The sequence below is a fragment of the Aythya ferina genome (assembly GCF_964211825.1).
Source record: "Aythya ferina genome assembly, chromosome: 2".
NCBI classification, from domain to species: domain Eukaryota; kingdom Metazoa; phylum Chordata; class Aves; order Anseriformes; family Anatidae; genus Aythya; species Aythya ferina.
This window is the reverse complement of record NC_140297.1, coordinates 52,392,699-52,464,787: the sequence shown is the minus strand read 5'-3', so window position 1 is coordinate 52,464,787 and position 72,089 is coordinate 52,392,699. Positions and strand designations below refer to the sequence as shown.

The window sequence follows — 72,089 nt, the reverse complement described above, 5'->3', positions numbered from 1 at the left end:
TTGTGTTTCAGCCTCTCCTCTCCCCCTTCTCTGGCTTATCGCTGGTGGAAGCGGGTGTAAAGTCCTTTGAACGGAGACATCAAAGGACAATTGCATCTCTGTTCTTTAACCAGGCTTATAAAGAGATTGTGATAAAGGACAATAATACATGTCAGTGTTGCCCAGTTATTGTTCTGTGCTTTGTAGTTTTATTAGGAAATAATTTCTCACCCTGTGTGGCTCCTGGTGAGTTTTGTTTCTGTGTTGCTGGATTTGATCTGCCCACTGAAAGGCCTGCCACAGAACTGAGAGTTTTGCCAGCTGTGAGTTAAGAGGGAGACATTATTGAAAAAGTTCAAGCTCTGCTTCCTAGCAGCCAATTTACCATCTGTCTCCCTCTCCCTCACGCCCCTTTTATAGCAAAAATGCAAACAATTTGTTTGACCTCTGCTGAATCTGTAGAACTCCAGGCTTTTAAAGTGTTACTTTAACAAATAAAAACCAAACGTGACAGCAGCAACAACATCAAATTCAAAACCAGTAAACCCAGGTAGCTGTAAGACCTGTTACTAGAGATGATAAGAACCTATCAAAGGCTTTCCTCTTCATGAATACATCTCTTCTTCTCATCTCCCTTCACCCCACCTCTTGGAAAAAACACAGATGATGTTGACTCCTGCCCATCATAGTGTGTGGCTGAAAATTCACCTCCAGGATAACAGAGAGTAAGCAGCCCTCGAAAGTAAAGTTAGGCCAGCATGTAAAGGCTGATCTGAGCCCGCCTGGCTTAGGTTTGTACCTGTGGTTGCAGACAGAATTGATCCTCTGTATGAGGAGTCAAGGAGGTGCAGATAGATAATTTCCAACACTCTCCCACCTCCATCTCCTGGCAGCCCCTACCTCTGGCCTTGCACCAGCTCTGGTGCTCACAAGACACCTCTACAAATTGGTTCAGTTCATTGACCCACCAGAAGAAGATGGCTCAGCTGGGTTGGTGAGCTGAACCTGCTCACGGAGGGCTCTGCTGAGCACCAGAGCTGGTGCAAGGAGTGGGGTGAGAGAGGAGTGAGACCTTTGGTGGTGGTGAGCCACTGGCCTGGCTTGGCTGTGTGTGGAGCAGCAGCCGAGAACTGCGTTATGAAATTGTTGCACAAATGGTGTGATTGCCAGCAAATGATAATAGTTCTGTCTGTTTCATAAAGAGACTTTTTCAAAAGCATTGTTGATGCTGGTATAAATTGGCATGGCTTCAATCAATGTGTCATTTGTCTGGTAGACTATGAAATGCTCTTGCAAAACTGGCCTGTGTTTCAAGACTTTGTCTTGATCATATTGACCCCAATGGAAATCCGAGCTACTAAATGACTCATTCTTCATGTCCTTCACCTTCCTCAAATAGGTACTTGTACCCTCAATCCACATTATTGAACAACTGTTAGAAAAAAATCACACTTCAGGATTGCATGCTTCAAACAAAACCTATGAAGTCCCCGTTCCAGCCTGCTGAAGCCGCCTTTGCTTCTCAAGCAAATCTCTTTAGGAATAGATGAGAGCTGGTGAGAAAATCACCTCAGTGCTCCTGTGTTTTACTGAGGTTGGAGGAGGGCAGCGTGACATTCTTGCACAAAGCATTTTCTATTTCAGTGTATCCTAAGTAGCTTGGAATAAGAAAAGAAAGCCTTTTCTTGGGTTTACTGAAGCTACAAAGCTGTCATATAATTGGGGACCATCCTGGACAAATAATGGGGTGGCAGGGGGTTGGGGGAGGAAGGGAGAAGAAAAGGTTTTAGTGTGAAAATGGAGCTCACAGCCAAAGATGGACTTAACCTGATAAGTAGGCTTGAAACCTGAGCTGAGATGCTAATCCCTTCAGGACAAAGCTGAATCCTGCTTTTGGGGGTGTGGGGGTGACTTTATACCTGCTTTGAGGACTTGGAAAAGCCCTTTCTAAGAACAGGGAATGGGGGCTTTCCATTGTTGAGGAAGTAGCCCGATTATCACAAGATGGTGTTCTTTCCCATGATATACTTTGGTGTTTTGGGATGAAGTGTAAATGTTGTCAGTAAAGCATAATTAGGAAAAAAATAAATAAACAAACCAAAACTGGGACAAGAGTTGCTGTAAACAAGGAGGAAAACAAACATTTTTTACTATATGAGGAGCAGAGATGTAAGGCTGCTGTATTGCTGAACAGCTGCCCAAAATATAGGAGATGTAAGGAGGAAATTCTTTCACTTTGGTTAGGGGAGGGATGCAAGTAGTCCTGTATTTGAAGATATGGGCAGTGAGGATGAAGCAACCCAAAATCTTGAAGATATCATGGAGCTTTTAAATGGCGGGGAAGGCTGCAGCAGTTGAAGACTCCTGAGATCAGCAGGGGGGCAGTGGATGTGGCTGATAATGTGATCGTGGTCCTGAAAGGATGCTTGAGGCAAAGAAAGCAGATAGGAAAGCCAATGATGTCAAAAAGCAGCTGTAGCTGAATGGTTCTGTACTGTGATGAAGCTAGGTCCTTAGATGCTATGAGGCTGAGAGTGGCGTTGGCACACACACTGCCAGCCAGCCCCCTGTGTGGCACACAAGGGGCTGGTGGGCTGGATCCTGCCAGGCTCCAGGAAGGTTGTCAGAGCTTCTGAATAAATATTAAGGCAAACTAAACATCTCATTTTACAAATGGAAGTGGAGACTTAGTGCAGAGAAGACTTTTCCAAGGCAGGGAGGTGGATATAAAGCAGCAGCAGAAGTCCCAGCTGACCTCAGTCTCAGTCCCACTTATAGTCTCCATTTATCCCCCGTTCTTTGTGTTTTGGTGTACAGCCTATATGCGTTGAAAGGACATATGAGCAACTAAATCAAGAGCCTTGCCTGAGGTTTCACCCTATACTGGCAAACTGCAAACAGCTGTCCCATGAATTTCTATTCATTTTTTTTACCTTAACCAGGAACAACAGAAATAGGACTTGTTTGCTTTTCACCATCTGTGATGGGACTGAGGAGCAGTTTAAAAAGATACTTTATTTTCTATGGGGATCTGTATTTTTTTCCTTTTTTTCCTTTTAGTTACTTCATAAACTTTAGCTTCAGTTACCACTTAGCTCTTGGTGGCATTTCCATATCACAGAGCTGTTGCTTCATTCCAGGTTTTCAACAACTGAAATATATCATGGGATTTTGTTGTAATGCAGGAAATTGCCTTCACATTAACAATCTGCCACTTCTGTAAACAAGAAAGCCACTGATGTGACATGTCAGCGCTCAACAGGAGGAGTCCTGACTACCTTAGCAAATGGATACATTCCTCAGTGGAAAACATGGGGTTTTAGGCATACCTGTATAATGACACAACTGCCTTTGTGTATGTTTGGAGCAGGGGCTAGGTGCATGCTCAGCATGGTTTGAGGCAGAGGATGTGTGGTGGAATCCCTCCAAGCCTGCTTTTTGGTAGCGAAGTGCATTAAAAGTTCCCCAAGGTCAGAGGGTTGCTTGTGGGATTTTTTCCCTCTCTTTAATAGCATATTAATAGCAGCGTGTGTGTTGTAGATGATAATATAGCTTTTCTAGCTAAACCCACTTGTCTCTCACGTAGGCTGCTTATTCTCTTGTGCTTGCAGGGCTGCTTTGATTACGCAATGACAGCTGCGTGGATATATGGACTGTGGCGATGGGCTGGCAGCCACTTCATTGTCAGTCCCCCTTTGTTCTGCTAGAAAAGAAAAGGCACAATAGGGAAGGTTTCATCCACATGTCAGACACATGAGGGACAAAAGGATGATGGGAACTGACTGAACTACACCATCCAAGTCACGCCGAGAAGCGCAGTCTCTCAGCTTTGTTTAGCAACGGTGTGGTGGCCAGCAATTGCACCAGTCACGATTAGCCAACGAGCAATTAAGTCACGGGCAAAGTCTCTTCACTACCTTGGTCCTAGCATAGCCCAGAAGCAACAAAAACATTTTTTTTTTTTTTTTTTTTTAAGGGGGGAATGTTACACCTTTTCCTGCGAGCTGCCCCTCCGGCTGGCAGTCGATGTTCAGCATGTGGCACAGGCAGCTCCTTGGTCACACCTGAAGCAGAGAGGCAGCAGACATCAAACTGAAACCCAAGCTGGGAACAGTTGCCCTGAGATTAACTGGAAGTGTTAATCATCTAACCCCTCTGAAGGAAACAGGTTGGTACCTGTGGAGTAGAGGGGATGTCAGTAAGGAGTGAGATGGTGAGGTGGCTGTTTCCATTGGGAAAGCCACAGAGAAGAAGTAATTTATAGCCTGGGGCATAGCTTAGTGGGAGGAGGAAAATAATAATAATATCGTAAAACTCAGTATTTCTATTGAGTCTGCACTTTTTAATATTTGGTAGAGTTATGAGCCCAGTTCCAGGGCCCTCATTTGTATGTGCAACCCTTTTTCTAGTGCACAATATTTCCTAAGGGCTTTCACCTGTCACAGCCAAATGTGTGCCATTTCTAGGGAAACCCCTTCAGACCATCTCCCCAGCCTAGCTTCTACAAGGTTTTCCTAAGCTGTTTCTGTCTAGAGTAACAAGCTGAGGTCACCAGAGATGAGGGGAAAAGACAAGAGGGGATGGATACATCCAGCTTGGATTTTTCAGTATTCTCATTTTTACCACGCTATGTCTGTGTAGCTGTAAATGCACAGAAAAGATGAATTTTAAACCTATGGAGAACGTGATAGAAAAATAAAAAGTGTAATGATTTCAATCTAAAAATGCTGGTTTGTCAACTGGAACATTTTGTGTGGAAGAGGCAATAGAGATTGTTTGGGGTTATGCTTTTTTTTTTTTTTTTTTTTTTTTTTTAAGAATGAAAAAGTATGGTTATAATTGTCAGGCTGGAGTGATAAGTGTGGTTTTGCTATTGGATGTGACTTGTGTAATAAGTCCCAGAGCAGCATTTCACAATTAGGAAAATTTACTTTTTTGTCTGAACCAAACAGAATTCAAAATATCCTATCAAGATTTTGAAACTTGTCCTAATTTGGATGGGAAAATGTTTTGACAATGTCAAAAATCTCACAGGATGGTGAAATTGTTTCCTGAGGTTTTCTGCCAGGGTGAAACAATAATGTGTGTGGATTTTTTTTTTTTTTAATTTTTTTTTTTACTATCTCTTTAAAAAAATATTTGGATTTTCTGAGAGCTTTGATCTATGCAATCATATGTCTCTTACTGTTGTCAAATAAAGGTATTTATTATCTGTACTGTATTAACAAAATTCTATCTATTTGTATTTCAAATCTACTCAATGAATTGTAAATGGGTACAGGATAAGTTGGTTATCTGTGGGTTTCTGTTCTGCTATTCTGAGAGATACTGAGTTTGGTTCACAGAGTTTCAGAGAACCAAAGAGAAATGATTTGGTTCATGGGAGTTAATAGTTTTCAAACTTCATGTGAAATCCTGAGCATTGTGTAAACAGCGAGACTCCTTGCTGGAGGCCTTCACCTTAGGAGCTCCCAGGAAAAATGGGAGTTCTATCTGGGAGGAGGTGGAAAGCTTCCATCTCAATTTTCCAGAAGTTTTGTTCTTAACTATCTATGTCTGGCCACCAAAAGGCAAATAAGTTCCTCAGAAAAAAAAAAAAAAAAAAAAAAAAAAAAGTCATTTTTGTTATGCATTGATAGTAAATGATGAAGATGCTGCATTAGGGAGGACTGTTCTGTTTTCTGGTTCTTGTTCTGTTCTCCCCACCCCTTTCCTTGCTCACTGGCAACCACCAGGACCTATGCAAGCAGATGTAACAAATTAGAATTGTCTGGATGGTAGCATTCAAAGAGCTGCAGTCAATGGCTTAATGTCCAAGCGGAGACCAGCGATGAGTAGTTTTCCTCAGCAGTCTGTATTGTGACTCACACTATTTAACATCTTTGTCAGTGACATGGACAACTGAATTGAGGGTACCTTCAGCAAGTTTGCTGATGACAGCAAGCTGTGTGGTGCAGTCAATGTGCTGGAGGGAAAGGATGCCAGCCAGACGGACCTGGACAGGCTTGAGAGGTGGGCCTGCATGAACTTCATTAAGTTCAACAAGGCCAAGTGCAAGGTCCTGCATCTAGACCAGAGCAATCTGAAACATGAATATGGGCTCGGTGATGAGTGGATTAAAAGCAGTCATGCAGAGAAGGACTTGAGGGTAGTGATGGGTGAAAAACTGAACATGAGCCAGCAATGTGCACTTGCAGCCCAGAAAGCCAACCGTATCCTGGGCTGCACCAAAAGCAGTGTGGCCAGCAGGTCGAGGGAGGTGATTCTCCCCCTCTACTCTACTCTCATGAAACCCCACCTGAAGCCCTGTGTTCAGCTCTTGTGTCCCAGCACAAGAAAGACATGGACTTGGAGCAAGTCTAGAGGAAGGCCACAAGGATTATCAGAGGGCTGGAGCACCTCTCCTATGAAGACAGGCTGAGGAAGTTGGAGTTGTTCAGCCTGGAGAAGAGTAGACTGCAGGGAGACCTTACAGCAGCCTTCCAGTACCTAAAGGGGGCCTACAGGAAAGCTGGGGAGGGACTCTGTGTCAGTGGGTGTAGTGATAGGAAAAGGGGTAGTGGCTTGAATCTAAAAGAGGGGAGATTTAGATTAGATATAAGGAAGAAATTCTTTACTAAGAGGTGTTAATGGAAGAGGTTGCCCAGCGCAGCTGTGGGTGCCCTGTCCCTGGAGGTGCTCAAGGCCAGGCTGGATGGGACTTTAGGCAACCTGATCTGGTGGGAGGTGTCCCTCCCCATGGCAGGGGAGGTGGAACTGGGTGGTCTTTAAGGTCCATTTCAACCCAAACCTATGATTCTAAATACTGTGCCAGAAGCCTAAGACCATGAGCTCCATCCAAGGTGCCAGCCCTGTGGTGTAGGCTCGCTTGCCAGCTTTTAAGCAAGGCAATGGCTTTGCTTATCCTGGATGCCTGGTTTCAAAAATCTTTCCTTTCTGCTGTGCTTCAGGAAGCTGCAGATACGGTCTCTCTGCCTAAAAGCAGTACTTCAGTCTTTGGGAATAAAATGCTCTAAGAAATGTGCTCTTAGGTATAATGCAGCTAAAGAAAAGGGTACAAATATAGTAATAATCATGCTACTGCTAAACTATACTATTGCAGCAAGGTACTATGAAACTAAAATGGGTTATTCGGAAAGTGCGTCATTGGATATATTACTTTATCATGGAAATGTATTTTTTTTATATAAAATTTCATGTCTGATGCCTTTTATACAGGTGTAATGCTAATGGCCTTACTCTACTCTGACATAAGATTTCTTTCATTCTGTACCAAATCACTATGAGATGAGATGAGTATGAAGTGCCAGGCAAGGTCCTGACCATCTTGAAACTGGTATTTTCTTGTGTGGTTTCAAAAGTATTTGCTGCTTTGTAAAGATGAGATGATACTAAAAAAAAAAGACAGTTTCAAATAGCTGAATAACATGCTATTGCCTGATAATAATAATCAAAGAAGCATACAAAAAGGAGAAGCATGGGAAAAACAATGTAAAAATGAAATCCTAATGAACAAAATGCATGCACCTAGATGAAGAGAAAGATGGCCCAGCAGATAGGCAGTGGCATGTGACGGGAGAAATATGATTGATTGTTATGCTCATCTCCAGCCTCCTCTGAGACTGTCGACAGGTCCCTTGGACTGTGAAGGGTACCCACGTGGTTTTTGTTGTCTGTGCACACAAGCATCTCCCCAGCCAGCGCGGTGCACTGGTGCAGAGGAGAGCTGTGAGATGGCTACACCATGCCTCGATGGCAAATGATCTCAGAATCTGACTTGAAGACTACCTGCAATTTAACCAAAATGTGACTTCAGAGTATTCTGCAGACTACCAGTGGCAGGCATTGGCTTCTTGGCTTCTTCTTGCCCCCAACATCAACAAGTTGTAGGGAATTAGAGAATTTGTTGCCTCACTACTGATTTTTTTTTTTTTTTTTTTTTTTTACTTAAGCATTGTATAAGGATGTCAAGTTGGCACCATTTAAGGCTCCTTCATATCACTGTAAATCTCTTCTTTTCTAATATTCACAGATGTGGTGGTGCTGACACGGTTAGGTCCCCACCCCTTCATGTACAGATTTAAGAAACATTTGCAAAGTGTTACTGCTGAATCCTAACCTGAGCTGAAAGTCAGCCCCTGAGCTTGGATCTAAATCTGATGGGCATGGTGGCTCTAATGGGACTCCTGCCTCTCTCCTTTCTCTGTGTTCAGGCTTTACCAAATCCCTGGTTTCCTAAAGCACTCCAGAAATGTACTTAAAAATGAACTATACTTTTATTCAAATATTGCAAGAATGTACTTCAATTCAGGTAGCTTAGCAAAATAAGAATTGGAATTGTTTGGCTAATTTAGGCTCATTCTGCCAAATTGCACAATTTCTCACTTGAACAGTGAGAATTGGATAGCTGGGTCTTACTATGGGTTTAGTTTTGTTGATTTATATTTATTATGGAAAAAAAAAAAGAAAAAGGAAAAAAATTGAAAGCAGAAATATTGTTCTATCTCTGAAGTAGAAAGCCTCTTTAAATTGTGTGTGCATACTTGCACTTTCTAAAATTCTACTTAGAAGATATAATTAAATTTATTTTTAGACTTTAAAAATAAGGCAGCTTTTCTCTCTTTGTAAGTTTGTGGTTATTGTTGAGAATCAGGAAGACATCTTTCAAGTGTGTTATAGACGACATGCTCATCTCATGCTCATGTTTAAGATGACATGTTCATCTTCCTACAGTACTTTTAAATCACTGCTTAAGAATACAATTTTGGGGAAAAGATATTTCATTGCACAGAGAAATGATTCTTTCCATAAATGAGAAATACAATGTTCTGTAGGTGAGTATTCAAAGGAAGCTGCACTGAAAATGTATTGTTCATATTTGAACATATTATCTAATTGCAATCTAATCTGAAGATATTAAAGTAATACATTATGTGGCCTGAAAATTAATGCATGAAGTACGTATTGAAAGAGACATTTACATGCCAAACACAGTAGTAGATTTTTTTTTTAAAGTGTTATTTAAGTGAATATAAATAAATAGCTAATTTGGGAAAATGTTGCCATGGAATTATAGCTGGTTAATTACATACATAATTCTACAATTTTAAAATATGTCTTTTAAAAACAAATAGCTGTAACTAAAATAATTCATTAAGAGTAAGTAGACTTGAAACATGCAGCTCTGATTTTGTCAGTTTTATTCAATCAAATTCACAAAATCCAGTTAAATGTCTAGAAACCAGAATTGCATCTCTGAAGGAATGCCCCTCTCCCTGCTAATAAAGGAATAAAGACTTTCTCCAAAGGAAAGCCCCTCTCCCTGCTAATAAACAATACTGCCCTTCTCCATGTCCCTCCCAGACTAGCAAAGCTTGCCTTTACTTCAGGAATTTCGCTCCATACCTAATTCCAAAGTGAGCCAGGTTGAAGAATCAAGGACAGACTTAGAATAATATGGATTTTTTTCCACCTTGGTTGATTAACCTCATACATTTTATTTGAATAATGTCTAAAAGCTCTAATTAGCAATGGCTAATCTGCCCCACAGATGTTCAGTATTGATTTTGCCTGCAGTAAACCAATCTAATTGCCCTCCTTATCGGAGATGGGGTGGGTACTGAAATAACCAACTTATCCACGGGCCTATGAGAGCCATCAAAATAGCAACAGGGAATTGGATGACACTGTGGGGCACTAGAAAAAAAACACAACAACCAACCAACAAACAAACAAACAAACAAAAAAACAGGGAATTGGGTAAAGGGAGGGTTTGCCCTGCATACAGAGCAATTGGGGAGATAAGTCCTGGTGCAGCAACACTCCCGGCAATGTGAACGTGGATGTTGTCTCACGCCACTTTGAAAAGAAGAACCAGACCCAAAAGGGGGATGAGAAAGGAGGCATGTTGATTACTATGCCAGAGGAGGAGAGGGGACTTAGCCAGCAGAGCTTCACTTATTAAAATGCCTTTCAGGTCTGTGTCTGGGTCTCAGGGTGCTTTAGTGCCACCCCCAAATGATAGTGTTCACATAACTATAATAAGACATCTATTATTGCTTCCTTTGATAGCATTGTGTTTACGAAGGCTTTGATATTGTCTATAAAAACTAATGCTCCGTTGAAACTTGGCTGTTAAAAAGCAAAAAGCAAACTCTCAACCTAAAAGCCAAGTGTTTTCTTCAATAAAATGTGAAAGACCTCTGTTTTTTGTTACGTATTTGCAAAAATATGTCAAAAGAGCAGTTCAAGCTTATATACTTGGCATTCTAGTGGATCAGAAATGACTGCTTCTTTTTTTGAAGCTGCATTTCAAAGTGATTAGTCAATAACGCAGACTTTTTCTGATATTTAAAATGAGGTGTCAGTATGTCAGTTATACTGTGATGCGTTGTTTTTTTCGTTGATAGCTTCACATGGATTTGCAGTTTCTGGTTTTATTTAGGTTGCACTGGGAGATTCTATCTATTTCTTATCCTTGTAGAAAGCAATATTAATAAATTATCCTAAGTAGCTCAACCATTTTTTTCTCCAAATAGTTCCTTTGTTGATTTGTTAGGGCAGTAAGCTATCATGCTCCTCAGTACCTACTCTTTCTTGCAGCTTTCTGCATGGAGTATGTGCTCTGGAAACAATCCAACCTGATCCTGAAAATGCTATTTATCTGCGTGGTTGGCTATACAGAGCACTCATGTTAGATAGAGTTACAGGGGGTTCCTTTGCCTTTTTTGTTTGAAAAGTCAACAAATGATTGGCAGATCCTGACTCACTTTTCACTGCATGTCCTTGGGCTGCCATGCAGATGGTTGCCAGACCTACATACAGCCAGTATCACAAATACTCTAGCACTTTCCTCTACCACGTCTTTTCTGTGTCTTCTAGCAAACTGCTGAGAAGAGGACACAAAGTTTTGCTTTTCGGTGTTGTTGCTGGGCAGTGTGATGTTCTTTCTGCACAATGACTGTCTCTCTTAGCCAGACACCTAGTCCTCATCCAAAAGGATCCATCATTCAGGTTTTTGGGATTTCCATACCATAGTGGTTCTTGGATCCTCACTTTTCCTGGTGGTAAGAGATGACTCTTCTGTCCAACTTGTGCTAGGTTTGGGAAAGCACCCTTCCTTGCCTTCTATAGGCTTTGTTTTGGTGAGCAGTGCATCAGCACTGCAATATCTGCCAAGAGGTGGTGTGATGGTATTAACATGCTCATGGGATCAGTCATTCATCACATCTCCTGACTAAGGAAGGAGAAGAAAGAGAAACTAAACTAGAACACGTTGAATTTAGAAATTGGGTTATTATATTTGGTTCAACTACAGATGGGAAGTGAGCGTCGAGGTTTGGTGAAGGGAATTTTGACAGGCTCAAATGGAGATGGAAGTGAATCTGTTCTGGTGGTTTTATCTAGTGGGGACTGAAATAGAATAGTACATGTTGGAGAGCCTCAAAGATGTTTCCAGAACAAGGTAGAATAAAAGAGGGCCCAAAGTAGGGGGACATTTGGGAGGCTGGAATCAGAAAGACAGCTTCTGAATGATGGTCAGACTGAGTAAGCATCAGGGTCTGGGCTATGGGCAGGTTTCATGGAGGTCAAAGAGACAGTCAAAAATGATTTTGGAGGAAGCTGGAGCAGGGAGGGCTGAATGAAGTGGGTACAGTGAAAGCTAACAAAAAATGCGTGTGATAAAGAGGCAGGGCTGTGAATGAGGGACTGTATTAGTGGCAAAAGACTATGTGAATCATCACCCTAGAAAACAGTATCTAAACATCTACGGGCAGGTGGCTTCTCCAGAAACGGAAGGTGAAGTGAGAACAGCAGAAATCCTGTGAAGATGAGAATGGTGGAGAGGGGCAGCTTTTCAAGTGCCAGCATCAAGGAATTTAGCAGTTAGGAAGAAGAGAGCTTGATTGGTACTCTCCTGTGCTGAGCATAAGGAGGATTGCTAATGAGTAAAATATTTCGAAATGGAAGAAAATGTTGAAAGCAACAAAGTCAGTCATATTCTGTGTGAAGCCAGGGAGTCCTGCCAGAGAAACAGAGGAGCCAATGCAGTGAGTTGTCTCCTTGGTTATTCTTCTCTCTCCTTGGCATTGCGCTTGGTGTTTATGAAGGCTCCTTCCAGACTGCTTGATTCCAGCAGAGAGAGCAGGAGCCTAGGCCCTCAGCTTTGATTTAAAACCTGGGCAAGTCAGAAAATTGCACAAAGCCTCAAAGTGCTACTGAGACTGGGGCAGGCTGAGGCACAGCGGAGTAGTTGAAGGCCTCTGGTGGGAATTTTTCCTCTTTCCACAGTATATTAATAGCATAAACCCCCGTAGCTCTTTCGGGATCTCTGGAAATAGATGGGTAGTCAGCGTATATACTGACAGCACATACACTGACTGAGTAGTGGTTTTGTGTTTTATGTGTGTTTATTATTCAGCTTCCACCCTGTGATGCTGTGCCAGAGGAACAGAAAGTGCTGCGGCTGGGAAGAGGTGGGGAGAGAGGGAGAAGCTGGGCCAGAGAGGACAGGACCAAAGGAGAGCACGAGGCACAATGGGAATGGGAAGGCTCCGGCATAAAGGAAACAGAAGCTAGGGAACCTTTGCTGGGAGAAATGCTAAAAGCCCAGCCAGTGGAAGCTAAGGGAATATAAATGAAAAGTATGAACTATGAGAGGGAAACATGTAATAGCACTGCAGAGGAAATTGAATTTATTGTTACTGGGTGTGGGTAGCTATATTTCCCATCCCCTTGTCTTCATGTGAATGCTGCTCTTCTGAGTGATGGGGTGACCTCAGTCAATGAGGATAAATTCAAGATCCTTGGTTTTGTTACAGCCTATTCTGGAGATGCATTTCTTGTCTTGCTTTTGAGAATTAGGATAGTTACTTTAAATAATGACAGTGGGATTTCACTATAAATGATGCTTTAAATAAGCAACAACTTTGTGAAGTGGGCAGCTGTAATCAAACAGCCCAGCCAAAGAAAATGATGTACATGAGAAGAGGACGGTGAGGAGAGGATGGTATTCTGAACAGAAGCCTTTGTTTTCCTTTTCCTAAGTTAATAAATGTTTTGCTGGTAACCACATTGCTTCACTATGTGGTCTGGTGTGCCCTTTGTTTTCTCTTCATAAGACATGCTGCATGGAGTACAACTTGAGCAATGAAATTAGTTCTGAATGGTTTAAGAAATGTACCTCAGTTTGCCTCAGATATTTTCAAGTGGGTTCATGTGTACAATTTCGTGGCTGTAAGTTCCTCAGGACAGGACCTGGGGCTTTTTCCCTGCTTGGGCTATTTTTAATGATATGTTGGTGCTGCCCACTCATAAAGAACTGGGAGTAGTTCTGCAGAGGAGAAGCAGGACACCTGGCATTTGGCAGTGAGGACCTTAATGTCTCACCAGAACGGTCTGTAGATTAGTGAGCTTCCTCCCTTCTACCTTTCTTATCACTATACATATTGATAAGATATCACTTATCAATATGTTGAACAGTGTTCCCTTGCCTCATGTAAGCACAACTTACTTCCCTGTGCTCAAGACAAGGGGATCAAGTCCTGGGCAAGGCTAACCCCAACTCTCTCAGAAAAACACTCCCAAAAGAAAGCTTTGGTGTAGTGACCTGACTCTTGTGTCTCATTGCCTTCTGCACATTTATTCTTTTCAATAACAGATGCAGAAAAGAAAGAGAGAAAAAAAAACCTTAGATAGCTACTGTGAAAATGCATGTATTAAGCCCCTCAATTGAAAGGAACATATGGAGAAAGACATGAAACAGATCCCCCTCCAAAAGGCCATTATTTGGCTACACCTCAGAAGGAAATAGCATGCCAGCTGCTGCTATAGCCCTGGAGGAAAAAGCATTTTGCAGCAAGGTGAAGGGGGGTTGAAAACTAATGGAGTCCCTTAATAAACATGAACTTGTCCATAGTCAGGAGAGGAAAAATGGAGTGATGTTTGGCAATGAAATCACTGCAGCGTGAGACTGGCTTTCTTTCTCTTCGCTTGTCCTGCAGCCATAGCAGCTCAGTATGCTGTGTGGTGAGTGCTTGCTTAGCACAGGAGCAGTCCTCAGGACCCATCTGTGCTTACTGAGAGCACACAGCACCTCTGTAAACCCAGCAGTGTCCTTACCTTAGTTTTAGAAATATCTGAAGTGAAGTGCTGAAGGTAATACAAAGACTAGCAATGCTGCACAGCACTGTAGCAATATGGCATGCAGTTTTGGGAGAGCTTGAAAATCCTCCCAGCGCAGGGCATTGCCAAGTGAAGGTGGTAGCGAAGGGCTGGAAAACAGCAGAGCAAGCCCAGGTGCTCGGTTGGGTGACTTGGTTCAGTGGGTCACCAGTGATGTTGTTGCACTGCTTTATATTCACAGTATATTCCCATCTCAACTGGGGTAATGTTAAATTACAATATTATTGTTGTAAGACATTAGAATGGCTGAAAGTATCCACTGTTGTGCAATTTTGCAGAGCTTTGGCTTGGGAAGCAAGAAAACTTGTTTTCTTTGGTAAGCACATAAAGACTAAATCTGGGAAGTTTACCTTTAAAATGGTAAACTCTCTAATATAAAAGTGTGCTTGGCAGGAGGAAAGACGACTTCTGCTATTAGACTGAAAAGTGAGATTTAACTTTCTAAAATATTTCTTCAAATGTAATTTAAGAGTATATCCTTTTTTTCTTTTTTTTTTTTTTTTTTCTGAAGTGTCTTAGTTTTGTATTTATGAGAGAGTGTGCAGCATATTAGTCCCTTGAGGAAAATTAACAAAATGCAAAATTAAAAATAAATAAATAAATAAAATCACAATAATTTGCATGAATACTTCGGTTAAAAAAAATAACAAACACAACACAACTCCCAAAGCAAACAGTCAAATACTGTAGTGTATGTTTGTTTCTGTGGAAGTGTCAGTATTTTCCAGCTGCTATTAACTCTTTCAAATATTAAATGGCAGCATTTCAATCCTGCTGTGTTACTTTTCTCCTCCATTCTTCAATTAGTGCTACTGGGGTCTCTGTCTCTGACAGGAACGGAAATTCTCCTGGTAAAAAAAAATAAATAAAAAAATCTTAGCCAACAAGTCTACTGGGAAAAATACAACTAATGCAGAGTATATTGAGCAGTAGATGAAATCAGCCAGAATTTACCTATCAGAGTCAGGCAGTTTCAAGTCTACACAAAGCTCTGCTAGCGTACAATAAAAAGAAACAAAGTGAGCTAGAGCTGAGGGTGAAGGAGGCTGCAGAAATTCTTCCATTGCCTCAATTAGTAGGTGGAGAGTAACAGTGTTTCCTTTTTATTTCATTATTAATATTATTATTTTACCAAAAGGATGAAGAGTTGCTGTTCTCTGTCATGAGGACGTGATTTGTTAGGTGACAATCTTGGAGGGACTCAGCTAAGTTTTTACCTGATTCTCCTTGCTCTTATATTCCATTAATATCTTGCTCTCCTGAAGGCAAAAGCAGTGAAACAGTATAGTTTTTGTCATCCTGATATGAAGGGTCCATAAGTGTCTTATTAGACCAATCTATTTTTTTAGATTTTCTTTTAATAGAAGTGATTTTTTCTCTGCACAAATCATGTGTGACTTTATTGGACTTGCTCTACTACAAAGCATAAAGCTAGATAACCCCACCCCAATATAAACTGAAGGAATATTACTCTAAGTCTGAAACTATCTAAATTTCTCTGTTGCAAGTGTCAACTGAAAACAGCTCTTCTCTCACCAGTCTGAAGTGTGGATTTAGGTGCATTCAAGACAAACCGTATGGCAGCAAAGCTCCTGAAGTTAAAACTCTGGACATTCCACATTCATGAAGTATTTAATGTGCTTCGATTTTTGTCACTTGGGACATAATGCACAAACTAAAGTCAGGGTGACCCCATGGGCCAGGTTCCTACGGAGGCATTACAATGTATTTGTTCCATAATCCTCAAAACTAGGAGGGATTTGTACAATAGACTAATGGCTTCAAAGGAGTCAGTGCAGCCTTCTGGTGGAACGGTCCACATTTTAACCCTTGGAGTGCTAACCGCTTGCCAGGTTGGTACCTGAGAGATTGCTATCCTTTGTTAATCTGCTTGGCAGGTGCACTGATGCAACTGGGAGAAAATATTCAATACATTTCTAATAATGAACTTCTATGTCTTCCCAAAAGGTGGTCCTCCTCAGAGGGGCTTGCTTTTTGCCGTTTTTGGTCCTTTAAGAGATGTTCTGTACAATGGGGCATGCCAGTTGGGGCTGGACATCTTGCAGCACGGAAATCTTCCTTGTAAGTGCTGTTCTGAGACCAACCCCCTTGCTTCATTGATACTGCTGCATAGGCACTAGCTGTTTCTGAGGTAAAAAAAAAATAAATACTTTTAAAGGTTCTACAGGTTTTGTAGTGACTGAACAAGGTCACATGTTAGCAGCTGGTAGTCCAAGTGAAATGGGCACAGTAAGAGCCATGTGCATGCTAGTGGCTCTTCACAGAATCACAGAATTTCTAGGTTGGAAGAGACCTCAAGATCATCGAGTCCAACCTCTGACCTAACGCTAACAGTCCCCACTAAACCATATCCCTAAGCTCTACATCTAAACGTCTTTTGAAGACTTCCAAGGATGGTGACTCCACCACTTCCCTGGGCAGCCTGTTCCAACGTCTAACAACCCTTTCGGTAAAGAAGTTCTTCCTAACATCCAACCTAAAACTCCCCTGGTGCAACTTAAGCCCATTCCCCCTCATCCTGTCACCAGGCACGTGGGAGAACAGACCAACCCCCACCTCTCTACAGCCTCCTTTAAGGTATCTGTAAAGAGCAATAAGGTCGCCCCTGAGCCTCCTTTTCTCCAGGCTGAACAAGCCCAGCTCCCTCAGCCGCTCCTCGCAGGGCTTGTTCTCCAGGCCCCTCACCAGCTTCGTCGCCCTTCTCTGGACTCGCTCAAGCACCTCCATGTCCTTCTTGTAGCGAGGGGCCCAAAACTGAACACAGTACTCGAGGTGCGGCCTCACCAGAGCCGAGTACAGGGGGACAATCACCTCCCTAGCCCTGCTGGCCACCCTGTTTCTGATACAAGCCAGGATGCCGTTGGCTTTCTTGTCCACCTGAGCACACTGCTGGCTCATATTCAGCCGACTATCAACCATCACTCCCAGGTCCTTCTCTGCCTGGCAGCTCTCCAACCACTCACCTCCCAGCCTGTAGCTCTGCTTGGGGTTATTGCACCCCAGGTGGAGGACCCGGCACTTGGCCTTGTTAAACTTCATGCAGATGACCTCAGCCCATCGGTGCAGCCTATCCAGATCCTCCTGCAGAGCCTTTCTACCCTCAAGCAGATCGACACATGCACCTAGCTTGGTGTCATCTGCAAACTTACTGAGGGTGCACTCAACGCCCTCGTCCAGATCATCGATGAAGATATTAAAGAGGACCGGCCCCAGCACCGAGCCCTGGGGAATGCCACTAGTGACTGGCCTCCAACTGGACTTGACTCCATTCACCACGACTCTTTGGGCCCGGCTATCCAGCCAGTTTCTAACCCAACGAAGCGTGCGCCAGTCCAAGCCAAGAGCAGCCAGTTTCTTGAGGAGAATGCTGTGGGAGACGGTGTCAAAAGCCTTGCTGAAGTCAAGGTAGACCACATCCTCTTACTGCAAATTCTTACAAATTTCAGGGTTGTTAATCCATTTGCATAATTTAGTGCTGTAAAATCTTTATAAATATCTTGCTTTAAGATATTAATGCCATAAAATCTTTAAAAATGTCTTGTTTTAAGAAAAGGTGAGGCAAATAAACTAGAAAATAGAAGGTTGAGGCACCAGTTGACTTTTGGTTCCTTTTTCCTTTCCCATCAGTCCCTCCCCTCTTAACTTGGGAATCATTTTCATTCTGGATTCCTCTTTCAGAACATTGTGTCTGCTTTACTCTGCCAGGGTCTTCAGACAATAACAAAAACTGAAGACCACAGATATGATGTGAAGATATACTTTGGGCATAAACACTTCAGAGTGATACCACATTAGGCTGTTGCTTTCCGTTGGAGACTGTGCAGCTGCAGCACAGTATTTATTGGTGGATTTCATACTACAGCTGTAGGACACTTACAGCCAGCTCTAACTGCAGCAAAGGACTGTGTTTATGTCAACTATCCAGCTGACACCCTGCATGGAGAATATTATTACTTTACTGTAACTTTCAGCAGTGGACCAACACACAATAACTTTGAGATGCACATCTCGGGAAATGTGACAGCTTCTTTAAATCCTCTTCCTGTCTTCATTAAAGACTGAGAAGCTTCAAGGGTTTGGCAGCTGAGATCTTTGTAGATACCTAATTAATGATTTATGAGGAAACCTTTTTATCAAAGTGCATCTCCTTCAACCAGCAGACATACATAATCTATATAAAACATTGGTTGTCGTTTTTCAAGTTCTTTTTTATTTATTTATTATTATTTTTTAATTACTGTTACAATGTTGCCTTAAAGCTTCACCCAAGACTGGAGACTGTATGACGCTGCTGTAGGCATGAAGTAAAAAATGCTCTTTGTCTCAGGACATGTATAAGCTAAAAGGCTAAGTAGGTTAAGCATTATCAGGAACAAAATAAACCTAAAACCTCTCAGTTTCCAGGGGGAAGTTCAAGTATAGATCCTGTAGAAAGCCACACAGGAAATCTTCTGCTGGGAGGGTTATCACATGTTCATGTACTACTTCAGGATTATTTCTAATGTATGAAGAAAGAAATAGTGATAGATGGATCTCAGGTTTATGAGATCTAGCTGTAGTGGTATCTCCAGATAGTCAAACAGATGAAATTAGGCTGGGCTTCTGCCATCTTTAAGGCAAATGAAGTGGCTCCATACAACCTAAAATATAGAATAGTCACCTCTGATGCTTGTAAGGGATAGGTGTGATGACTGGGGGATGGCCTTCTCATTCAGCACACCCTGCTGTGTGCTGTCCTGGGAGCTGTCCGGCTACAGGTGATTTCCTGTGTCTGCCAGCTACATCGCAGATCCAAATGCAAAATCCACTACTCGCGGACATTATGTGGATTTGTGACAACACCCATGGGACTCTGGATCCATAAACCAATGAATGGATTACAATGAGACATAAATATAGTGTTTTCATGGATGACATATAATCCCACTCAATTATTGTTCTTGTCATGTAAAGGGAAACTGTACTCATTTTTCTCATCCCTGCACACTGAAATTTCAGAAGAAAACAAATGCCCAATGCAAAAGATTCAATCTTGTAGCTTCCTGCCTTTTATCTACCAGCAATTTTAAAGCTTGTTTTACATTATTAGGCACCTCTTATAAGAACCTAACAGGTTCTCTGCATCTTTACAAGATTATTATATGGGAAAATCATTTGACAGAAGCACTTATAAGCAGACTGGTATAATAGTCTCTGAACTGTGCATGTCACATCCTGTGCTCTCATTGATGTGTGGACTGCAGTGCCTGGAAACAGTTTTACCTTCTGCTTTGCTTCTATGAACTCTTGCCATTTTTGAGAAACTGCTGCAACTATTGTTTTCTTAGGTCAGCTTATATATCACAGTTGCTTTGGCATTTGGCAGGATGTGAAATGTATCACACCTAAAGCCTTCACCCTTTCTATCAGTACCAGAAAATTTTATGGGTGTGGATATTTAACAGTAAAGGCAATAATGAGGAAAACTGAGTTTGTATTTTGTCTCCTTTTGAGACTGAAATTCCACCATAATTGTCAGTCTGTTCTTTTCTTTTCTTTCTTTTTCTTTTTTCTTTTTTTTTTTTTCTTCTTCTTCTTTTATTTGTTTTTTATTTAAGTCTGCACAGGCAGCAAGAACCCAGTGATATATAAAGTTAAAAATAGCTTCTTGAAATATTGTTTTATTGGAGAGTGAATATATGTGATGTTTGTCCAGCTGGCATTTCTAATACAGTGTGTTAAAGCCGTCTGTATACTGCTATAGGTGCTGAAGGGATGCTATAGAAGAGAACAGCTTTTGTAGCAAGAGTTATGATAGCTATTCAACACTGTGTCCTACATGCATTTTACACTGCACAGGCAGCTGTCCTGTAATATTCATCCAGTTGTTTGTAACGGGGAATGTTTTTTTTTCTCAATTCTTTCTCGCATTTGAAAGAAATCTTTCTGCTTACACATGGTAATGTGGGTTTCTCGAGACAAATACAAATATGTTGCCCACAGTCAATCCCCCACAGGAATTTCGTTAGTACCCTTTCTTTCTGAGTAAAAAAGTTTTAGGGTGCCTGTGGTATGCTCTGAAACTAAAGTGAGTTTCCCTAAAGGAGCAAATGCAGCATTTAAATTTTCCTGTGTGGGTTGAGCTTTTTAGCTGAATGTTACCCACTGCTGTTTTTTCCCCTCTCACCTCTGTGTACCCTTGCCACAGCCGCAGAGTCTGCTCCCTGCTTTTGAAAAGGCAGGGTCAGACATGCACTGCTGTATTTCTCATGTAGGGATCACCACAGTTTTCAGCACAAGTGCTTTAATCACCCTTTCAACTAAAGGAGAAGCATCTGGTCCTAAATGTGTGCTTTTTTGCCCCGTCTGCTGCAGTGCAACACGGATGGTTGATTAAACCACCCCTTCTCTTTCCTGGCAGCAGGGATGCGATGGTTTGCTACCTTTGTTTCCACATGGGGCCCCTAAATGGGTCTGTGTAAAGGGAATAGTAATAAGGTAGCCAAGGCTTCTGTCAGACCCTCTCCCCAAATTTCATCTGCATTGAAGCCCCATTGGTCAAGCTGCTTTTATGTGTGTTGCTAGGTCTTAAAAAAAGAAAACAAACTAAAAACCAAAAAGCATGTGAATGAGGTGATGCTGGGAAGGCCAGTGGAGAAGCCAAATGCTGGGTGCTTTTGTCTGACAACACCCAGAAAACTTGTGGTGGGCCAAGACACTTTCACAGAACTGAACCAAATTCATCTGCTTCCAGCATGTTTTGAGACAAAGAACCCAGCCTCAAAAAGAGCTTCTTCAGCCTGTGTTTGTCTCTACACAAATAAACATTTGGTATTTGATATTGCAAATAGAGCTATGTGAAGGAAGTTCTTCCCTTATTATCCTCAAAAAGTTTCAAAATAATTTCATTGCAGCTTTATCATTTGAAAATTGAAAATTAAATGAAGTTGTATTTAGAAGTGTCACTGCAACAAGAAATACTGAAATGAATCAATATGTAGACACAAGATGTGATTTATTTTTATTTATAGATTGTGTCCAAAGCAATATACTAGAAAAAAAGGTGAGCCTGTAAAGTGATCCAGTTCACTTGAATATGCATTTTATTTTGGTTTATTTGTGTCCACCTCCAAGATTGTCTGAGTTAAGCACTGCCACATGCTTTTTTATGAGTGCTGTAATATTGAAAGCCTCATTTGCTGGCTAACGAAACATATATGGGATATGGGATTGAGGCTGGTGGTATGCTGAAGGAGGCTTTTGGCCAAGTGAAAGCACTGGTCCTCTCTGAGACCTCTCTGACCATCATATGCCCCCCCTGCAGGCCACCCAGGGCCTTCTGAGCTCTGTTCTGGCAGCCACAGAGGTCTTGGCTCCCATCTCCTTGAAGGTCCCATGTCATTTTGGGTGAATGACCTGGAGTGACATCCTGCCTTCTGTCTGCCCCGGCCATAAGTGACCAGATGGTCACTTGAGAAAATCCTGCCTGCTTTGCTGACAAATCTCCCAGCAAGCTGTCCTGGCTCCACTGCTGCTGGTGGCAATGTTCCCAGTGGAGAAGGTCAACCCCGACCACGTACCCGACCATCCTCCTCTGCCTGTGCCTCCGCATGGGCTTTCACCTGCCCTGGGCTAGCAGAGAGGGTGTCCTTGGAGGTCTGCTGTGCTAAAGGTATGGCCCACAACAGAAAGCTCTGCAAGGCTGCTCCATGGAAAAACCCTAACATAGACATAGTCATGCCAGGATGAATGTCTTTTTGCTGGCATGGCTTATTGGCTCTGGAAATTGCTGTGAGATGGGAAGTCAGTGAGGGAAGGACTTTCTGGAGGTGTAAGCTATATTCACATTGCTTTGGTTTTAAGCCCAGTCTTTCTTCTCTAATATGAATAGATTGAATTTTGCTCAAGTGTGCTTTATTTGGGACAGCTCCCCCTTATTTTTAACTAGTTTAAATAGAAGTCCATTGAGGCAGGGACTTCTGTGCTTATAAAGTACCATAATATTAAAAGAAAACGCTATAGGGGTAAATAATTTGGTAACTCAACCACAATGAACAAGTTTCTAACTTTGCCGGCACATGAAGAGGAAACTTTCATGCCACTTTTGTGAATGTTGCACATGCCACATCCCTTCTTGTATTGGGAACAAAACCAGAACAGGATGCAAACTGCTTCAAATTTCTTCCATTGGTGACCTCATTGCCACTTGTGGCAAAATGAAGACAACAAATCCTTGGAAATCACCATGTGTGTGTTTCAATTTTTAATTGAAACTTTTTAGCTGAACAGAAAGTGGGGGGAGAGGAAAAAAACAAAACAACACACTTCTCTCTGCTCCCAGTGAAAAGAAAGTAGAGCTATTAGATTCACTTCAATTGCCTCACCTGACCTGAAATGAACTCCCTCCCTCAGGCCTGTAAGAAAATTCAATTAAAAGGTCCATCTGTGAGGCAGCAGCTGAAGGGGAATTACTGTAGGGAGGTCCACATTTTCATAAAAAAAGACCTCCCTCCCTCCCCTCCTTCCCTCTCTGTCCCTGATCAGACCCATTCCTAACTGCTAAACCACAAGTCCCCCCAATTAACCAGGTCTGACCACGCAGCTTTCATACGCTCCATTCAGATGTAGAAACACTATAGATTTGGTACACCCCTCAAACATTGCCGGGCTGGGGGAAGGGAGTGGAGGACAGAGGTTGGGAATCACAACAGCCTACCCCAATTAAGCTGGCTGATGCAATGGGATTAATGGCTGCTAATATGCAAAAGACGCTGCTGGCAGTGAAAATAATCACCATAAGGCAACAACAGCAAGCAGTGGCTTAAAAAATGCAGAGGTGACAGGGAGACAAGCTAGCTGCAAGTACCCTGCTTACAAAGCTTGCTCACCAGCTTGCTTGCGACACCCCCATCCCCTGGGCCGTGCTCCTCTGACCAGAAACTTGCCTTAGATGGTTGTCCAGAGTCCAGCACCTGTTTGGTGCATGGCTTTTAGTGCATTACTTGTATTTAAGGCATGCCAGAGAGGCTGGAGGGGAACTGGGCTGTGCGTGTGAGCCTTGGAGCCCCCATAAACACATATTGCTGCAGAAGAGGGCAAGTGCCAGGTACTCACCTGGCAGAGCCTAAGGTCTGTGAGGTTGTTTCCACCCAAGGGAGGGTGGTGATGAAGCAGGAACCTGCACATTTTTGGTTTTCCTAATAACACTTTTTCAGGCACTTTGCGCTGGGACTCATAACAAATAACAGCTTTTCTTCAGGCTCCTGTATGTTTTACTCCCCACTAGTGGGAAACCTAACTTAGTCATGACTGCGAGTACGTGCACTCCCTATGCACATGCTTCATTTGTTTTTGCACAGCAAATAATCAATCATTTGAAAATACCTAGCTTGCTTCCCTGGCGTGGTATATTTTGTGTTGAGTCGCATCAATTCAGGACTATTCATTCAAATATTGACACTTTTGTGCTTCCTTCAGGTAGGGCTATCAGAGCAGAGCACAATTAAAACCATCTCACTCCCCTGCTGGGTTGCTCATATATTGTTGTTTGCTTGGAAACAGAGATGGAACAAATCCTTCTAATGTTGTTTGGGATATTAAGGCGGAAAACATACCAACAATTCACAACACGAAAGAGGTGTTAAGTGTGCTATGCATTTATTTTTTTTTAAGCATAAGATTTATCCTAGAGAGCCTGCGCATTTGCTTTGCAGATATTTGGCATGCAAGACATTTCAGACTGTGTGGAACAGTTTGGCAAATTGGTCCTTTGGTGTCTTTATTGGCTTGTTTTCACTTTTTCATTAAATATGTAAAATGAACCTCGTTTTACTGCAATATCAACTGAAACTCTATTAAAAAATTATAGACAGTTCAGACAATAAAAGGCCCTGTAAATCAACCAGAGATTGGTTATCTGCTCAACAAGATCATTAACTGTGCACAGAGGGAGACAGCTGAGGCAGACCGCTGGAGAGAAGATGCTAAAAATTAATTTCACAAGGAAACTTAGCCCTGCCAAGTTTGATTTGTTTTAGGGGCACTCCCTTACTTTTATTATTAATTTTTCAAGGCAGCCTTTGAATTCTTTGTGGCTTGCAATGAAGGCATTTTGCACTGTGTTTTTCAGTGAGACATCCAAAACCTTGCTTATACAAATTGTCACAGCTTGGAGACTTGGACCCTTCTAATGTTAAATCAAGTCCTGGAGGAGGTGCACAGGGGAGCGTGAAATAGTGCCACTGGCTGCTCTGCTCCTCTCCTGAATGCTTTGCACTGGAAATGTTGAATATTGTCTTCCATAACATGCCTATAATTAATATTGGGCATGGCACCCTCTATGCAGCTGCTCTGTGTGTGTGCAGTGTATGGGTTTCTTTTTTTTCTTCCTTTTTTTTTTTTTTTTTTTTTTTTCCCAAAGCTCTCCAGCTGCTTTCAAGCTGTTCCTTTGAATCTGCCACAATATTCACGTTCTCCTCCCCCACCATGCTGAAGGACACTTGGCGATTTATTTCTCATCAACTTTTTCAAGCCCAGGTATCTCTCATGATTAATTGAGAGTCAGAACTGAATAGCAGTTGGGTGAAGAGAAAGTGGGGAGTAGGTCAGCTCTCAGCAGGCCAGGTTTGGAATAAGGGTCTCTCCAGAGACAGGAGAGTCTTCAAATATTAGCACCCTTTGCTTAGAGCTGTTCAGGAAACCTTGGCCAAAGCTATTAACATCTCTCTGTCTCTATTTCCTCCACATAAGAGGGAGACGGGAAGGATGATATCTCAGAACTGGTATCAGAAGAATTTGATGAGCACTGGTAAATGGATTTAAGTTCTTCAGAGGGAAGCAATACCACCAGATTCAAATACTCCAAAAAATAAAGGCAGGAACAGGCAGCTTTACATTACAAGGCTTAAAATGGATCATCAGATGACCCTTTTCAACTTTCCTTGTGACCTCTTTGCTTTTTCTTTCTCCAAAAGCCTGTGTATGTAATCATTTCATAACTTAAAAATAGCAGTGCTCCTCCTCTACTGATGATAAATTTGGGATGCGTCCTTCTCTAATGCAAGGGATTAATGGAATACCATTCAGCAACATGAGATAAGATCTTGAGGTACTGGGTGACAGAATGTAATGGCATGGGCAATCACTTAGGGGCTAATAAGAATTTATGTTAAAATGGAAACCCATCAATTGTAAGTGACAGAGAAGGAGAAAGACAAGACTGGCCTATTAGTCAATCACAATGTCAATGAATATCTGAAGTGATATGGCCAGAAAAAAAAAAAAAAAAGTGCAAAGATGTTTCTGAGATATTATTTTCAGGAAAGATTGGGGGAAAAGGAAATATTGGTCTACATGGCTCCCTTTTAGGAGGCTTTGTCCCATTCTGTCACTTCTAATGGCAAAAGCTGAATTTAGACTGGAGAAGAGACAGCCTACTGGAGTGATCAGGAAATTAAGGAGCTTATCTCCCAGTAAGACAGTAGAAAGAGTTGGGCTCGTTCAGTCTGGGAAAATAAAATTTCAGGCCAGTTTATGTGTATAAAGATACAGGGTTCAGTATCAAGAAGAAGAAGATGAGCTAAGGGACAGAGCTGGCATGAGGAGAAATGGATGCTAACTAGACATTAATGTATCTTTTTAGCCAAGGTTTCCCAGCTTTCCTGGAGAGAGGATCCGGAAGATTTGTCTCAGAAGTGGGACAAAGAGACAGTATTGGGACTGGTATTATTTAACATCTTTGTCAGTGATATGGATAGTGGGATTGAGTGCAACCTCAGCAAGTTTGCTGATGACACCGAGCTGTGTGGTGCAATCAACACACTGGAGGAAAGGGATGCCATCCAGAGGGACCTGGACAGGCTTGAGAGGTGGGCCTGTGTGAACCTCATGAGGTTCAACAAGGCCAAGTGCAAGGTCCTGCACTTTGGCCAGAGCAATCCTAAGAACAAGCACAGGCTGGATGGAGAATGGATTGAGAGCAGCCCTGCAGAGAAGGACTTGGGGGTGTTGTTTGATGAGAAGCTCAATGTGAGCCATCAATGTGCACTTGCAGCCCAGAAAGCCAACCATATCCTGGGCTGCACCAAAACCAGTGTGGCCAGCAGGTCGAGGGAGGTGATTCTCCCCCTCTACTCTACTCTTGCGAGACCCTACCTGGAATACTGTGTCCAGCTTTGGTATCTCAGCACATGAAGGTCATGGACCTGTTGGAGTAAGTCCAAAGAAAGGCCACAAGGGTGATCAGTGGGCTGGAGCACCTCTCCTATGAAGGCAGGCTGAGGGAGTTGGGGTTGTTCAGTCTGGAGAAGAGAAGGCTCCAGGGAGACCTTACAGCAGTCTTCCAGTGCCTAAAAGGGCCTACAGAAAAGCTGAGGCGGGACTTTGTCAGGGAGTGCAATGATAGGACAAGGGGTAATGGCTTTAAACTGAAAAAGGGCACATTCAGAATACATACTAGGAAGAAGTTTACTCTGAAAGTGGTGAGGAACTGGCACAGGTTGCCGAGAGCAGCTGTGGATGCTCCATCCCTGGAGGTGTTCAACGCCAGGCTGGATGGGGCCTTGGGCAACCTGGTCTGGTGGGAGGTGTCCTTGCCCATGGCAGGGGGGTTGGAACCGGGTGGTCTTCCAACTCAAACCATTCTGTGATTCTATGATTTCATGATTCTATGACTGACATGAAATATTCTAAGTGCACATGCATATGCACATGCAGAGCAGCCTCCATTTTCTTGGCAAACCTGTGTTGTCTCTTTTGTTTCACCAAGCTGGAGGAGTTGCTTTTTCATTGCTCTTTTGGCCTTATCCATTTTAAACAACAGACAACCAACCTCCCTACATGGTTCCCTGCATGTGCTGGGACCAGTGAGCACCCCAAGGAGCCAAATGACTGTGATGTTGCCCCATGTTTTGCTCCTCTGTTTTATTTAACCGTACACTTGCATGCTAAGCAGAGATCTACGTCTTGTTTACATGCACGCATGGCGCCAGTAACAACCTGAGCCCTATCTGTAAGGGGCCCTCCAGGCACTGTTGCAGCATGAATAATTTATGCTGTTTCCAAAGGACAGAGACGTTTTCCTCTTCAAAGGTTGTAAAGGTGAAGCAGTGTGCTTCACAGCGAGGGCAAAGCATGGTTTCTACCCCACTGGCCATTTGAGGAGGTGGCAACTGTTTTGCAGAAGGAGAATGATAATTTAATGAAGTAGGAGGAGAGATTAGTATTAAAATAATAAAAACCCTTAAAACACACACACACACAAAGAGCTACAATAAAAAGAAAAAAAAGAAAGAGAAAAAAAAAAAAGGCAAACATTCAATTGCCTTGCAATACATAATCATGTAATGAGAGCTGCAGTGCTGTGGAAAGTATTACCTAAGAGCAAATTATTGATATTTGGATAGCAAATTTAATTATTTATTTAAATATGGAGGTTAATTTTCTCCTTTTCACTTCACGAAGTTTCCCAATCATTAGCAAATAGCTCTAAAGATAGTTTCCAAATGTATTTTGTACAGGAGAAGTTTGTGTTTTATGTCTGCCAAGGTTCCCATGGTTTGGGAGACACTCCCTAATATTTCAAGGGATTTGAGTTCCTGTGAGGAAGAGCTGATGAGCCCTAAAAGCATGGCCTGGTCATGGCTTAACTGAACCCAAATGTGAAGTATCAGAAATTGCTAGTTAATTAAATATACATATATAGACTTTGATTTGTCATGATACAAATGGGACATGTTACATTTTCTAAGTAACTACTGCTGTTGCATGTGGTCATCTAAACCACCTAGAGTTTTAGGATGCCTCTTTTCTGCCCCTTTGCACATCTGAGTAAAATATATAATGCTGTACATGACAACTTTCTGCTAAGAGGAGGAATGGGCAGCTGACATGAATTATGCTGCACTACAGATCTGCAGTTTCTGTCTTTTATGAATATCTGCATAGCCATGAGCATCAAAGCCTTTGCTTCGATTTCCTTATGTGTAAAAGTGGGATTCATGAATTCTGTGCTTCCCACAGTATTTGTGAGGCTTACTTCGTTATTGTTTGCAAAGCTTTCTGAATGTATAAAGCTCTATGCAAATATCAAGTTGCTCGCTTACATATATCCAGTAACGTAGGAGCACTTCAGATAGATAAGGTTTAATTAGAGATGTGGAAATAGTGTAGCAACAGTAGGATTTTATATGTCTAGTGTAGCGCTGTCTGTGCTACACAAAAGTGATGAGGCCAGAAATTACCATTGGAATTATCTGGTCTGGCTGCCTAACTCAAGCTGTAGGACTGTTCTTTTTTTTTTTTTTCCTTTTCTTTTTTTTTTTCTTTTTTTCTTCTCTGTTTAAACTACTTCAGTGTTTTGAAACTTGTTTGTTTGTTTGTTTACCTTTGGAGGAAAAAAAATCTCTATATAGGAACAGAATAGCAGATTATAAACTCTCTGGTAATTGATTTGCTTATCTCAGTTATCTCTTGCTAACGCCAGAGAGTTAATGAACTACAAGTTTGAAACCATTTTATTCAAACATAGAATTTAGAAGAACATTTTGGCTTAATTTCAAAAGCAAACTTCTGCAATTAAAGCTAGTGAGCACTTTTTACATCAGCAAGATGCAGCCCTGTATTTCTAACAGAAAGCTTTGGAAAGAAGAAGCCAATATTTCCAGTGTCCGCTTGCATGTCCTGAAATGATTCAAATTATGCTTAGAGCAAGACCTTTTTTACCCAGAGTTTATGTATTTAACGCGGACTTGACTTTTTCAGTCATGCTTCCTGTATTTTACTATTTGGACTGTATTTATCCTACTTCAGAGTAGATTCACATAAGGATATTAAGAGGTGCTGTAGATCTTGCATTGCTATAAATCATAGGGTCACATTCTTGCCCCAAAGAAATCAATGACAAAACCTTCTATAGATTGGAAAGAAATTACAGTTTCACCCATTATGTTAGCATGAAAGTGGTGTTTTAAAGCAATGCTAAAATAAACTGTGGAAGCTTTTGCCTGGTACGTTTGACTATTTGTTTGGATTCACGGTCCATTATTCAATTCTAATGACCAGTATTTATTTGTTCAGTCCAGTAGTCTAAATTTTTTTTGGCACATCCTTATTTTCTTAGTGCCTTAAGGCTGAAAAGAGATATGTGTGTGGTCTTTATTGCCTACACACAGTTGTGTGGTCTTTCACACTTATACCAATGTATGTGTTTACTGGATTAGGCCTATCATAAATATTATAGTTTAGCTAAGGAGCTTACATGTGGCTAGGTAAAACCTTACTGATCCATAGATTGTTTGGTTTTCCATGTTATTTTTGAACTAACCCACTAGTTGTGAGATTCACGATAATATCTGGGTTTTTGCATTTTTTGTAAACAATACACCTTAATAAGAATTAACAGCAGGAATAATAGCAGTATGACAGCTGTGGTTCCACTTCTTCTACTGTGGAAGGCTAGCTTTAGTAATATCAGAATCCTGTGCCCCAGAACTAAAATGCCAGCCATTCAAGACTAGAGTTTTTGAGTAGTATTCTGGGCTTAATTACAGCTCTGTTCTGAGCCCCTGCAAAGAAGCCATGGGGGAGAGTGTTACTTTAACAACCTGCTGTTTTACCACTTAGCAAAGCCAGGTAGTATTGGTAGCCCAACAGGTCATCCTTTAGCCTCCATATGATGATGTAAGGGACAGTCATAGTTTTGCTTGAATATAATACTGTTATTTAAACCCTCTTTCCCCATATAAAGATGTGTATATGCTGCCTTAAAACTATAATAGGAATCTGAGAAAGTGAAAGCTCGCTCTTGGCCTCTTTTGACATAGTCATCTGGTTTTTACTCCATTGTTTGTCCTGTGGTGGGGTGGCTTTTATTTTATTCCTTGAGATATTTGTGTGTGTGTGTGTGTGTGTGTGTGTGTGTGACAGCCACAGAAAAGGAGTAATTAAATCAAACGGAGCAAACCCAGGCAGCTTGCTGCTGGCATTATCCCTTCCCTCAGCTCTGCTCATTGGGTCAACGCTGCCAGTTCCCAAGCCAATCAGAGGCAAAAACTCTGTGTTGGAGATGCAGGCTTGTTTGGCTTTGTTTTGTGTACGTGGATAATTCCCTGCAATAAATCTTCCCGCACACCATCCCTTTTGCTCTCTGATGTTAACAAGACTGGAATCTGCGCGTATACATACACACATTGTCTGTCTCGAGCTGGCAATGTCTTGATAAGAGGTTCATTATAATCCACCACTGTCAGACGCAGTTCTGAGATGATTTGCAAGGGGAAACATCATGTATATATTGAGGCTGGCTTTTTTTTTTTTTTTAATTAAATAGAAAAAGTGTCAGGAAACTTTCTTCAAAGGTTCCAGGCAGCTGTTCTTTCTGAGGCATGTTGTTCTTTTCTTAGGCAGTGGATCTTTGATAACTGTCTCTCAGCACCCTCAGAAGTGCTTTCCAGGTTTACAAGGATGAGAGGGAGGAGATGGCAGTTGTGATGCCACTGGCTGATAAAGCCAGAATGCAGACTAAGGCTTCAGATCAATAGGAATGCAGACGGCTGTAACACCAGACTGCCTGGTGTCAGCTTTAATTTTGCTTGCTGCACTGGCTGCACCCAACTTCAGCCCTTGGAGCTGGAGGAAACCTCCCCCTGTTCCTGAGATGCTCGTCTCACGGGAGCAGCCCATCACACAAACTGCTCTGAAGCACTGGAAAAACAGGGAGGCAGGAGACCATCACGGCTAACCACCAAATGCTTGCACTTCTTTCTTCCCTCTGTCCCTTATCCTGTGTCTCCAAGTGGCATTGCTGTGTCCTTCTGCCATCCTGCCTGCTATTGATACTCCTTCTTCAGTGTGCTAGGGCCTCCCCAAGTGCCCCTACCCACAAGCAAGCCTGGGCATCAGCCACCTAAGGGTTTAGCCCTCTCTCTTCTGACCTTTTGTTCAAAATGAAATTTTAAAGCAGTGGGCCTGCTGTAACTTTAAAGGAGAGACAAGCAGGTTTCATTTTTAATCGTATTTACGTGGGTCAGTGGCAGGGTGCACTAGCTGGTGGCACATGGAGGTGTGGGGTGACCTGGATGGGGCAGCTGGTGGCACAGCAGGGCAAGGCAGGCTGCCTGCAGCACACAGATGTCCTGTTCTGGTGCTGTCTGCAAGGTCTAAAACTTCCCCTCATGCGCCCACAAGTTTTATGGTAAATTACTGTAATGCAGGTGTAGCACAGACAATCCTGACTTCCCCTGTGGTTGCAATGACAAGTAAAGGCGGGGAGGAAGTGGCTTGTTATCCTTATTTTTAATGCAAGACCTAAAGAGTGGCTTTGTTTCTGTTCTCTATTAAACTTCTGGCTTTTCAAATCAGGAGCATCATCTAGGATTTTCCATGGGTTGTAGAGCAGCTAAATACTGAAATGCATTTACAGAAAGGGGGATGAAAATAAACAGAAGGAGGAATTCTTTCTCTGAAGGCCCAAATTTTCATTTTCAAAACCTTTATTTAACCAGCTTTGTTTATTGAGCATCAAGGGACACCTGCAATGCAAACATTCAAGACCTGAATTTATAATATAAAAATCAGTACTGGAAAATAAAACCAAAACCAAACAACAAAACACAACAGAATAGAAGGACCCCCACACTCTCAGGATTTTCCCTTTTTCATGCTGAAGGTACATATAACTTATAGCCCTGCAGCTCGGTTTTTCAAATTCTGAGTGGGTGCAGGTGTGTTTTTGTAAATCAATTTGAATTTTGCATCTGGTGGCCCTGCCTGTAATCAGTTCAGCAAAAATCTGGCATTCAGGTGACATTCTCCCAGATAGTTTTGGAGTTCTGAATTTGAGTGCAAAACTCGCAGTTTTAGTAAATTTGCTTTGCTTATTGCTGTTGTACTGGACTCCTGGAAATCTTTTGATTTCATATACATGTGTACAAACACACACACATACATATAGACACATTTATACACAAATGTGTATACACATATATACCATGTCCTCCAGCAAGTAAAGGTTAATTTTAAAATCAAATGCAGTGCAAATAGATACCCTGTTCTATTTTGGACTCCTATGAACTACAAGAAAGATGGTTAAAAAGCCGAGTTAGCTAATATGACTAAAGCATTCCCTAGTCATCAAATTAAAACACAGTATGATAGGTCAGCTAACCTGTGAGGATTGTTGTGACTGAAGGTAGTTGACCATAAGACAAATTGACCTCGTGACTGTATGTTGTTGAAGGCATCTCAAAAGATTTTTTTTTTTTCCTTCTCCAGATTCATGCAGTCCACAAGCAGACAAGAAAAACCAGAAAGAGAAAAGTAAAATTCTCTCATTTCCCTGAACGACCTTTTAAATTTAAAGTGTAGTTGTGGGTATTTATATGTCAATATTGTTAACCATTTCATTGTTGATCATTTTACTAGGAAATTAAAAAAAAAATGCACCTTTTCATTTTAGCTAGTCTTCCCCATGATTGCTTACCTTTCTTGTCTTGAGCTACAGAATTTGAACAGACAGAGTAATTCTTGCCAAGATTTTCTGACTTTGTAAATTGAAGTTTTTGCTATTGCTAATTAAAAAGATTATGGAATAGTTTTCTCTGCTATGACTACAAATTGTTGCTGCAGCACAGACTTTTGATTTTTGTGGGCACTCCATAAAATTTGGTCTAGCAGGAGCAAGGGTAATTTGATTTAATAAGCTAATAAATATTTTTGAAATATGCTTCCTGCAGGTTATAAAAACAGAAGGGTAGAGCCATAACATAGGAAAGGGGAAAATTACACACATTAAAAAAATACTGATTTGGGAAAGAAGTCCCTACTGACCAGAATTCACTAAGAGTTTCTGTAAGCTAAAAAAAAACGTTTACCCTTTTATCTGGTGGCAAGTTGCCTTCTGCAGCAAGGTCCAGGGACTTGTGTATCCTCTACTACAGCAGACAATAAGTTGTGTGGCTTCTTTTGTTGGGTAAGCGGAGAAAGGAGATAAACAAACGTTATGGATTTCTTTGTTCTCTAATTTGACATTAATTTTATGCTTCCTCTAAATTGATTATTTCCAATGGGCTGCTGAGTAGATATAGAAATAAATTAAAATGCATCATGGAAGGATGCCAAAGTCAGTAGAGGAAGTTAGAAATTTTGGTGGTTGAAGATGTCTCAGCTGTCTTCTAGGACCAAAGTCAAAAGAAGAGACATGCAACCCTGAATTCCGAAGTCACAGATGCTGGATTTTTTGTTTAAAATAATGAGCATTAACATCAGTAAAAATGTTGATGTTTAAATCAGAGTAATTAGGTTCTCGAAGTTAATAATCCATCTGTGTGAATACATGGGATATACTTACCTCTAGCACTGGAGTTTCATACATAGTGCAGGCTTATACTCCACTCACATTTGGAGGCCTCTTTTGGACACGTGGAGTCAGTTCTTTCATTTTGCCTAATAAAACCTGAGGAGCGAATAAAGGGTTTGGCTGCCCGGTTGGGATCCAAAGCAAATTCTCTGGAAATGAAATGGCAAATTCTCTGGTAATGAAATACCTTGAAATGCCTATAGCAGGGGGGGTATTTGGAGCAAACCTATACAAAATAACAACAGTGCTCCTTATTGGCTCCATCTGACTGTGATCTGTCAGTCAGAAGGAACTGACGCACTTCATTATTGCTAGAGCAGGGCAGAGGAGGCAAGGGCAGGGAATGGAAAGAAAGGAAAGAAAGCTCCACGACTCCTAGTAACAACTTCTCATAAATTTTCATTTCAACTTCTTAAAAATGAAAAGTTTCTTCCTTATATATTCTGAAACAGAAGAGTTTGTTTTCTCTTCTGATGTCAGTATTTTTGTTTTAAAATAGGCTTTGCTTTTAATAAGTCAAGCTATAAAGTATACCAGAGATTTTTTTTTTAATGTTTGAGTGAAATGATTGCAATCAAATAAAAAGATTTTTTTTTTCATTTTTAAAATTAAAGTTCAGCTGTAACAGTTTCTTTACTGCCTTTCCAGTGTCCTCACTAAGTTTAAAACTCTGTTCTTTACAGAGCTCTGTCACTACCTTTCTCATTATCCTGTGGGGCAAAATAGATATCAGATCCAAACGTACACCACATCTAGTTTTAAAAGTGATCTGATCTTCCTATAGCCTAGATCAAAGCGTTAAGAACAACCACCCAAGAAGTTGGCATATTTAATTTTTTTATCTGAATTTTGGACCAGGCCTTTCTTTTAAACTGGTGAAGGTAATTTTGGTGCAGTGTTTTCATTCTGCTGTAGAGGGTTCACACTAACCCACGAATATCACGTCACCTTGAGATGACTTCAACTTGTATGCAAAAAGCATCTGGAAATGTTGGTGTTAATCAGATTTTTGAAAGAAATTTGGAAATCTGTTTGTTTTGAGGAACAGTCTTTGACTAGTTTATTAGCAGAAAGGTTTTGCATACATACCTGTGTTAGAACTCCCTTTCAGAAGAAATGCGTCTATTGCAAGCTGGGTCAAGTTTGGAAGATTGCACCTCAGGGGAGATAGTAATAATAAGAAATACTTTTCAATATTTGCCATATCTGGAAAATTGCTAGATTAATGGCCACAACTGCAGAAAGCCAACATTAAAACTTTTTTTTTTTTTTTTTTTTTTTTTTTTATTTTGTTTAAGTTAATGCTGGAAACAGAGCTGAAATGCAACTTCTACTAGAATGCACATTTGACATTATTTTAAACATTGTTTTACCTGATGAAGAACATGCCATTATGTGAAATGCTCATTTCTATTAAAAAAAACAGTCTGCTTTTCTTATCTCATTTGTTGGAAAGGCAGTTTCATACGGAATTAATATTTTTAGTTGCTCTGTGTGTAACCACATTTTTTTGGTAAAACTCAGTGTCTGTGTGATGACAGAATTTATTTCGTTCTTTATTACTGCCACACATTGAAGTATTTTATTTCAATTCAGTAGACTATTTTTGTTTCCATGAATTATCCAGTCTGTTTCTCACATAAATGATGGGATGGATGTTAAGGAAAATATAAAGGGAAGGAAAGATATATTTGAGATTAGCTTTAGTGCCATGCAAGTTATTACCTGGCAGTCTGAGAAAAGTTTACAGAAATATCTGATAAATATATTTGGAACAAGCCCGAACTGGAAGTAGTGGGGCAGACAGCAGAGTTGCACATCTCGCTTTTGATTTTACCCATTTCTTCAAAATGCAGATGTATCACTCAGGGCAGAAATCCATCATTTCCCAGTCACTATCTTAGTCTAGTTTGTGTTCAGAAGACAAAAGGCACTGTTTAGTGTGCTGGATCACAGCTTGACAATGTATCATTGGACTTGCTCCATATTGTGGCTATGAGTGGATAAATCTATTGCCTTTCTTCATTCATAGCTTTCTTTGAGAAGATCCCAACTATGTGGGAAGGACAGTTTGTATATGCAAGGTTTAGAGGATGGTTTGTTGCCATTTTCCCACCAAGTCTCTGGTAGAGGTGGGTGTTTTAGTTGGAGTGCTCTGAACTAGCCCTTCAGAGCCACAGGCTATGTCCCTTTACCACCAATCCTGAGTGGATCACAGTGCAAATCAAAATTAGCGCCCCACCTGCGAAATGAAAGAAAGTGTTGACAGGGTCAGAAAATAACGATGAATCTGAGGTAGGCAAAACAAGATGCTTTTTATCAGCTTGCATCATCCTCTCCTGAATCCTGGTGCCTTGTGATTCCCTAGCAATTCTAGGTGCTGGAACTGAGGCAGGCTGTGAGGGTTAGTTTGCCTGTTACGAGCAAAAGAGAAATCCTCTAAAGCATCTCCGGTGTTTGCTGGTTCTGGTGAAAGGTTTAAAATCCAGGTCACTCTTGTTTTCTGTAACCCTCACATCAAGTCCCAAACAAGTCTTCTGATCTCTAGTACAAATAGAATTGAAGTGGAAGATTTTACTGTGACAAAGATCACGTCTTTCCTCGTAAACCTTGGCTGCAGATGGTGGTTTTGTTCTTTCCAAAAACCAGTTCTAGATAAAGACATATTGCCTGTTGCTTCTTTCCTTAAACGTTAGCATTTGCTTCTTTTTTTTTTTTTTTTTTTTTTTAAGGAAAAAGGAAGAACAGTTTTCCTTTCATTAGAGAATACAGTTGAATCACTTGGAAGCCCTATGAATGTTATTGCAAATTCACCAGAAATACCTTTAAAACCTGGGTTTTCCTTTCTGCTGAGGAGCTGAGGAGTAACTGTTGTCTGAAAGGTTCAGTCAAGGCAGGCACAAGAACTGCATTGTGAGCAAGAGGAGGTAATTTTACCATCTAGGTAAAAGTAACACTTTTTAGGATGACAGGCACACCTGGTGGTACCTGGACCAAACTGCATGAACAGCCATCTAAATTAACGGCAAGAATTTGGTGTTTATACATATGGATGAAAATCATACATTCTTCATTTGTTAAAGGGACATTGCCAAGACTGGTAGGCCTAAAATTAGCTCTCCAGCTGTGTTTTGCTTTGCAGGCACGTGCATGTCTGCTCCATTCCTGGAAGCAGCTGGGTGTTGAAATCCACAAGAAACCTGTTCTGTGTGAAATGCAAAAAGAATACATGATTTTTCAAGATTACCCTCCCTCTTTTTTTTTCTTCTTTTTTTTTTTTTTTTCTTTTTTTTTTTTTTTCTTTTATTTTTTTCCCTTGCTTCTCCCATCTCTTTATGATGACCATCTTTTCGGTCTGAAGACCAGACCTGCCTTCAAAGTCTCTTAATGCTACATTTGCTTAGGGGCTGAGTACCTGAATGCTGAGGTCCAGTTTCTAGCCATCACCCCAACATGCCAGCTGTGGAACATAAACAGCACAGCCTCCTCAGAACATGCTTAATCTCCTCAGTGTTAATCTCGAGCTTGGATCCATGCTTCTCCTTGATATACAAGGTCATACCAACATCTTCCAGTTTAACACCTGGACCGAAGCTGAGATGGGAACGTGCAACTAGGAGAGAGATGCACAATAATTTTATGGTTACAGAAGAACTTACCAGAAAGGTAATTTTGTCTGTCCTAGAGCCTGTTCTCAGAAAAGACACAAATAGATTTCTCAGACTCAGGAGAGCTGATTTTTAATGGTATTTTTAGACAGCTGCAAGTCAATTTGGCTTCAGAATTTTGACTCCTTACTGCTTGAGCTGTTATGCTTTTACTAATATTTAGAAGAGCGCAAATCACTTTTCAATGCAGAAATATGATTTGGAGATACCCTATGCAGTGCACTGCCAGAGTCCACATCTTCTGTGTGTGCACAGCAGATGGACTTCTTTACACATGTGCATTAGTGAGGCTGAGTGAAAGTGGAGGACAGCATCTGAGGTGGATGGGTCAGACCTGTAATCCCACTGTGGCCTTGCTGGCATGTTTTCAACTCTTCTTTGCATATTCAGAAGGCGGTTTTAAGTAAGTAAGAGCCTCAAGGTGTTACACAAGATGCAGAGGCTCTCCATGGATCTAGTATGAAGAATTTCTCTTCTCTCTTCATTTCCCTCTAATGAAAATATATGTAAAGTACTGAAGGCATAGAAGAAAAAGTATTTTTCTTTTAACAGTGGAAGTTATTCAGACTTTATTCATAACAGAGATCAAGCATGACTGGACTTTGTAAAAATAAGCATAATACAGAGTTTTACTGCTAACAGAACTTGCAAAAACGAGACAGCTCATGGTGGGTTTTCAGTAGACCTCTTTGCCTTTTGTGTAGGCAAATGGGAGGTAAATTGATAAAATAAATTAGTAAAAAAAAATCTCAACAAAATCTCACAGTAATTGAATCACTGTGGAGCCAACTACAAAGTTCAGTTACAACTTCGTGGAAGAGAAAAAATATTGCACACCTGTAGAAGTGCATGGGAAGGCTTTTTTTTTTTTTTTTTTTTTTTTTTTTTTAATTCATGCTACAACTGAGTTCACTAAAAGCTTATCATTTGTTTGCTTAGCTGCTGGTTCAATTTAGGATAATATTTAACTCTCATAGAACCTGACCATCGATTGAACTTTAACTTGGAAATTGGTAACCCCTATTGTTTCCAAGGGGAAATGGAGAAGGATGGTTATCATAGATTTCTCTTCAAGTGCTTTACTGGCAAATGGTTTTTATGAAAGTCTTGATAAAGTATCTGCTATTAACGTTGTCAAGGAGAAAGTGAAGTCAGAGAAAAGGTAAAATGTCCTGACCATATCTACAGGGAGTGCCTATTCCTCTGTAAGACTGTAGGGTGTCTACTGCCGGATCAAAAACATACGAACACTGTGATGAAAGTTGCTGGCCCACAGTTTGAGTATGTTACTGGTTTAAACATGTTGAAAGGATCCTGAAGAGGTAATTTTCATCCAGACTCTGTAATCTCTGCTGCCTTGTCTCTGCTAGTCTTTTACTGTGGACCTCCCACAGTCAGCCCAGTGGACATGTCACCTGTCCATTCATACCTTGCTTTTTCTCCTGCAAATTCAAAGAACGATATGCTCTAGGATGCCCCACACATGCCATCCCCTTTTTATGTGTAAGCTCAAGACCCTATGACATTACCTTTTCCAATAAAGTGCAAATTATTTAAGCATCCTACCTCAGACTTTACCTTATATATTTAGAAATTTTAACAGCCTGTTGTTGACTCTGAGCCAGGCAAGCTCTAAGTCAGAGAACATGCAAGAAGTGACTGGTTTCTCCATGTCCTGTCTACCACAATCCAAACAGTTGGATTTGATTATCTTAGAGGTCTTTTCCAGCCTAAATTATTCCATGATTCTATGATTATAGAGTTCTACGATTCTATGATTCAAAGTGGCCTGCGTGAAAATGTAAGACCACAGAAAAAGGCTTTTATTCGGCACGTCCTGACTGATGGTGGATTGATGTGATCTATCGTGTTATTTCTGTGCAAAAGCCTTAGCCCAGACACCAGTGGGATTTGTAGCCGTTCAGAGCCTAGACTAAGTGCCTAAGTGCAGTCTCAAAAGGAACTGGGGAGAAGTGGTGATGTGTCTGAAATGGCTATGTTCTGCCGGGAGCTCCTCCACACCCCAGGGCAGCAGGTGGGTGTATTTTGGAGGGACACTTAGCAGCCAAAAGTCCCCTTTGCTCAGAGATGTTTTGCCACTTCCAGCAAGGATGAGTGGTCTGAGGATGACAGTGGGGTCTTCTTGTGGGAGGTATCTCCTGAAGGGATGAAGGCAATGGCCAGGGGCAAGCTGAGCAACATTTTCTCTATCTCCTTCCTTGGGTTTTTATCTTCTTGTGGTATGCTGTCAAGTTCTGCTCACATTCTAAGAAGAATATTTAGCACTTCTGACTAGGAAGCATCCCAAACTAGCCTTTCTTGGGGACCAAAGTCTCCTTGCAGTGCTCAGCCTTGTCTATTCTGACCAAGGCAGAGGGCTCTGTCTGGTTGTGTAGGCTGAGAGCCACATGTCATGCACAACAGTATGGCTGCAATTTCAGAAAGAAAAAAAAAAAAAAAAAAAAAAAAGCTTTGCTTTGTGATAGCAAAGCATAAGAATAGTCCTTTCTTATTCTAATTTTGCACAGTGGCTTAGAGCTCACAGGTATTCTTTTATCCTTTCAATAATCATCAGCTGAACTTTGAGTAGTGCCATAGGGTTACTGAGCTGAAGCTGAGGATAATGATCTGTCATCCCCAGGTATTGAGGGGGAATCTCTGATCACCTGTCAGATTCTGTTGCTCTTGTTCAAGACCCCATTGTGTGCAAAGACATCATGCAGTAGTTGGGCAAGGGTATGTGGGCTTGGACCTCCCTGTTTTGGGCTTGGAAATGTTTTTGCAGACCTAGTGTGGTGCAGGCCAGTGTCCTAGTGACAGATGGAAGGGTTGTCTGGGGAAAAGTCAGAGCAGTAGGCAGCAGGATTATCAAGCCTGGTTAATCCTCCTCTCACTGTGGCTTTGGGGAGTGTGTCAGCACAGATTGCTACCACCCATAAGCAGCCTTTCCCCACTCAGGCCAGAAGTAATGGCAAAGAAAAAGCTACTCATCTGGGAAACACCCTGTCCCAGGAGCCTGCACATCAAACCTACCATCAGTTTGTTCTGGACCAGGCCAGGGGAGACGGGGCTGTGGTGTGGGAAAAGGAAGTTGCTTGTCTGCCTGGAGGAAAGACAATGACTCATTTTGGGTATTCCTGCTGAAGGAGCAAACAGTTAAGGCCTCACTCCACAAAGGGGTGGCCTGCAGGAGAGAGAATCTCTGACTAATCTATAGCAGACAAAGCATGGAAACTGGAAAAGGCTGAGGCAATGAAGGGAGCTTTGGGTCTGTGAGCTTGCTCCATCCTGGGTTGCAGATTATCTGGGGCCACCACAGAACGTAGTCAGGAGGTATTTATTGAACTGGGAGGTCACCTTCATTGATGCTCCAACAACCAGGGGGACCAGGAAGAGGGATAGGAGCCAAGTGCAGCTGGTAACAGACTAGCACTCCTTCAAGGAGACCTACTTCACCTTGGCAGTTACGGCAACTAATCATTCTTTCTACCCATCTCCACTCCTTTCTGAATTTTGAAGCGGTACATATTGTCATCTTGCTGTATTTTAATAATTCTGCCCTCTCTGGTGGGGGTGAGGATGACGTTGACTGTGTCTCCATCTGTATTCAGCAGGTGAGGAGCCATTATGATTTTTTGGGCTTCAAGGCAGTGCTTCAGGCACTGGCAGTCCCTGGGCTGCCAGAGGCTCTTGGCCCTGGCTGCAAGAGAGGCAAAGCTGAGGGAAATAAGAGATCAGGGGCAGGAAATGCAAAGACGTTTTACTGCTTTTAATCCAACACATGTACAATTTCACAGCACAGCAAGCAGCAATCAAGGCTTTTGCATAAAATCGTCTCCCAGGGATGTCCCATGTGGCCAGGTCCTCTCAGTCCTCACAGGCAAATGAATAAACAGAAGCTGCCACAAGCGGTAGCTGTCATTTCACCTGGGTCCCTGCCCCGGCCCCGTGCCATCTGCTTCCTCTGGTCTTGCAAATAGCGTTGAGGGCTTGGCTGGGCCAGCCAGGTCCTTGCCATGGAAAGGAGCTGGATGCCCACCTGTGAGCGAGGTGTTGCAGTTGCCACCGTGCCGGTAGCCTAAGCGCAAGCTCTGCGGCCGTGCGGCAGCTGCTCGGGTGGTGAGTGAAGCAGATGGTTGGCGTTGGTGGTGAACGGCTTTGGGAGAGAGCATCGGCATATGCCGCTCGCTGAATAACAGCAGAGGAAAGATAATTCTGCTGGCTTGGATGGGGCCAGCCCCAGAGGGTCCCAGCTCACCCGGGCAACATCTCTTGGGCCTGAGGGTTCCACGTTGTGCCGGCGTTGTGAAGTTATCCTCTAAGAGGCCCTGGAGAAACAGGGCTTCCTGCTGGCTAGGCACCACTCCTTGCTGGGGGAGGCGAAGGTGGGGAAATGTTTTCCATCCGTTGTCATTATGCGGTTGGGGAACCCCATGGAAACAAAGCCTGCTCTGACCTCGTGCATCCCACCAGGGAGGAACTGTGTGTGCCAAAAACCTCCTGAGCTATCCCCTGTGAGGCCGACTTCCTAATCCCAAATTCATTATTTGCAACTCAGGGGTGGGAGTGCACGGCCGCCAGCTCCCAGATGACCAATTCAGCCCACTCAGGGCTCCCCGACCCTCCTTCTTTGGTGGGTTGCGTCTTCCGCCCCACGTAAGGAGCGAGCTCACCACGGCCCGGACTGAGTGTGGCTTTCTCCCTCCCCTGGCAGCCCTCCCGGATTACAGCATGACCTCGGCTATGAGTCACTCCTTTTCTCACAAGCCCAGACGCTGTGCTGAGCAGGCGGCTGCTCATCCACACCAGTGCTGAGAATTTACTGTGGTGAAGCAGGTCTGGCCTGCGGTGACTCCTTCTCCACACGTAACCTCTCTGGCTCTCACCGGTCCTCCTGCCTAGAGCATCCTGGTGCAAAGACTTCCCCGGACAGAGACTGGCAGTGCTGCTGGGAAGGAGAAAGGAGAAATGCTGTGGGGCTCTGGCAGTGCCAAAAAGAGAAGCATCAGCCAGTGGGGCTTTCCATGGACTAGTTTCTGGGTGCGGTGACTGCTTGTTTGCCCATGCCTTGCTGGCTGTAAGCAACTCTTTATATGGGTCAGTGATGCTGTTGGTGTGGGCAGGGATGAGGAGGATCTGTGCAGCTCATGGTTGCTGCCCCAGTGATGCTGGCAGAGCCTGGTGGGGAGCAGCCAGGCTGTGGAGCAGGTCACCAGCCTCCTCCCTGTGGACACATGCACACTCCAAGCCTGCCAGTCCTGGGCTGCAAGCCGAACAATCCCATTTTAAAGGCAGCACTGCTGTGTGTGGCATGTGGCTGGGGCTGTGTCAGGCTCAGGCAGCATCCCCACGGCACCTCACAGCCCTGCAGATGGACACCCAGCTCCTGGTGCTGACCACTCCATCAGCACTGTCATGACGTGTGGTCACGAGAGCCACCTCCTCATCGGAGGATGCCATTTTCAGGGAAAGGCAACTTCAAAACTGCTTGTTTCCCTACTGGCGTGCTCCTAGTGCTTTCAAAGGAGGCAGAACTAGCCTGAAACTCTGTGTTTCACTTCAGTTTGTTTGTTTCCTCTCTCTGGAGCTGTGTTCCTCACGTGTTGTCTGGTTCAGCATTTTGCCAGCTTGGCTAAGTATCTTGTAAGGAAATCATGTATAATAAAGCTGGTATGCTGGGGTTTATCATTTATAAGTGTGGGTCAGGGTTTAGTTCACTGTGTTAAACTCTCCATGCTGCATGTGATTTTTCAAGCTTTGTCAGGAACAAAAAGTTCTGGGGATGTGCAAAGCATGACTGCATGGTTTCCATGGCGACTCTGCTAGTTAGGCTATGGAAATCCTGAAAAGGCCAGAGGATGACTGACAATACAAGGTCTTAGCGGCTGATCTGAAGAGCCAGACTGAATTAATGAGATTTTTCACAGAGAGTTATTAGCAAGGCTAGCACGGTATGGCACTTAGGCCTCTTTCGTTTTCTCAGCTGCAGTCTTGGAAAACAGAAATGGAAAGATTTAATTGCTGTTTTTTAAGCCCTTTTAAGATTATTTTAACCTATAACATTTTAAGGATGTAATGAAAAGCAGGTTTGTTTGCTTTTTTATCATTCGGTTACTGTTATTACTGTGTTTTTTTTGGTGGCAGTTGCCCTTTGTCTATACAGAGATGGGAAATTCAATAGTACTTATTACATTGAGCAGTTAATTCCCACATACTGTGAACACATTACTGTTCAAAGTAGGTTATCTCGAGTTCCATTTAGAGCCAAACGAGAGATACCATGTCAGTGGCTTTACATCTCCTAGGGCTATATTAATTATTTATCGCTGGCTGCTAATACAAACTGTTAACTCTGGCTAGTAATAGTTTGTTCATTTACCCATCACTTACTGCTTCTTTCCCGTGTTACCAGCCAACCCCTTCCTATTGTCTGCGCAGGCTATAAAGTTACATGTAATGTTGCACCCGATTTAAAAACAAAACAAAACAAAACGAAAAATACAGCCCAAGTGTTAAAATGGCTGTTAAGCAGTCTGCAGCACTAAGCTGCCATCAGGACCTAACTTCCCTAAAGTTTTGCAGTGCATGCACTAAGGGATTTTGCTGAATCGCTAGCAGGTGGAGGGTTAATGGTTAGAGGGAGATGTCTTTTCCTGTGAACTAAGCTGGCGCGTGTGTCTCTTTCTGCTAGGAGTAGCTTGTTTGCCACTTCATTTTCAACTCATACAGCAAAATGTTCTGCGCTCTCCTTTTCTCCCTGGAAAGTGCTGTATCTGCTGAAATCAGCACACCCGGCTCAGCGAAGCAGCGTGCTAGGGACTGCTATTTCTTGTTGGTTTGCACAAGTGCACATGCCCATATGTTCCTGGGAGATGTAAAACCATAATGTTGCTGCTGAGTAATCCACAACAAAAGCACATGCAGGCTGCATTCCTTGGATTCCTGTACAGTAGGCTAATCCACTTAATCTCACTGTTCGCTTCTTGGGCTGGAATTTCACAGTCTCCTTTGATTTAGTGGTTTGTAAATCTCTTTCTGATTAAGTGCTTTTTTAGGGGGAGGGAAGGGGGCAAGGGATATCATCTCTGAAAACCCTGCTTTCCTCTCAGATGATTTTATGGAAAGGAAATGTGAAAGTTGAAACAGGGGTTAGCTGGTCTTTTTTTTGGTCATCGTTTTGTCATCATCCTTTTTTTTTCCTATATATTTTTTTAATGTTGCTTAGGCATTTTCTCTGTTCTCTCAGCTCTTCCATGCATAGGCAATGTCACTTTTTGCCACATTTGCACTCCCTGAGCTTATCAAAATGTTCTTGCCTTCTCTCTCTGTTCCAGATGTATTTCCAAAAAATAATAATGCTAACTGAAGTGCATGGAAGTGATTTTCTTTTACATTAGTGCACTGATAGTTATTGACAAGCACTGAATACAGAAGCTGGATGCTTCTCGTGTAGCAAATTGCCAAAAACCTGCTAGAACTGGCTGTCTAGGAGGTACTTATATGGCATGGGTATGAATGTGAGATAAATCCATAGCTAAGCAGGCAGATAAACGAGGGAGCTTGGCCTCAGAAGGTGCTCAGCTGATACAAATATCAATCTAGGACTTGCCCTTGAAATATAAAGGTATAAGTAAATAATAGAGGTGGCTCACCTGACTTAATGAGTCATAAAGGACAGGGAATAAAACACCGGGTTCCTGAAATAAACCCTTCATTTAAAACACTAAATTACTACACCTGATTGCATCCGTAGCTGCTGTGTGTCCGCTGCCGGCGTGCATGACATGACTGCGTGCAGCCGTGAGTGACGCTGGCCTCGGAGAGGCTGATGCTGGTGCTGCCACCCCACAGAGCGCCCAGCAGCTGAACCACTGCTCATCCCTTCCCTCCCTGCTGCGGAAGCAGTCCCATGATGACTCCAGCAGCGCCACGAGCCTTAGGTCACCTTTCAATCACGTACCCCATGGAGCAGCGCAGGGGGTCCCCAGGCAGCGCTGCTGGCTGGGAGGAGCTGTCCCTGGAGGCAGACGTAACCATCCGTCGCTCAATTCATCAGAAAGGGGTTGGGGAAGTAAGTGGGCAAATAAAGAAGCATATGGGCTACCTGACTTTGGAGTAGCTGTTCTCAGGCAGGAAAGATAAAAACTCCCACGCTCGCCAGCGCCGTTCGCAATTAGATCCCGGTTGGGTTTAGGCGACGGGTTTGAGCTGGAGTTGAACCGTGGCCTGGCTCTGGGTCTGGAGATGCCAGATCCTGCGAGCTAACCTCTGCCCAAAGTGCTGAGAACCGCGCAGGAGCAGCGGCTCTCACAGCGCTGCTGCCATCTGGGCCACCGCCAGGCCACGGGGCGCTCCCGAGAAGGGCCGCTCCGGGGGGACTTCGGCTGCGTCCGAGTGGGAACTGACAAATTTTGGCTGCAAGCCAGAGCTAAAGCCACCCCTGGGTATCAGGCTGACCTCGCTGAAAAACTTGGAGGGTTTTGTTTGGGTATTTTGGCGCTAGCACGCTCAAAATGCTCGGAGGAAGCAGGAGAAGCGGCGTGAATCTCACCGCCCACACTTCCTACAGCCAGCACAACCACAGCCATTGTTGTGAAAGGGCTCCCCGGTAGAGCTGCTGCAGCTGAAAGGGAAAGTCAGAAAGAGAAGAGGTGATGGGCAGTCGGCAGGAAGAAATAATAGGGTCCCTCCCGCCAGGGTATTCCCACGGGGAATTGATAAGGGGGGTGATAGCGAAATGCCACCTGAACTTTGGGTTCAAGATATAGAGCAGATAAAGTGAGCCGCAGTGACTCAATGGCAATAAATCTTCCTTTCCAGACAAAATTAATCCAAGGCTGTCACGAGAGGCTACAGAGGAAATTTGGAAACCCCTCTGGAGTGAGTGTTTGCCAAGCTGGAAACGTGAACATTATGTTATGGCCTGTCAGCCCGTGTGAGCCCATGCTACTGGGGTGCAAGCCAGGCCCTTTGGCTTTCTGTCCCTCACAGTGCAGACAGCACTGCTGTAAAAGAATAATAGAGGAGCTCACAGGAAAGTTTTTCTCTCCAGGCATGTGACTACCTTTAAACAAGTAGAGGAAAAGGTGGGGGAAAATACAGAAAATTTGAAAGAACATGGTCCTCAAAAAGCTAACAGTAGCAGAAGCAGCATCTGATGGGAACTGTTTGCGAGCAGAGCAGTGAACCACCCCAGCCAGCTCTTCTGTCTATTTAGTGGGGCCTCAGCCTGGCTAAGGCTTCACACTGAAGTGTGACCGACCGCATCTTGAGGAGGCCGTGAGCGTGAGTTCGCAGAGCGCCGCCACCTCGCCAGCCCCAGCGGCACCCACGCCTGTGCTGCAGGAAGGAGGGTCACAGCGGGCGGGTTATCTTTTACCACTATCGGGGCCAGAGGCTTTGTTTATTTTTAGATTACGGTGCAGAGCCTGGGTGGAGGAGATGAAAAGAGTCAGCCTAAAGGGGTCCCTGCGTGACAGATCGGCTTGCTTGTGCTCTGACTCTAAAAACCCAGGACAGGGAACATGTGAAGGAATGGGCTTGATTTAGCCAGATTGATTAAGGATGTCTCTGCCCCCACATTTCGAGCGGCGGATGTAACACGGGGGTGGGTTCTGATTCATTTTGGTGCAAAGGCAGTAAGTCTCTGGCAAATCCTCCACTTGAGCCAAGCTGGCGGATGCTGTGCTGAAGAGGATGAGACCCACAGGCACAGGCAGTTCTGGCAGCTTTGCTTAAAGAGTGATATTTCCATCAGGGAAGTGCTAAAAACACCTTGGGGAAGTTCAGATTATCTTCAAGTGCCCTTTGGTGGTGGGGCTGTGAAATGGAGGTGTGCCTGAGCTCCTGAGTCTGTCTAAAGGAGAGGGAGAAACCTTTCTCAGCGTCCCGCATTACATGTTGCAGAGAACTTTTAAAAAGAGTACAGTTTGTTGTCCTTCAAAGTCCGTAATTAAAAGTGATCCAGAATGATCGTCACTGTTTAAGAGTTCACTCAGGATGACAAGGGGAATGCTGTCAGCTTTGAGCCCTTTTGGTCCTGTCCCCAGGCAGAAAACAGCGCAGTGCAGGGAGGCAAAGACAGAAGGGCGACCTTCCCCACCATCCCCTCAGGTGTGGTGACAGGAGATCTCTTGCTGATTGTCAGTGAATTTACTGACCACTAATGAAGTGGAGGGAGAAGTGTCTTTTAGTGAAATCCGTAAAAAAATATATGTCACTGAAAACGACCAGCTATTTTTGGAGAATTTTTCCCCACCAGATTTGAGCATCATCTTGAGTTTGTTTGTTTGTGGGTGTTGTTTTTTTCCTTTTTTTTTTTTTTTTCTCCTTTTTTCTTTTATGGCTATATGTTGTTGTTGTTGTTGGTTTTTTTTCAGCAGTGAACTTAATAAAGATGGATATCAGCAACAAACTGTCAAGTCTGGAGCTGGAGAGATTTTTCACTGAGTGAAATAGACCAGGGAAAATAAATAATCCAAGAAGTGGTAGAGCTTGTAAATATTGACATGTACAAGCAAGGAAACAGAAGTTGGGTGAAAATAAAAAATGGGTTGGGGATTGCTATTTTTCAGGTTATTGTTTTTTTTAAAAAAATCTACATTTACCTGGCATCCTGTCTGGGAAAGAGGTAATATTTTTCAGTTAGAATGTAAGGTTTTAAATGTTTGAGGGTGTGTAGTGCTGTTTTCCTGAGCCAGCTTCTCTATCTGAGAGTCAGCCTTCCTTCCCAGCCCTTGGGACCATGGTCAGAAATACCCCTTCTTCACTGTAATGTCTGTAGGAACATCTGTGGAAGAAAAGACTGCCCAGATACTTTATCAGTGGATTGCTTGACCTCAACTCACACAGGGATGAGGGATGTGTGGCAGCACTAGCTGTTGGCCCCTCTTCCATATGGGTGTCAATTTTGGCCCTCTGGGGACTGCCACCATGACATGTGGTTGCCACACACCAGCTAGCTAGCTGAAAATATCATTAAGACACTTCCTGCTTTGTTTTGTTTGCCTCTACCTTCTTAGGAGCTCTGCAAAGTGTGTCTGTAATTCACCCATCAGTGCTGGTTGGCTACCCAAGTCCTCCTTAAACCAGTCTCTCATCTTCATGACCAGTGGAAGGTTTGCATTGCACTCTGCTGGCACACACTTTGGAAAGCCTTCAGACCTTTAAACATTGCTGTCACATGCAGTGCAATCCAGAGATTGCCCCTTAAGAAAGGGCAGTCTTTCAGAGATGGGAGATCTTTTCGTTTCACCCTGTTGTGACATAATAGAAAGCCAGTGGGTGTAAATGACAACTGTGCAGTAGCGAGTAGTGGTTCAGCCGCTCGTTACATCTTAGTGGTTGAGTTGCTATAATTAGGAAGTGGAAGGAAAGTTATTGGGGATGGTGTTCTTACTAGGCAGACATAAAATTCTAAGTAATAATAAAAAAAAATGTTTCCAGATACTCCATGAAATTAATGGGAGGGAAAGAAGAGTGGTCTTTAATTATTTCAGACCCAGACAGTTAAGGCAGATGTACATCATCATTCTTCGAGGAATGTCCTGGGGACAGAGCCAAGACATTTTTTTTTCCCTCCCATCATAGCTGATTTAATATCTGCACAAGTGCACATGCAAGAGGATGATACAAAACTTGCACTTTTCAGTTCAAGTCCCTGTAAATGACTCCCCCTTGGAGATTGTTAAAAATGTAATGGGGTTATTGTAGCACATGGGAATCAGTACTTGAATGCATGTGCCAGAAAGGCAAAGGTGGGGTGACCTTGTCTGTGTTAAGTCAGGGGAACTGTGGGGCTGAACTGAGCATCTAGTGGAAATAAAAAGAAAAACTAATTCCAAGCAGGCCCCAGTGAGCATGCTTTTATCCAAAAAGCAATCAGAGAGAGGAATACGACCTACCAGATGGAATTGCTGAGGCAGAGGTGAAACTTAGAAACAACAATAACGAAACACGATCAAGTATAATTTTGACAGAATGAAGATATTAGAGAGAAAAGGCCCCAGCGGGCCAGTTTGGCTCATCCTGATCCCAATATTTCATCTGCTCTTGGAAGACCCCAGGAGAAAGCTGTGTCACAGCACCGTAAGATGTCAAGACTGAACCGGTCTGAGTGCCTGCTGCTGTGTGCACTGGTGGTAGGGGGAAGCGCTGCTGTGCCTCCCAGCTCTGTATCATTTCCAAAGCCCCAGAAAGGGGGACTTGGAGGTGCTGGGATCTGAGTCCCATGACAGTTTTTCCTGTCACGTTATCCACGGGCATCGCCAGACCTGGCTATTGGGAAACTCAGCAGGAACTGCTCTGGGGAAGGTGGCGGTGGTGGGAAGTGGAAGGTAAAAGTTGTGGCAACGTGCTGGGCTCTGTAGTGTCTGCAGCAGTGGGGCTGTCTGCTTGGGCTTGGCGAGATACCAAGCCAAGGTTTTACGGTGTGAGTTCATCTGCTGGCTTTTCCCTTTTATGTGATGTAATGCTCTCTGTGAGTGTGATATTTATTGCACCCGGCTCTGTAGCGGGTACGTGGAGTCGTATCCAGCCTCAGAAAGTTTGGAAACAGCCTCTTGATCTTATTTGCATCCTTTCGGCTGACCTATGACATAATCCAAGGAGGGTCGGTGCTGCGGCTCTCTTTTCGTGCCCCCCCCCTTGCCCTCTGCCCCCTCCTCCCTGCTCCCAACGGTTTGTCAAACTGCCTTGCGTTTATCTCATCTCACAGGCTTTGCAACAAGTCACAGGATGATTTATGCCCTGATAACTTCTGCTTTTAAATGCTGGGCTAAGAAAAGCAGCCTTTGCAAAACCAACTGTGGCGGAGGTGTGGGGAAACCCGCCCATCAGCACGCTCAGCACACGAAAGCAGCATCTCAGCAGAGATGCCAGGCTGACAGGTCATGTCACTCTCTGTCCCCACATGCCATCCAGTGGGAAGGACTATGCTTTGCCGAAGAAGGAAAATATTTTGCAGATTTTATACCACTTTCAGCATCTTCTTGCAGGCCTCCTCAGGGCCACATGGATAATGCAGATCTGCGATCTGGCTGCTGCACCAGGCATGCTGGAAAAGCACCCCAGCTGTGGCAGGCAGTCCCACGTGCCATGGGGCTGCACCCCACTGTCCTGGGGGTGTTGGGGCTGGCACTGTGCACAGGTACAATCAAACACCCCTGGGATATCGGCCTGATGGCGAGTGACCTTGGAAGTTCAGACGTGGCTGTGGCTGTAGGCACGGATGGTATTTCTGTGTTTTAAGCACCACGGAGCAAAACCATTAAAGCAGGTCCTACTTCAAAGAGCTCCCAGGATAATTTTAAGATCAGAAAGGTGATATAGGCATAAGCAGACAGGGAGAGAATAGGAAAATGTTTCCACGATTGAGCAGATTTTAGTTTTATTTTTATTCTGCAACAAGAAGAAAGAAGATTTTCCTCTGATTGCTTGGCTAACGCCTGTCTGAAACCATTATGCCTCCCTGAACAAAAGAAAGCAAACCCTGCAAAGACTAAGGCCAACACATTGAGTTTCCTGAGGGGGAGAAATCATGAACAAATAAAAATCAGGTGTTGAAATGAAAGCTGAATCCTCACCTTAACTGAAACCTTTGTAAGTAATACAATGAACACAGAGCAGAGAACAATTTAGATTTAGGTAAAGATTCTCTGTAATTACTTTTTGTGTGGTGTATTTGATTTCTCAGAGCATTTTTTTTTTCTCCCAAAGGACACGGTTGTACTTGCCTAAACTCCTAAGCAAACTAGTTAGACCTGAGCAAAATGTTCAGGGCAAAATATGAAATTAGTTGAAACTTGCTTGGTTTCAGGTTTCTTTACAATCTCTAAGCTCAGTCCCGGTTCACTGAGAGGTTTGCTAAGGACCATGAACTTTTAGAGTGAACACGGACTGATTTATGTGTCTGCATGAAAATCCATGTGAAATTTGCCTTTCACATGACAACAATGCAAAAATATCTCCTCTCCCCTCCAGCCCCTTCCTGCAGTAGTGGATAAACATTGATGTGTTTTATCTCCTGTTTCTGCATTGAGGCCACCCAGCACAAGCATCATTTTGCCTAATTCCTTATAAATCTTCAGTGATACCAGCAGCAAAAGCGCCACCACTATTACTAATTTCCAGTTAGTTGCTGCTACTGTCAGCCAGGCAGGATTTTGGAACCCCCTGAAAATGATTGTAATTCTGAAGCTGGAGAAATAGCTGCAAGTGGCCCATCTCTAAAGATTTGACGGTAATCTGCAGTGCCAACCCCAAGGTCTCTGCTTGCTCATTTTTAGAGAGGCGTAGGTGGTCTGTGGAAGGTTCCCATCTGGCCCACGTTTCCAGAGACAACAGACTGCAGTGGTCTCAACATCTCTTTCTCATCGGAAATTCGTTGGAAAAATAGCCTGGTCATAAGAAAAGGCCAGGTCTACCCCCAACACCCACCTGAATTCCCCTTATCATAGGGAAAACAACAGAGAAAGAAAAAAGTTGTGGGTTTTTTTTTTTATCACCACATACCTCATTTCAAAACTAAGTTAAAAATTACTTCTCCAATTTGGAAATTACTTTTCATTTCATATTCCAAGTTAATTTACAGTAAACCAAATATGTCCAGTCGTAAAACTTGAAGGGAAAGACTTGAAAATCACCCAAGCATTTTGACTGGGTGCCTCAGACTTCTCTTTTTCCCTCTTTTCCATCCTCAAATTTTCACTTGTTGATTTGTTTTTCTCATTGCTTTATAAGGTGGTATAAACGTTAAATATGACAGCAATTCTTGTAGGGCAAACGATACAGTTGTCACTCGGCTCTGCTCAGTGGCTCTTCCTGCAGCTCATATATCAGCCAGAAGGACAACTGCAGAGTTGCCTGGCCTGTTTCCCTCTGTGGTTTGTCTGTGCAGATGATGTTTGTTAACCTGGGAATTGAGAAACTGGAGCTGATCCTAGGCCTCTCCTGTGCTTCTGAAGAGCACAGATGTGCAGGGCTAAAGGGCCATCTCCCAGGTCATTTCCTGTATAGAGGATCTTTCATTAGGGTGGCCTTACTCGTGATATATAGCATTTCTTTTGCTTCAGAGTTACTTATATTACTCCACTGTTTATCACTTTGTGGTTTTATTTTATATTATCCCTGTCCCATAATGACTCATCAGACTGTGAACATGTATAATGAAGCCTGAGCTGCATTCTGCTGGCAGAGCTGCAGAGCTCTGTTCACGAAACTCCAGCAGCTCTCCTGGTCGTGTGTGCTTCATAAAGGTGTGAGTCAATAATTCAAACCAACATTTCACCTGCTCTGAAAATACAATTGCTTTGAGGGCAAATCTGGCTTCTGAAATAAGGGCTTGCAAGATTGCAGGGGGAAAAAAAAAAAAAAAAAAAGAGCAATTTCAGGGCAGGGTAAGCTGTTGTTTTGCTTGTGTCTGCCCAAAATATAGCAGTGTTTTATGTCAGAAGAGCTTTTCCTAGTGGCAGTGAATGAGAGACTGTAATGGATAATAAATGCTGAGTGTCAGGAGGTTTTCAAACTTCTTTTGCAGTATGTGCTGGCTTTGAATGACTCAGAGTCCTTCACCCTTTTTGTTCCAGGAAGCATGCATCACCTTCCCACCTCTCCCATAAATGAAGTGTGGTGGCAGAGTGTTTAAAGTAAGACCCAGAGGGCCTAAGTTGGAGGTTCCAGGCAGCTGAGGTCTCCAGCTGAAGCTCTGGAGATGACCTGGTGGCATGTAGGTGTCTGGTTGTTTGGACTGGGAGTCAAAGGGATGGGGAGGGGTGTGGGCTGAGCATGCCATAAATCATGCCAGCCTTAGAAGGACTCTTGATCTTTAACACACAGATCCTCTCTGGCTGCTACAGCATTTACTTGCTGTATGAACATGAGAAGGGATTTTGAGAACAGCATTCCCAGCCACTCTCATGTGCGTTTGGATTTGGGAGCAAGGGGGGACATCCTCACTTGTAGGTTTCTCCAGACCCTCTAAAGCATACAGTGAGGCCACTGATGAAGACCTCTATCAGGCCATAAGCCACAGTCTGGCAATGTTTGTCCTACAGCATTGGTAGACCATGTCATGCATGTTCCCTGCTGACCTCAGCATCTGCTGCATCACCATGCCTTGTGAGACCTGCAGCTGTGCTGCCCTCCCATTACTCCAGCTGAAATCAAACCCTTCTGGGTAAATTCTTACATCTCAGCCATACACAGCCTCACAAGAGCTCCAAAGGACTCAGGGATGTTGGAGAGTTGTTGTCTGATGCCCTCGCACAGGCTGGGTGGTGGGTGACTGTGAGAGACCGCAGGCAGATCTGTTAGGGCTTCCACCTGCCTCTGATAAGCTCCTTTTCCGTAGGGGAGAGATGTAATGTAACAGCTGGCTGAAGCCAGAACCTCAGAAATGGAGCTGTCCAGAACAAATATTCAATTAAAAAAAAAAAAAAAAAAAAAAGACAGAGCAACCTAATATTTTGCTTCCTTCTGCTCCTGACTGTAAAGTGAGGATAATAAATGATCTCTTAGCAGTATGACACTAAATATATTTTCAAAGCAGTCTCATGCAACAAGGATGACTGCCATGGGGAAAAGAAAAAAAAAAAAAAAAAGGCTCCCTCATCAGTTTTCATATCCTTTCTGTAAACTCCCTTCACAGCCACTGAAAAAGAGCCATCACTTCACACACCAGCTACCAAGCGGGAGAAAGAGGTGTTGTCGCTCTCCAGCTGCTCTCACCCTGCCTTTGGTACCAGCTTTGCTCCTTCCTGAGGCCTAACCTAATCACGCTGAAGTTTTGGCATGCCAGGCCTCCAAGCCCCATGACAAAACAGAAAATTAGATCCCCTCCACCACCACCGTGGTATTAGCTGAATATCACAGGAGATTCATTAAATTCTGGGCAGCCTGATGCATCCCAGCATGGGAATGAGGAACCTGGCCTCCTCTCACATGGCCTCAATGCGTGTGAGGGAGAGAAGGGAGAGCAGTGCTGAGGCTACAACTTCTGGCTAGCTGTTATAACCCCCATCAGATGTCCCTTTGAGCCATTTTTGAGCACCACAAGTTCAAATCAAGAGCAAGTTCTTACATCAAGGCATGAATAAATAATGAAACAACCCTTGCTGCATTCCTGCGTAGTGTTTCAAACCACAAATCTCAAAGCATCCCAAAACTGCAACCCTAATTAGCCTTGTTTAAGGGAGAAGGGGACACTGTAGATGACATCTGGAGACAGCAGAAGGGCAGCAGGGGCAGGCCATGCTGTGGCAGCAGACTTCAGCCTGGAGATGTAGTCAGAGAGCATTGGGGGTGGGTGAGTGGCCACCGGCAGGTATACAGCGCAACCCAAGACACTGCCCTCAAAACCTGCTGCCGCCGCCGCTCATTTTCACAGTCCTGTCTCCTACGACAGCATAAACAAGCTGTCATCTGTTTTTCAATGAAAAAATACTTTTGCTTGGCCGGGTTTCATCTCGCGCTGTTGCCGGTTGCTGTTGCGGAAGCTGCGGCAGCTATAAATAACCTCGCCGCCAGCTCCTCTCCTCGGTGAGCCCCAGCGCTCGCCTGGGGACACGCTGCCATGGGGGGCTGGCTCTCCAGGACAGATGAGGATTGAGGATGCTTGGTGTGAAACAAGGAGTATCCTGACAGAGGTGGCAAGCGGCTGCCACTGAGCGATTTACACCCCATGGGCCCAAGCCACCCCGTGGCTTCCTGGCGGTGGCCGCCGGCCCAGCTGTGTGAAACCACAAGCATGTCACCTGCGGGCGGGGGGGCAAGGGCAGCTGTCACACCCAAAAGTTGGGGATGGCTGGGTGGGGGTAGTGTGATTATTGGCCTGTCCCCTTTTGTCCCCATGCTCCGTGTCCCTGCAGCGGCCCTCGAAGCTCCCATTGCTCCAGTGCTGAGGGCTGGAGGGCGCAGGAACAATGCAGCTAGTGGAAGTTGTGTGGAGATGGGTGGAAGAGGAAAGAGGGCCCTACATGTGCCCTGGCTGAAACAGCGCCCTACACATGTCCTGTCTGCAGGCCAAGATCCAAAACTTCAACCTGTCTGGAAACTTCTCACTTCCTGGGACTTCTTTGGCTTGTTTTTCTTCTGGATTGCTAAATCAGACTGGCTTAGATGAGCATTGGGTCTGTCACAAGGGAAGAAGGAGGAGAGGGGGAGCAGTCCCCACTTTTGGGTGAATGTGTGCAAGGTTTACATGCCCTGGAAGTGTTTGCGTTGCTATCCAGGACTGCTGTGTTCTCCATCTGCTCTGTTTGCCTTGTAATCCTGCATGGACCTCGTTTGTGGTGGCAGCTGTGCCCTTCCCTCCAGCCCCCAGTGCACTGCTGCTGGTGATGTGTGCCTTGGGCAGGGGCTGTAGGGTGGAGCCCCAAGGGTGGAGCCCCAAGGTGGAGCAAGGAGGTTATGCTTGTCCACTTCAGTGCCCACACCATCTGAGCTGATGGCCTAGGTGGATCTGTGGGTGAGCTTCCGAAAGGAGGGCTAGTTTCTACTGCTGGCTGAATGCATTTGGTGACTCATCTCAGTTCCTAAATGCAGAGAAGTATGTTTCCATACGACAAGGACAGACTTTAACTTAACGTTCAAGGTCTCTGGCTGTGGTTTCCCATTTATAGCTGGCTGCTGCTGAGCAGGGTTGGTCCCCCTCCCTGTCTGCTGTCCCCAGCCTTGCAAAGTCCTGCCCCTACCCTTGCACCAACTCAGGCGTGTGTCTGAACTCCGTGGTGAGCTGATGCAGGGAAGATGAACAGTGAAAAAAAAAAAAAAAAAAAACCCTTCCTCTTTATTTTCAGTAGGCTTATGATGTGGAGTAAGGTGAAGGGGAAGGAGATCCATGCTGGGAAGCAGGCAGCTTTTATCTGCCTAAGCTGTAAGACATGATGTGCCCTTGCCATCCGCCCCCCACATGCTGCAGGTGACATGGGCAAAGCGAGCAGGAGTCACAGCTCCCAGTTCACCCAGGGCAAAAGACCAGAGAGAGGCAGGCCTGAAGATTTATTCCTGAGTGCTTTTGTTTTTATGATGCTTTACTTTCCCAGCCAGACAGGATGAGAAACAAATACCACCAAAATACTACGAGAGAGGCTATTCTTGAAGTGTTTATAGCCCAGCCTCAGTGGAAAATGTTTGGCCATCTCCCAAGAAAGCCGATTCTCACTGTGTTTCCAAGCCCATTTATGAACTTTTGGGCACTTACCCAAACAGAATCTGGACTTTTTGAAGTTTGCTTATCTCTGTTTACAAGGGCCTCCTGCTCGAGTGAGTCAAGGGAGGGCAGCTGAGGGCAGGGGTGTGATGAGGAACCAGAGCAGTGAAATACTGATGGGCTTTGTTGGTGCTGTAGAGAAGAGCAGTGGTACCCACCCCATCCTCCCAATGCTCAGATGTACCCACTAGCAGACTGCCTGGTTTAATGGTCAGCCTGGCTACGTATAGCAAATCACTTAATGGCAAAAGACTTTAAAAAGCCTCTAGTTTCCTCAAGCATTTTTAATTTAGAAAATTGAAAGTTAAACTAAAACGCGGGGGGATATTTAAATCAGAAGGGGAAGAGTGGGTGTAGCTGAAGCTTCAGGCAAACGCTCTCCTGCAAACTTGAAGGGGTTAAGGCCAGAGCTGTCAGTTTTTACACACCTCTGCAAAATAGTGGTTGCCTTGTTCCGCTCAGCCTGGCTAAGAAAAGCAGCCACTGCCCCCACCTTTCTCCATCCTCTGTTTTCTAGACAGCCAACTGTTACTTATTAATCTGGAAGAAATTCTGCCTCATTAGTGCTGGAGAATAGCAAGTATTTGCTAAATTCTCTGAGTTTTCTTTTTATTCCAGGGTGTTTACTGTGATGGTATCTTGGGATATCTGTTTGCTTTCAGACACAGAGTGTGAGAGCTGTATCAGTGCAGAATGAATCTAAACCAAACCAAAATATGGGTGAGAAATGAGCAGTATGTTCTAGTGAATGTCCATGAATTTGCAGTACACAAAAGCACTTTAAAACCTGAAAATGATAGCAACCTCTACTGAGAGCTTGTTTTGCATGTTTAAAGAGAAATACAAAACAATCAGAATAAGATTACATGTAATATACACTACTATTGATAAAAATCTGATATATTAGAAAGTTATATAATTACATGGTACTATCCAATATCCTCGGTTGCTTCTCTCAATTACTGACATTATTAGTCTAGCATTATTCTGTTCAAAATGTAATAAAACAGTTCCATTAGTTATGGAGCAACCTAATCACTGAGGAAAAAAGTTTGAGAATGCACTGACTAACCCTGAGTAATCAGGAGAACACGGGGATTTTATTTTATTAATTGGCTATTAGTGCAGATTTGGACATTTTATAAGTAGCAAGTGATGTCAGTGCTGTGTTTGTTTAAACTCACTGCTGTTTGAAGTGACCGAGCAACAATAATAAAACCCTTTGTTTTTAGATAAATGCTTTTTTTTTTTCTCCTACTGAGAACCCATTTTATTTAACATGCACTATGAACAAAATTCACTGTGTTATTCCTAGTAAAGCACATCTGTTTAAATCAAGTAAATTAAATGTATCCTGAGATTAAGTAGGAAGCAGTTATATTCCCATTTGGAGTGGCTTGTTTTTTTCTAGGTGATTTTGTTATAGTTTTCCAACACTGTGTAAACAAATAGCTTAATCAAGAACAATAGCGGAGGATCTTAACTTTCCTTTTTCCGCTATCAGTGGAAATAAATAACATATGTAATAAAGATACTGTGATTGTGAAACAATACTGTGCAAAAGATAACACTGTGATTATTTTCAGTTTTAGAAATCAGGCATGAGCCACAAAGTACAGAAGCAAAGCTGCAATTTTACAAAGCGTGGTAGCAGCCCCACTGAAGTCAGAATGGTAACAAACAGGCGTGCAGGCGTGCCCCCCTTGAAACCTTGACATAGCTGAGAAATCACAAATGATGCTGCATTCCCCTTCAGGTTCTTTGGTTTTTCTCTCTCTAACGCTGGTTAGCTATTCCCATGCATGAGCGTGAGTGTGTGCACACGCACACGTAGTCCAAAGCAAAATACTCCTCTATGCGCACTCCTACCCCAGGGAAAAGATGGTAGAGTAGGTACATGACAGATGTTAGCATGTTGCTTAACACACTGGTGGGAGGCAACAAGATGCTGCTCAGATAAATGCAGTGCGGGAACCCGTGGATTTGAGCAATCCCTCAAATTTTGTTCTCAGGGTTTCATCAGAGCCTTGCAAGATGGTGTAGTCAGCGTGGTCACTTCTTGTGACGGTAGCAGCAGAAACAGATTGTACTGAAAGTCCTTGAAAATCTGAAGTCTGTAGCCTAGTTTCTGCCTAAATTTAACACAGTGCATTGTATGACAAGACTCTGACTCAGAGGAGTTACTCATATGCTTAAGCCTTTGTGAAGTTGGTACCTTTCTGGTGAACTTCTGAATTGTTGTCCTAAAAAACACCTATTGTTAATTTTTGTGTGTCACTTTTCTGAGAAGGTCTTGCTGAAGGAAATTTGAATAGAAAACACTGGTAAAGTTCTGTGAGGATGCCCAGCCCTAACACATCATTTCCGAGCACACGTTATGGTTACTTGAATACTGTGGTTAACTCATAGCTTAATCTACAAGTTCCTTAATAACTCAGCTCCTTAATTAAGGAACCTTTGCTCACAAAGTCTTTGCATATCCTCCCAAACAGAAAAATTACAGCAAATGTTTTATCCAAAAGTTTTTACGTATTTTATTTAAACTTTAAAAATACCTGTGTTTATTCTGATGTCCTTTGGTTTTACAGTAAAGTTGCAGAGGTGAGCTTCAGGCTTTCTTGTCTCATAATTGAGTGGAGTGTTAAATCTTTTATGTGGATGCTTTTATGGATAGGTGTTTTCCAAAAAAAAGTTATATCATATACAAATCTGGAGTTTGATGAAGAATTGATTTCCCTCTGAGTCTTATGGTCCAGCCTGTCCTCCAGCCATCCATGGAAGAATCTTACAGGAAATCAGAAAATGTGGTTTGCAAAGTATTAAAAAAGCAGCATGTCTTTTTTTTTTTTTTTTTTTTTTTTTTTAATATATATATATATATTTTATTTTAGTTTTGAGATTTCTATGTTATGGTCTTGCTTTAACTGAGGTGTCCTTAAGCAAATCCAGGTACTCTGTGTCCAGGATACAGCCAGGATACTAGACCTCCCTTGCTGGAGGGCACCGAAGGATCTCAACAGCAGCTGTTTTGACTTGTATGCATTAACTGTCTCTGAAAGACATGGGCTGTGTCAGCTCTTTACCGTTGCCTTCCATCAATTTGTTTAGAGGTTAATCTTTCCTTTTGACATAGGTGATTTTTAAACTTCAGAACTCAGCAGTCCCCTGCTCTCTGATGTGATGCAGAGGACACGGGTTGACACGGAGAAGCTGTGGCTCCAAGGAGCAGCTGCTGGTGCCCACAGGACAGGGGAGGAGAGTGGCATTGCCCAGGTACAGCAGAGTTGGCTGGGGGCACTTGGTGGAGCTGATCCACTGATCTGAGGGGAGCAGAGGATGTGCTGGTAAAAATGCCCAGAGCTGTATTTTCACCAGAGCATTGTGGAGGGCAACAACAGAGAGGCAATGGGCCCATTTCCCTCAGGAACTGGTTAACTGGCTTTGTTTAAAAGGAAAAAAAAAAAAAAGAGGGGGGAGAAAAAAAAAAAAGCAGAGTGCTGACAGGGTATTGTTGGCCAGTGTAGACAGGATTTGAATGTTTTAAATCAGCGAACAGAGCAGCATAGATACTCGTGTGCCCAGGGAAGGAAGGAAAGAAAAACCACAGAGTCAAACTTACTGATAGATTTTAATCCTTCCTGGCCTTGCTATCAGTGAGGCTCCTGCTGCTGTTTACCCAGCTGAGGAGCGTCTTTAAATGGGTGTCTCCATTTGCATGGATCTCTTCCCATTGTGAACAAGGCAGTGACTAGACAATGAGGCTGTTACAGAAGAAAGATGAGCTAGCTGCAGCCAACAAATCTTGCACTCTCCATTTACAGGGCTATAATTATCCAAAGTTTTAAAACACAATGGTATCTGCTGAAAGGGACCATCTGGGTGAAGACCAAGACATCCCAATTAAATGATTGATAAGCAGCTCATGTACTGGAGGAGCACACACCACCCATACACTGCAATTCTAAAAATGCCACTCGCGCTAGCAAAAGTCTTTAAGGAGTTTGCAACTTAATGTGTGTGTGTGTGGGGGGAGATCAAGTGTGTTTGTGTGATTCAGAGAAACACAGCATAAATAAGATCAGCGTGAAGAGCAGGGTGGAAAGCACTCTTAGGGCAGTGAGGTGCAGTGAAGGAGCAGTACCTATCTGTGCTTTTCAGCCTCCTATGTGAGGCCAGTGCTGCTGACCTGAGCAGAAACATTTGGGCTATGTGTTGTAGCTCTCTACAATACAGTGCCCAGACATAGTTTAGGGCTCTAGGACTGTCCTCAATATGCACACAGATAGTGTGAGTGAGGCTGGCTCCCTCTGCCCCATGTGTCCTCTGGTACTGTCCTTGGAGGCCTCGCATCCTAAAACTCTGCTCTGACATGCCTTCATGCCATACCTCCTTGTGTGCAGTACACCCACGCCATGAAAATCCTGCTCTGGGAGGCAGCAACACTCCCAGCACTGCAGCCATTTCTGAGCAATCCTGCTCCCCACGCACACACACCAAAGTAATTACGTCCTGGTGCCAGAGGAGCTCCACGTGGTGCCTAGAAGCCCCGTGGGGCCAGGCTGTGTCACACAGGTCCCTGGCCTGCTTGTATTTACTGGTGTAGGCGACAGCTGCTATAGCAGCAAACGAAGTTTAGAGAAGGCAAGTGTCAGGCTCTTTGGTAGACACGTCCCAGATCACTTAGCTGCTTATATGTTGATGTACCAGACTGCTTTTTTACCCTGGGAGCTGCCAGACACCAAGAGAGCCCTCAGACCATGGCTGTACAATGTACTTCTCATGTGAAGCAAGGCCTGATGCCAGTATCAGGTGCTAAAAGTTGTTTCTGAACGATGACCGAATTTAGCAGCCTTTTATGATGCATTACACTAGCTTAATCTGCAGGTGACAAAGGCATTGATTAACTGTCATGAGACCAATAAAAAAAAGATCACACCTGCTTGCCAAGCCAGGTGTAAAAATGCAACCTCATCCAGAGCTGAGGCTTCAGTGTTGGAAGAGAAAAATGCCCGAGTCATGACTTTAAAAAACGTGTAAGACCTTCACATGAGGAAATGCACAAGACTGTTGCAGCATCTCCTAGTAGTTGCTTTCTCCAGCTATAGATTTCATTTTTGTTATGTGTGACTTGAACCTTATGCACAATGGTCTCGTTTTTCTGCTGCATCTTGCAGATGAGATTAGGTGGAGGTAGGTGCCATTTTCATATGCAAGGTATAACTGTTTCTGTGCTCCCACCAGCCTTTCCTCTCAGCCTCACTGAGCTGGAGAGGAGTCAAGAATCACGAGTTCTGATGATGGTGTGGGTAGGTGTCGCTTGGCACCACCTTCATCTTCATCTTCAGGCCTGTACATCTTCCTCAAAGACACGTTGTAGCCAAAGTTATTTTTCTCCTTGAGAAGATACCGCATGCTAGTGCATCACACTTTTGTTACAGGAGGTGAGACCTGATTCTCTTCATCCCTAAAACTCCTGTGCCTCTCAGAAATAAAGGAGAAAAGCAACTGTAAAGACAAATGAAATTACAGCTGTACCCTACTGAAATATTAACATCTTTGCTTGTTGCTTGATCTAAAAGAAATAATTTTCTTTATTTAATATTAGAAGCAGATTGGCTGATCTAATTCATTTTTTTTTTCTGTTTTGGAGGAAAGAATGTTTTTCACGTTGATTCAATAGTTTGACCTTTCTGTTTTCCAGTGGTGAAAACATTTGAAAATGTGGAATTTTCCTAACAGTGGGACATGGGTTTAGATCACAAAGTTGGGACCTATCTAAAATATTCCCAAAATTGAGGGTCCAGATGATTAATAGCAAGAGTTGCTTATATTCTCCTAAGGAAAACATGAGTTTAAAATGTTATAAACATGAGTTTCATTTAGCAAATGTGCTTGGATGCATTTCCTAATTCCTTAAAGCTCAACGATGAGAAAGGGAGAAGTAGTTGAATGTCAGACTTGAAATTTGTCTACATTTGTCTTCAGCTCAGCTTGTCTAAAGCATTTTCTAAAGGTTCAGCTGTGACCTTCCCTTTTTTCATGAATTTAAGACAATTGCAAGACAATTTTCTTCTCTGTGTAATACTTTTCCGTGCAGATAGAGCATAGCTGGGCTGAAATTTGTGTTTTCTGGGCTGTTTTCACAGACCTGCCTCACATCCTTTCTTTTCTCCAGCAGTCTGTGATCCAGCCTGTTTTATCTAATCTGATCTATCTTTATGCCACGCTTATCCCCACAGTGCTTGAATGTCCCAACAGCCTGCCTTTGTTGCCTTTCTTGTCCCGTGAGTCCCACTCCTTCAGTCAGAAAAACCTGGGACAACCATCAGATAAGACCAACAAATCCGGCTTTGCCTGATAATTCCAGTGTAATCAGCCTGTCCAGCAGCTTGACAGAGTAAAATACCTTCCAAGCTGGGTCTCGGAAAAAGGGCAGCATCTTTATGTCCTCCATCTCCTTTGGATGAGTTCTTACATGGCTCAGCTACCCTGAAGACTCAGGCAGCAAGCAGGCTGTGAGACCTGCTGCAATAGCATGCTCTTCTCCACCCCGTTGCAAATTTGCCATCACCCACGTTCACAAGTGGACCTCCTGAAACCTCCCCAACAGCAAGGGCTGTACTTGGGCAAGCGTGTGAGCTTGTCTCCCTCTCGTGGTTGGCCACATCTGGGCTTGCTCCAGGGTCATTTCACATGCTCCGGGGGTAAGGGCTACGCCAGCTTCTCCAGAGCTTCAGCTGGACCTTGGATGGCCTATGAAGAGCAGGCAGCTGCTGTCTTTCTTGCTGGATGGCACTCCAGTCAAGGCTGGAGCTCACAAAGACTTTAGGTGCTTTAATGCATGTAGGTATGACCATGCCGTGCTTGATTGCGATGTAGGCACAACTTCTCAAGTGGCCAGTCCCAGAAAGAACAAGGCTTCTGGGTTTCTGCCTGGAAATGGTGCACGACTAGGAGTGGGCCATCTGTCCTGACGAACGCCTACTAAGGCTGTCAGTGAAAAAAGGATCACACTTACATATGTGTCAATCTGACAGCCCCAAAATCATGGGAATCACTGTGTATGTGTGTGTGCTACTGAAATTGTGAGCATATTTCCACCTGGGAAATCCCTCATATTTTTGGAGCTGAAGGTCTACCTTAAGTGTAATATGTGACAAAAGCCACACAAATATGTCTGGGATTCAATGGCAAAAGTTGAGATGACAGCCCTCTATTTCTGAGGTCATTTTGTTGCATAGTAAGCCAAGGTTCCCTCTAATTTTTAAAGAGGGAAAAGGTCTGGCAAGCTTCCCCAGCTGCATTCACCCAAACAATCCTGCATGGAAAGGGTAATATCCCTACTGGTTAATTTAAAGGTCAATCACTGTTATCAAGAGGATACTTCACACAGCTTAAAATATTCTGATTTTACTGAGCAAAAGCAGGGAGGTTGTTCAGTTCATTACAGGGTTGCCAAAGCTGAGGTGCGTGATCGGCACAGAGCATCTTGCCAGTCATCACTGTATTCAGATATGATTGTCCGCTAAAAATGCAATTGTAGAAGAAGAAATGCCAGCACAAGATGTTGTAGAAACCAGCACCTTTTCTTTATCTATTATTTATTGTTATTTTGTTATTTTATCAGTTATTATTTCAGAGAGGGGATCTTATACCTAAGGATTCTCAAGAATAAAAAGCAGCAGATGCACATCGGAGCAGAAGCATTAATGTTTGATTTATAGCACAGAAGCGTTTTCCTCTGCTGCCAGGTGTCCCTTAAGTCTGAGCGCTTCTTGCTTTGTTAGATGTATTCTCCTATAAACACTTTGTTGCTGCTATTACATTTTCCCATGCTGAAAGTCTATCGCAAAGACTTTTTTTTTTTTTCTTCAGAGGCATTGGCAGATGGCAATTAGCACCCTTCATATTCTTTCCCCATAACTTCAGCATTTTTTTTGCCTGCATCCACTTAACAGCTCCAGGCATGCCAAATCGCACGCTTTTGGAGGACTTGTTGCTAGTAGCAGATCTTTGATTCTAAATGCCTAAGTAGCGTCTGAACTATATTTGGAGCAAGTACACGCCTGCCTATTCATGATCTTTTGTGTGCAGCCTGGACAGCTCGGTGCCAGTGCGCAGCATAATCAGCTTCTCCTTTAGCATCGAAATTCCACAGCTCTTCAGAGAGGAAGGGGCGGGGGGGAGGGCGGTGGGCAAGGAAACAAGAATAGTAATTAAAAATGACTTAGGAAAAAAAAAAAATCCCTGAATAGCAAATTAGCCATGCTGTTTTACTAATGTTATTGCTGTCTTCATAAAGTCCCAGCCATGTAATTATTGTGCACTCATAACTCCCATAGACTTTCTAGAGAGTTGTACTGTATTGAGCAAGGCTGTGAGCATTGAGAAATTGTCCTCCTTTTCTTGCACTGCTGAGAAATGAAAGAACCAACCACGGCTCCTGCTTGAGAGGATATCCATTAACTTAGGAGGCAAAGGTCTCGAAATATTCTAGGTAGTTGTTCTACATCCCTGCACTGGAAAGACATCTGGACTAACAAGGCCAATCCTATGTCAGATGTAAGATGATATTGGGGTTCTTGGAGTTAAGTTACACCACACGAAGTCTGATCCATTACACTTATTCTTACCTGAACCCATTGGTGTGCCAGACCGCATAGGTAAAGCCTGAAGAGCTGGAGCTGGAACAATCATCTGGGAAAAAAAAATAATCCAACTTAATAATTTTGCCTTGGTAGTTTCTGACTTGTATAAACACTTAATTTATGGTTTCCAAGCATCTGATTTTTCTAAGTCAATTTTGTAGGTACTTAGTTCTGCAACATTAGAGTAAGATATGTCTCCTATAAAACATAGATAAATTCAACCAATTTGATCCCATACATAAAAAGATGATCAAACCTACCTGCTCATTCACTCAGATGTAGAGAGTTTAATTTGGGTTTATGGTTGATTGTAACACTAGCTTCTCTTAACTTGTGAGAAAGTCTCCATTAGACTTCTAAGTTTTTCACGGGGAAACACATTCAACCATAAGAATTTTCTTCAGTAAGCCTTTTCAATATAACATCTTCCCCCTGAAAATGTTACATTGTAAGCACAACAAATTATAAGACAAGCCTTTATTTAATGTATCATTTGCTGTTGCATGAAAAATAAATAAATAAAAGTGAAAGGCCAGCTCAGATTTGTCATTCTTCAGCTGGCCTCATTTATTTGTTCAAAGTGAAAACTGGAACCTGCTCAGCTGTTCAAAGAGCTTGTCCAGCCATTGATATCCAACTGCAGAGCTTGGGCTCTTCTCATGAGAGCACACAAATGAAAATCAGTTAAAATGTATATGTGATTCCCAGTAAGCTGCACCACTAAATAAGGAAATGTAAGGTGGATTGAGGCATGCATGAGGCAGGAGGATGACTTGATTTTAATTTTTCTAAATGTATTCATGGTTGATTTGGTTTGAGAACCAGCACAGACGCTTCTTTCCCTGTACACCATTGTTTCTCCTAGAGTGAATGGCAATACATTTTGCATGTTATTCGTTCCATTAAAATGGCTCTGTATTTCCACCATTTTAGTGCTAGCACTGCTGATAGAGATGCAAACTGCATCTGACCTCTTCCTGCACTGTGGAATGTAGATACCAAGATATGCCAGAAATACAAGGCACTGAGACTTCTGTGTCAGACACCTGAAGCTTTTAATTCCCTCTGAACAGATGTGTGGGGTCTTCCAGCAGAAGATGGGGTGGACAATGTGAGTTTGCACTTTATGGTAGAACCACCTCACCACATACCCAATAGTTGTCACAGTTGCTTCATTGCAAATTGAAGCCCTGGGAATTAAAGAGGTTTTAAGTGTTTTTCAAGGAGAATTTCTGTCTAGACCTGATTGTTGACAGTCTCTGTGGGACACATCCAGTGTCCAAGGGAAGGAGGTCATTTTCTTGAGTGCAGATGGGATAAGGCTGTAACATCTCCTGCTGGCCATGTGCCATTTCCCTTCTGTCCTGCTTTGCTTGAGAGAAGTTCAATTTCTGTCTTCCCTGAGTTCCTCTGATAATATAATCTTGTTTAGAAGAGATAAGTATAGCCATTTCACTATTAAAATTGACTGTGTACTTTCTTTTTTTTTTTGTCTGAGAGTCAGAAAATTGGAAGTGATTTCTGCAATGTGCTTTGTGAATGGTAGGTTATTGATTAATCCTCTGTCATACAGATCGTATTTGAAAACAAGACAGGTCTATAATTCTTTTCTTGACTGACAGTTCTGAACCAAATAAATGGGTTTTATTTGTGCTTTTTTTGTGATGAACTGTTAAGTAGAAAATGTTCTGGTGTTTTCCCTAGGCAAAAAAACTCGAAATCCACAGCTGTTAGGACAGCCATCAAAGTGTGTTGTTTTTTTTTTTAAGTGATGTATGGCCCAAGCTAAAGAAGTGAATTTGGAGCTTCAAAATGTTGAAGTTTATGGCTCAGTCCCATCTAGCTTAATCAAGCATAAGTTATGAAGTACTACCCCTGATCTGCACGCAGAAGGTATTCTTAGCACTGCATGAAGCTAGCCATCTGACGCTAACCAGCAGGGTGGTACAGCACCAGCAATGGCTGGCATGGGGAACAGAGACCACCTCTTGGATTTCCCATGGGGTTTGTTTGTCAGCTGAATACTGAAACATTCATGTATGCTTTACACATGTATTGTGTTCTGGTTTTTTTTTTGCCTTTTTTTTTTTTCCCCAAAAAAATAAATGATGGAGGGTGGAGCTGTGCTGCACAGACACCTGAACAAGCCCTAAACATACCTAATAGCACCGCAATTGCAGCACGTCTTAGAGTTGGACTTTACAGAAAAGGAAGGTGGTTCTATTATAAAACAAGCTGATTTTAGTTGCTCACACTCCCCTTCTCATATTCACAAGCATTTTAAACTCTTCAGGAGCTTGCTGTGAATAGGAACATTTATCTCTTCCTCCTTTCCCACCTCTGTGAGTCACTTGGGTTTACTCACTGTCTCTAATCTCTGTCTCTGAGTGTCTAAGAGCTGCCACCTTGTCCTTCATCTTCTTCATCATCTTCTCTTTACTGCCATCCCTTGTTCTAGGCAGTCCATTGTTTTCCCCACCTGGGTCTCCTCAGAAGCAGCACGTAGATATGCTGTCATTATGATGACTTGCAGAGCTAAGTGCCAGCAAAACCTTCTGTTGCTCCTTCTGGTGCTTTCCTGCCTCACCATTCCCCCTTCTTCTCCACAGGCCAACCTGAACACTTCTATTACAACTCTCTACACATCTGCACAGGTTTTGGGTTTGATTTTTCCTGTTTCACTTTAAAATTTTTCACATAATTTTCTTTGGTGGTGTAATATTTTTTATGAAATAATGATGAATCATTCAAGTGTTTCTAGCATTTTCCTAACTCAGTGCTAATAACCTGGACTTCCAGATTAACTTTGTCAGAGGAAGGAGTGTCCTGGTGCTGATAAAAGCAGCCATAAAGGGTGACAGCTTCAGTGTTCATCATTCTGCAGCCTGGCAGGAAGGCATTTGGATCAAGCCAGATCTGGAGATCCAAATATGAGGACCTGTTGTCTGAATAGACTTTTGTCACCCAGAAAAATAATACTCCCTGGCATCCTCAATAATTGGTCAATAAGTAAGCAATAACTGAGGAAATGATGTTGAAAATTCAGAGCCTCAGGAGCACTTTTTATCCCCTGATTATTCTCAGGGCTGACACAAACGCAAAACTAACACCCCTAAATAAAGCTGAGCTCAAAAGGGGAAGCCTCTGGTGTCTGAAATCAAAGGCAAGTAACAAAATGTTCCCTCAGCCTACTCAGCTCAGGTGGCACCAGATACCCATCTGGAAGGAGCAGAGCAGACAAAGGACCAGCTGCATCATCTGCCTGGAGCAGGGTTAAATGCAGGGCTTTTTGGAGCAGGAGGAGGGGAGGTTCATCCATTATTAAAACATAGATAATAGAAACTTTATGCCCCACTGGTCTTGCATTAGACAACATGAACTGAAAGATGAGGTCTCTGCTAATTCAGTGCCTGGTCCCCCCGGGACTGGCTCCCATGTGAGGGGAAAGCAGGCAGCGCTTGTCTAACTCTGCCTGGTGTCGATCCCAACCACCTGAGAGGTCACTGCTCCTTCCCTGGCAAAGGCTTCCCATGACAGCTTTGCTTCACTGGATGAATAAAGCTGTCAGCAAGGAGGAGAAGATGGCTGTCTACATGAGCCAGGCCGCAGCCACAGTCAGGCAAATCACTACCCTGGTGCTTTATGTAAAACACATCTCCGACTCTCTCCTTCAGCAGCAAGGGTAACTTTTTTCTTTCTTTTTTTTTTTCTTTTTTTTTTTTTTTTTTTCCTCAAAACCAAAGCATCCCACAGGTGAGCTTCTTCCTTCTCAGAGAGCTGGAAAAAGACAGATGTGTTTGCATTCTTTTATTGAGGAAAGCACTAGGATGCTGTGAGTTACTCTCCGTAGGTAAGAGTAAGGCAGAAAACCCCAGAGTTAGCCTCTCTCTTTGGTGCCCTGTAACCTGATATAATATGTCTTTTTCCTATTAAAGCATGGGCTTTGAGAAATTCTACCCTATGTATAGCTACAAACAAGTAGAGGAAAGAATGCTTAACGTAATGGGGCTAGCAAGAAACGTCTGATACAAGTATTTGATGTAACATAACCTAACACCCACTCCCTCCAAACAGAGTGTTCAAACCCCCAGTTTCAAAGTTTCCCAAAACAAACAACAAGACTGTCCGGGACACTGTAATTGGAGGGGGTTTGGGGTTCAGGGGTTTTTATTTTATTTTATTTTATTACCATTTTATTCAATGAAAGACCAGCATGGTTTCTCAGACTGAACCATTCCATTCCGTCCTATGCAGGGCTAGATTTGTTTTGGTAATCTGTGATTTTGGCTAAGATCCCAAACCACTGGCAATGCAAGTCCTTAGCAGCTGACTCTTTATGGTAGTTTTGGATACCAGAAGCTTAAATAATGAAGTCCATATTTTTTTCTTCAGTAGGAAAAATAAAACCATCTGAGTGGTATTTAAAACAAAAATAGATTGAGAACTTCACCTACTGCAAAATTTGAAATGTGTTTTACTTATTTTGAATATTTTTGGATATGCTGCTTTCAGTTATTCAAAAAAATATGAACCTGATGTTCAAATAGCAATATGTTTCGCTTATTTTTAGTTTCAACATTTTACTGAAGGTGGAAATAAGACAATTCAAGGAAAGAAACAACTCATTTTTATTTGTTATTCACAGCTCTCTCTTCTAAGTGGCACAAGTTGAGCTTGGAGGGGGGAGGTGTCACTGAAGTGTTGCAATCAGAGACTTTAATTGTACCCAGTGTGTATCCCATTAGAAGCAACTACTATTTGAAGCATTTCGGGATGTAGGAACAGATATCTCCCATGTGATTAGGCACAGAAAGCCTCCCTTGTTCTCTCAGAGTGCTGTAAAATGGACTCCCAGTGTCGTCAGAGCATCCCCGAACATGCTCTTTTCCTTCTCAGGGTAGTGTAATGCCAGAGTGCAGGCATCCAGGGATGTTTCTTTGATTTCAGGTAAGGCAGAAATAAATTCTGTTGCCCTGGTGTGTCCTTCCTCCTCTCTCCCTTTGTCTCCCTAGAGTTCTGGAGGAGATATTATTTTGAATAATTGGCCTAATTTTAAGCTTCTGTCCCCACTGCTGCCCACCAAAAGTGGCTTATACTTATGAACTGTGTGACTGTCTCTTTCTTCCAGAAAGCATTTCTAGTACTTCTCAGAGCCCTCTTTTGTCTGAACTTCTTCCACTAATGTATTAAATGATGTTGCTGCAGCTGTGATGCGCTCTTCCCTTCATACTTTCTCCCATGGGAGAGCTGCATGGGTAGAGGTGGGTTTTGCTTTGGGGTTAGAGAGGAAAAGAAACTGGGATGGTTTTATCCTTTCCTTTTTTTTTTTTTCTTTTTTTTTTTTCTTTTTTTTTTTCTTTTTCTTTTTTTTTTTTCTCTTGTTAATGTCAGATTTGATTAGTTATTTTACAGCATGTGATTTAACAGACTGGCTGGTGGGTTTGGTTGCTCCCCCTAGCCGATGTTGGTAGGAAAATGTGCTGTAACATTTTGCACAAGCTGTTTTTCCAATGGGTCAGGAGGTTTGTGATCAGCGACAACACATCGCTGTGGTTCATGGGTTAGATAGCAGTGTTACTTTGCCCTACTTGTAGGTTCTGCTTGAAGAAAATAGAGTTACAACAGAGTCTGAAAAGCTCCCGAATTACCGACTGGCTCAGCCAGCCATGCACAGACAGCGACGGAGGGGCCAGCCTGGCCACCTGCACACAGCAGGCTGGAAGCCTGCAGTGGCCTCGCACTGTCATGCTGTTGCCTGGCTCCCTACGGTGTGTAATGGGTTGTCTGCCCTTGGTCAGCCCTTCCACCGTCCTCAAGGGTCAGCTGCAGGTGGAGACAGTAGGGAGTGTGCTTTGCTTCATGTCTCTGGGGAATCTTTTAATGATAATTCTCTGCCTCCGTAATTGGTTTTCCTCTCTGTAGGTTATTTCCAAAGGAGGAAAAAAAGGTTAGAACGTATTTAAAACAAAATAAAGGTTAACCTTGACATGTGGAGAACACACAAATCAAGAGGAGAGACATCCTGGCAGGCTTTGTCAAGATTGCCCGTGGTTTGGTGCAGAACCAGAGGCATTAGCAGTGGTAACAAGCTTGTTCAGTCCCCAATTCCGATTGCCCTCCTAGAGGAAGAACAACTGGTCTGTTCCCTCCACTTCCATCCTTTACCTCTGTGTTTGGCAACTGAGGGATGGGAAGCAGATAAAAAAACACAGCAAAATACCTCCTGTTATTGTCATCACCTTCTAGACGAAAGCCCTCAATGCCTGTGGAGTCTGTGCGCTGCCGTGCTAGGAGCATCCTCAGCGCTTGTTGCAGCAATTCCCTGCCTCGGTGTGCGGTTCAGCTGAAGCTGTTCTTTCACACATTTTTGTCATTAATGCAGGTAAGGGAAAAAAATAGAACCAAAACAAATTATATCCTTTTTCCCCAGATAGCGAGCTGATTAACCAACACCAGTAGTTGCCAAGCAGGTGTATACCTCAGAGATGATACTAGCGTAGAGAAGCTGCCAATGTTGCTGGTTTGTCCATATTTTTAGTATTTTCCATGTGATTAATTAAGGATAGGCTGTTTTCCGTGCGCATGAAATTTCCTTTCATAAACTGGTGAAGTTTTTCCACAGTCTGAAGGCCAATTCTGATCTCACTTACACCTGTGTAAACGTGGGCTAACTCCACTGGAGCCCGTCCATCTAATCTAACCTGCCTATTCTCAACCGTGCCAAGCATTAGGGTATCTTAGCACCCACACTTATCCTTAGACTTAAACCGATGTTGCTGGGTTCAGTCTTACTCACCACGTCCTGTCCTTCATATATAATTTATCAGCCAGAATGATGTTAGGTGATTTGCACTCTGAAGTAATCATCACTCGGGCTGCGAGATGATGGATAGGTGGAGGGAGAACAGATGGTATAAAAGATTAATCAAAAAGTGAGAGTCCATGCCACTGTCAGTCCACAGCTAAAGATCCTCTTGGGTGTGAAAAATGCTAGAATAATGGTGAGATATTTGTCTCCTGAATTTGTGCTATTACTAAGAAATCTTTTC

The 72,089-nt window shown here is 43.1% G+C and overlaps 1 long non-coding RNA gene across 1 annotated transcript; it reads right to left on the bottom strand.

Moving 5' to 3' along the window:
• Positions 1-40,939: 40,939 nt before the first annotated feature.
• Positions 40,940-45,441, bottom strand: LOC311431999. The gene is made up of 2 exons (XR_014689763.1): positions 45,290-45,441; positions 40,940-42,130 (listed from the first exon to the last, which is right to left on the bottom strand). It is a non-coding gene; the product is annotated as an uncharacterized lncRNA (long non-coding RNA).
• Between the last annotated feature and the right edge of the window lie 26,648 nt (positions 45,442-72,089).